The sequence below is a fragment of the Artibeus jamaicensis genome, unplaced genomic scaffold (genome assembly GCF_021234435.1).
Source record: "Artibeus jamaicensis isolate MK-2021 breed Jamaican fruit bat unplaced genomic scaffold, CSHL_Jam_final contig_1867, whole genome shotgun sequence".
NCBI lineage: Eukaryota > Metazoa > Chordata > Mammalia > Chiroptera > Phyllostomidae > Artibeus > Artibeus jamaicensis.
In genome coordinates this window covers 1-58772 of record NW_026521376.1, presented here as the reverse complement: position 1 = coordinate 58772, position 58772 = coordinate 1, and the positions used below count along the sequence as shown (strand labels likewise).

The 58772-nt window shown below is 39.5% G+C and overlaps 1 protein-coding gene and 1 pseudogene across 1 annotated transcript; both read right to left on the bottom strand.

Moving 5' to 3' along the window:
- Nucleotides 1-5822: 5822 nt before the first annotated feature.
- LOC119046511 (adhesion G protein-coupled receptor E2-like) lies at nt 5823-26009 on the bottom strand. Its single transcript, XM_053671938.1, is given in 17 exon segments — nt 5823-6532; nt 6618-6786; nt 8143-8234; nt 8632-8698; nt 10871-11104; nt 11373-11569; nt 14836-15015; nt 15227-15423; nt 15617-15727; nt 18632-18809; nt 19241-19318; nt 19450-19496; nt 19666-19812; nt 22475-22627; nt 24588-24710; nt 24970-25020; nt 25893-26009. Coding segments are annotated over 17 exon segments (2202 nt in total). The 5' UTR covers nt 25924-26009; the 3' UTR covers nt 5823-6385.
- A 16212-nt stretch (nt 26010-42221) lies between these two features.
- LOC119046512 (olfactory receptor 7A17-like) lies at nt 42222-48371 on the bottom strand (annotated as a pseudogene).
- Between the last annotated feature and the right edge of the window lie 10401 nt (nt 48372-58772).

The window sequence follows — 58772 nt, the reverse complement described above, 5'->3', positions numbered from 1 at the left end:
CTTTGCCAGATTGGGTAAGTTCTCTTTTAATATTTGTTCAGATAAGTTTTCCATTCGTGGCTGTTCTTCTTCCCCTTCTGGTACCCCTATAATTTGGATGTTGGAATGTTTAAAGATGTCCTGAAGGTTTCTAAGCCTCTCCTAATTTTTTTTGAATTCTTGTTTCTTCATCCTTTTCTGTTTGGTCATTTTTTTTCTTCCTCCTGGTCAACTCTTTTGATTTGAGTCCCAGTTTCCTTTCCATTACTATTGGTTTCCTGTGCATTTCCCTTTATTTCAATTAGTTTAGCCTTCATTTGTTCCTCTAATTTGTGGCTAAAATCAACCAGTTCTGTGAGCATCCTGATCAGCAGTGTTTTGAACTGTGCATCTGAAACTGTGCATTTGGCTATTTCTTCATTGCTTGGAGTTATGGGCTCTAGGGCTTTGAGCGCTTCTTGAGCCATAATGTTTTGGTCTGTTCACACCTGTTACATATGAGGAGCAGAGACTTGGGTGTTCACCAGGGTGGGGCAACCCAGGTTGCTGGTTTGTGATGCTTATGTGGGGGCGGGGTCAGAGAGGGGCAATAGCGATCCCCTCTGCCGCTTCCCGTCACTGGGGCCTGCGTGGTCTGTCTCATTGCTCGCTCCTTCGCTGGTTTATCTGCAGGTGAATGTGAGACCGAAGTCAGCCCTCAGTGGGTCTGCCCGCTGCTACCCCACACCTGGGATCCACCCACGGCTGCCTGTGCACTGGGTCGCACACCCGGTTTGGTCCGGTGGATCTTCCCTGCCCGACCCCACTCCACTGCTGGCTTTGCCCCTCTTACTGGTCTGGCTGGGTCTGGCTGAAAGGTTTGTTGTTGTCAGACTTCCATATAGTTCGATTTTCTGTGGTTTGGCTGCATTTTTGTTGCTAAAATTTCATTGTTTTTAAACTTGGTTGTGTGAGAAGGCACAGGGTTTTCACCTACGCCTCCATCTTGGTGGAAGTCCTCCATTTTCTTCACACTACTCTTCCCCACCCCACCCATCCCAACCTCGCACCCTTGATCCTACCCCCATTTGGCATTGTCCATATGTCCTTTATAGATGTTCCTGAAATTCCTCCCTCCTTTTGCCCCATTATCCCCTTCCATCTCTCCTCTGGTTACTGTCAGTTTTTTCTTTATTTATTTCAATGTCTCTTAAAGCACTTATGCTCATTGGGTGACATCATGACACTTTAATAATTCTTCAACAAATATTAAAACATTTAAAGAATATTTACTACATAACCAAAATGCTATTATTATACTCAAGAAAATTAACAATTTTATAATAACTTCCAATGTACAATACATATTCAGATTATTCCAATGGCTCCCAAAGTGTCATTTTTAACTATATACCTGAGTCAGAGTCCCACCAAAATTAACACTGAATTTTATTTTATATCCCTTTTGTCTCTTTTAATCTAGATCAGCCTCTAGCCATTTTTAAAAATTAAATTTATTTGGTAGCATTAATTAATAAAATTATGTAGGTTTCAACTGTACAATTCTATGATACATCATCTGTATATTGCATTTAAAAAATGATACCTTTAGAATAGTCCAGGCTAATTGGTTTGTTATATACCCCTATGCTTTTAGTGGCCATACCGAATATTGAAAAAAATAATTGTGATTTTCTTATTCTAGCATATCTTCTACATTTACGGGCTAATATTTTAGGTATCATGCATTTTTATTTAATATGTTGTAATCACTTCTAGTACATGTTTTTGATGGTCAATTGGTGGAGATTTGGGCAATGGGGTCCCACAAGGAATTTCTTTCAGGTGTAACTGCTCTAGATTTAGATATTGCCTAGCTCACATTCTGAGGATGAAATGATGTGGTTTGTATAAATACATGTTACAAAATGTCCAGTAGCAATATATGCTTTTTTTACTACAGACTACATTATAAATATAAAGATGAAGGTATTCTATTAATGGTTTTACTCTATTGTTTTTTTAAATGTAAGCTTTGTAAAATCAGGAATTAGATCTGTTGTGATCTGAATGCAACACCTGGTGAGTACTAAAAATATAATTTTTGAGTGAATAATTTAGTAAGTCTTTAGAAATGAAGAGTGGATAAATTGAGGCATGCAGGTAGGAAAACCAACTGCTCCAGTTGCCTGTAACTCAGGTGTTTTTTGGGATGTAGGACTGTTGGTTCTAAAACTGGAAAGTCTTGAAGAACTGGGATTAGTTATTTGCCCTATAAGCAGATATTTGAACATTACTTTTCTCTTTCTTGCTATTTTAAGAAAGCCATTTGAATTTTTTAATTAAATATCTTCAACTTGAGGGACACCTTTGTAGAAGAATGGTTGATGCAGTGGGATTAATCCAAGGCAATGAGGGACTGGGCCAAAGCTCTCTGACTGTTATGGGAGTGAGCTGAGCATGCTGTGTGGACCAGAAAATCCCAGTTTTCCAGTAACTCAATGTCAAACATTTCCTGCATATGCCCTCCTACAATGATGCCAAGAAGAGTTACTTGAAACAAACACACACAAAAATATTTCCTGTACTCTTTGCCAAAAGTATTACAGTTCATAATTTTCCTAATTAAAAAATTTAAAAATTAATTTTATTAATTATGCCATTACAGTTGTTCTATTTCCCCACCTTCATTCCCCTCCACCCTGCACACCCCTCCCCCACCATTCCCCCCTTTAGTTTATGACCACATGTCTCAAGTTCTTTAGATTCTATATTTCCCATACTATTCTTGCCCTCCCCTTTTACTTATTTTCTACCTACCATCTATGCTACTTATTTTCTGTACCTTCTCCCCCCTTCTCCTCCTCCCACTCCCCTGTTGCTAACCCTCCATGAGATCTTCATTTCTATAGTTCTGCTCCTGATCTAGCTGTCCTCTTAGTTTGCTTTTGTTTTAGGTGTGGTTGTTAATAACTGTGAGTTTGCTGTCCTTTCACTGTTCATATTTTTTATCTTCTTTTTCTTAGGTAAGTCCCTTTAACATTTCATATAATAAGGGCTTGGTGATGATGAACTCCTTGAATTTGATCTTATCTGAGAAGCACTTTATCTGCCCTTCCATTCTAAATGAAAGCCTGCTGGATAGAGCAATCTTGGTTGTAGGTCTTTGGATTTTATGACTTGGAATACTTCTTTCCATCCCCTTCTTGCTAGAGGAGTCAAGATCATCAACTTTAGCTATTTGTTATAATTCTTCCTGAGAAGAAAAGTGTAAAATGATAGTGTTAAAAAGTGTAGGACTTTTTGTACACATAAAACTATAAAACATTGTCAAAAGAAGTGAAATAACCTAAAGAAGTGGAAAAACAACCCATGTTCATGAATCAGAAGACTTAATATAGTTAAGATGGCAATATCCTGCCCAAGTTATGTACAACTTCAACATACTCCTTATTAATATCTCAGTCAAATATTTTTCAGAAATTGACAAGCACAGCTTGAAATTCATATGTAACTTCCAGGGGCACAAACTAACTGAAACAATTTTGAAAAATAAGAACAAATCTGTAGAGTCCAAAATTCTCCAATTTTGAAATCATTCCAAAGCTACTGTAATCAAGATAGATGATGGAAGAGAATCAAGGGTCCATAAGTAAACCCTCATATTTATGGTGAATTAATTTTGATAAAATATCAAAACAATTCATTGGGGGAAAGAACAATCTCTTCAATTAATGGTGACAGGACAACTGAATATCCATATGTAAAAGAACGTGCATCTCATGTCATGTTAAAAATCTCACACCTACGTTGATATTTCTCTCCCTCTCTCCTTCCCCTCTAAAGATAAATAAAAAAAATCTCACACCATTCAAAATATTCCAAATAAATCAAACACATAAACATAATAACTAAAACTATAAAAGTCTTGGGAAAAGGTGTTTAAATCTTTTTGATCTCATATTAAACAATTCTTTTTTAGATACGACACCCAAAGCACAAGGGAATAAAAACATAGATAACTTTATCTCATCAAAATTAACAGCTTTTGTGTATCAATGAACATTTTCAAGGGAGTAATAGTAAAACACAGAATGGGAGAAAATAATGGAAAATCATGTATCTGACAAGGGACTCGTATTCAGATATATATAGCATTCTTACAACTTGTTGATGAAAGAAAAATGAGTCAATAAAAAATTGGCAAGTATTCAACTAGATATTTCCCCAAAGAAAATATGTAAATAGATAATAACCACATGAAAAGATGCTCAGCATCATTAGATATACAGGAATGCAAATCAAAAACAAAATTATAAACAATTTTACACACCCTAAGAAATAAGAAAGACAGATATTAACAAGTTTGGGCAGAATGTGGAGGAAATCAGAACCCTCATATATTTTGGTGTTGCTCCTAGGGGCAATGGGAAACCATTTTTATGTGAAAAACTACTGGAGGTAGGAGAAAAATATATGGGGAGATCCATTAGGAAGATATTGCAATCTAGACAAGGAAAGATGTCAGCTGAAATTAGGGAGAAGGTGATAGAGATGGTGTCAGTAAGACCAATCTGTGAGCTACTGGAAAGGAAATTGTAGGCTGATTTAGCAATGGATTGGTTTGGGGTGGAACAGAGTAGGGACAGGATAATGTCAAAGATGCTTCAAGTCCCTGATGTTCCAGATGCAAGGAGAGAGATACATTTGAGATGTGAAACCCAGAAGAGAATTATGTTGGTAAAAAACAATGTTTGTTTATGGCCTTGTGGGACTGTTTCTGAGATATCTAAGTAGAGGTGTGAAGTAGGCAATTGAAAAAAATAGTGGTCTGGAGCTCATAGGTAATTTAATGATAGAGAAGAAAACTTGGCCATTCTTTCTTTCTGCAGGATACATTAAGTCTGTATGGACAAGATTGCCTGTGAGGAGGGTATAAATTAGAATAGAAATGCTTTCAGAACCAAGACAGCTAGTGTGCTTGAAACATAAAGGAGACAAAGAAAGGTCAGCTAGAGAGATAGTTCAGGGAGGTGTTGAGACATAGGAGTCAGGAACACAAGAGTAGTATTTAAAATGGAGGCAGGAACCAAAGCATTTATACTGCTAAGAGGACCAAAAGATATTTGTCAGTGGAGATTACTGGAGGCTTAAGAGAGAGGTCTTTGGGTGGAATAATAAAGATAAAATCCATTTTTGAGTGTATAGCAGAAGAGAGAGGAATCAAATATTAATAATTTATTATGAGAGTTAGCATGTTGCAATTAAAGTAAAAAAAATCCTGTTGAGAACACGAGACTGATTAAAATAGACATATTTGTGAGAGCAATAATATAAATTTATTGAGAAATCAGGAGTGTTGAGAAGCAAAGTACTGCTGAAGAATTTGCTTTAAAAAATAGGAAGCACTGTGGTAATAAAATGGAATGAGAAGAGAATGAACCAGATGTCTGAAATAGCTGGTGTTTTTCAGAGCACAAAGTTGACCTTGTTTCACCCTGCTGACTTGTATTATCTCTGTGAAGAAGCTGGTAGGAACATCTGCTAGGAAAAGGAAGAAGTTAGAAGGATGAGACTTTGGAGGAATAGAGTTTGGGAAGTAGGACTTCTAGAGGGTGAATGCGGAAGAGGATGAGAAAAACACAGGCTTGCCAGGCAGTGTGGTGGGTAGATGGAAGTTGGGGAAAGTTGAGGTACTTGCACAATTCATATGAACCCCATGGGTCTCACTTTCTTTATCTACAAGAGGAAACATAATACTTAACCTTCAAGTGCAGATGGGAATACATATGAACAAAAAACATGAAAGTAGTTTTGTAAACCCAAACATAAAAATGCTTGGCAGGATTTACACTGCCAGGATCTCTCCTCTGCCCTCTGTAATTATCCTACCTGATTTTCCCAGGTATGTATGTGCTCATAGTATCAGGAATTATTGTAGACTTTTAAAGAAAGTAAAATCCAACTTAACACTTATTTTATTAACTTTTATGATGACATGTACCATGTATTTGTTGTTCTATATATAAAGAAGGAGCATGGAATGACTTGGGACAAAGGGTGGGACAAAGACTGTGCCCTTTGAGCATCACAGCCTCACATTACTAGTTCCTGCTCATTGACGGTAGATTCTCTTTTTGCCTATGATGAAGTTTCTTGTGTCTTCTCACTAAGATTAAAAACAACGTACACCATGTAACACAAAGTGTGTGCTCTATGCACATGGGAAATGAGAAGATAGTCATTTGGAAGAGTTAAGATGAGCAAAGAAACACAGTGAGTGAGAGTTGAGAAAGAGTTGCATTCATAACAGGAAAATGTCTTTGAGTGAGTCTAGGAGCAAACCCAGTGTGGGTTACTTTAGGAAATCCCCTGCTATATACCTGAGTTGTCTAGTGTGATGGACATGAGAACTCAATGAGACCAGTTAGTGAAATGCTCTGAGAGTGATGAGTAATCTTACCAAACTGTGTTTAGGGACATCTGACATAGTCCTGCTGGAGAGGGTGTACTTCTCAGAGTCCACTTTGGTTTTCCTGACCCGTCTCAACCATTGCCTGTATTGCTCCCAGACCTGCAGAGGCAAAGCATGTTCAGAGTCAGCTCACTGAGAGGAGTGAGAATGGAAAGGATGCTGGGTGGGAGTCAGATTGTGGTACCTGCTGGCTGAGGAGACAGTGTACCAGGAAGATGAAAACACCCTGTAGGCTGTTGATGATGGTGAAGAGATAGGCCATGGCATGGGCAGCTGGGTCCACCTGCAGGATTCCTAGGCACCACGTGCAGCCCAGGATGAAGAGCTGGGCCATTGCTTTAAATGTCAGCATCCTGAGTAGGAGGAGAAGGGAGACCCATGGTACACCAAGAGCAACAGAATAACGGCCACTCTCATCTTCACCCCATGGACACATGTGACTGAATTATGACCCGCTTTGGTTTTTACTCTCAATGATTCTCTAAAAAAATGCCATTAGGAACTGTGATGGTATTTTGACTTGGATTGAAGTAGTGATAATTCATGAAGTGGGTTTCAAAATGATCATGATATATCATGAATGTCCCTAATTTCATTCAACTGACATTACTGAAGATGTTCTATGTACCTGACTCTGCTCTGGGTCTTGGGTTTAAAAATATAAAAGACAATTTCTGTCTTCACAGACCTTACAGTCTCATGGAGACTAACACAACTGGTCACTTACAATATTTGTGATGTGTGAGGTACCTCTGCCTGGGTCCCATCCAGGACTGGTCCTGTCTTCTCCCTCTCTGTGAACTGTCCCCAGGTATGTTTTGCTCAGAATAGAGGCCACTCATTCTGTGCATAATTGAGGAAACCAAAGGACACCCCTAGCCTTTAAGAAGATGTGGCATGTGCATAAAGAACCTGATTATAGCAGATGTAGAAGTGGAGAGAACAGAGGGAAGAGCCTCCATGAAGGTGTGGGCATGAAGGTGTGTTCTGGGTTCTGGGAACAGGTAGGTGATTTCCTAAGAGATTTATAAACATGTAAATGTTTTTTGGATATTTTCATAGGGCCATGGAAGCAATCCACTTTTAACAAAACAAACAACATGGATGAAACTTGAAAGTATTATGCTGAGTGAAATAGGCCAGGTGTTGAAAGACAAATACCATATGATCTCACCTTTAACAGGAAGCTAAACAACAAAACAAACAAGCAAGCAGAATAAAAACAAAAGACACTGAAATAGAGAATAGGGGGACAGTGAGCAGAGGGTAGAGGGGAGGGAATTTAAGGGGAAAAGGGCAGGGATTTGGAGGAACAAATATGAAGGACACAGGGACGAGAACTAAGGGGGGTGGAGATGGGAGGGAGGTGGGGAGCATGGGGTGGGGGAGGGGGGCTGGGATGGGAGAAATAGACAAAAAACTGTACTTGAAAAATAACTAAATAAAATTGTTAAAAAACAAAACAAAACAAAGTCAACATCTCTGTAGCTGAGGTAATTTCATGTTGGATTTATGCAGAAATGAAAAGTTTCTGGCTTGCATTTGGCAGAAAAGCACAGTATCTGAGCAGGTTTCCAGGAAGTGTGGCTGCATTTCTTCTCCTGTCCCCTCAGAATCCCTGTGAAAGGACTTCAGGAGCTTGAAAATGTAGGGCCTCGCTCCTGGACCCTGCTTTGTGTGGGGCAGTGTGCCCATCTGACCCATCTCACCTCGTGTTCTGGAGGGTGGACACATCACTGTTGAGTGAGGAAATCTTGCTTTTCAGAATCCAGATGGTCATCAGAAAGAAAGCCAAGTTAATCTGTGGAAACCCCATGAGGCATATTGAATATATTCCACATCTGTATAGCTTCCTCCTAGCTCATTGAACACTTAACCCAGCAGGTAACAAGCTTTAATATTTCATAGCAGTCATAGAAAACCATATCCCAAACGAAGTTAACTCAGGCACATTCTTGTTCGGTAACTGGGGTGACCAAGTCATCCCAATTATCTGAGTTTTAGCACCAAAAGTCCAATGTCTTAGGAATCCCACTTGTCCTGATTTAAAACTATAATTGTGCCTGCTGGGATCCCCCTCAGTCCTGAGGAGAAACTGATTGATTGTTCACTTTGCCTATAGCCCTCCTTATACACCTGCTCTTATGATTGACCGTGAGCTGAGCAAGAGGGATGCTCTGATGCCATCCTTTACTCACAGAGATGATGAGGCAGACAGGGCCAAGGAAAGTCCATGCAAATCCCTGTTGTGCATGGAGCCAGCATCTAAGAGAGAGATGGAAAGAGATCAAAGAATGTATTTGCCTTTGTGGATAAACAATCAATCAATAAACATATCGCTCATGTCGCATAGTTTTTCTGTGACTCCTTTATTATATTATTATTATTCCTTTTTGTGGGTGAGAACATTTTGAGATCTGCTGTCTTAGTAAATTATAACTATTCAATATAATTTGTTAACTATAGACACTAAAAATCTGTATATGGTCTACAGACCTCCCAAACTTATTTATCTTTCATATTGATACCTTTTTATTCCTTTGATGGTGGTGATGGTTTAATGGGTGTATACTCATACCCACACTCATCAGTTGCAGATGTTAAACATGCACAACTTTTTATATATCAATCACACTTTAATAAAGTGGTTATTAAATTTTTTAATTAAAAAAACTCTGCTAAGTTTTGGGCCCCCCAAATGCTTGCAGAGATAAATATAAGCTCATAAAAGAATTAATGAATTAATTTATGGTTAACAAAAACAGAAGCATAGATGCATAGAACACACTGAGAGCTGTCAGAGGGGAGGGGCACTGGGGGACTGGGTGAAAAAAGGTGAAAGTATTAAGCAAAATATATATATTTTGACACAAAGACACAGACAACAGTATTGTGACAGCAGAGGGAAAGGGGGTAGGGGGAGTGGAAGTGGGCAATGGGGAAATAAATGGCAGAAGAAAGACACTTGACTTTGGGTAGTGAGTGCATAATGCAGTGTACAGATGATATTTTATTGAGTTGTACACTTGAAACCTGTGTGGTATTATTCACCAGTGTTGCTTCAGTAAATTAAATTAAAAAACTTATGGTTTATTGGGCAAATATTATGTCTCTTCTGAATCAGAATCTCTGCTTGGTCTGAAGATCCAGTTGCAATTAAGATAGACTGGTCTCAGCCCTTGGATGTGGCTCAGTTGGTTGGAGCATCATCCTGTATGCCAAAAGGTTGCAGGTTTGATTTCCCAGTCAGGGCACACACCTAGGTTATGGGTTTGATCCACAGTGAGGCATGTATGGAGGCAACAGATCTATGTTTCTCTCTCACATTGATATCTCTCTCTCTCTGTCTCTCTTTCTTTCAAATCAATAAATATCCTCAGGTGAGGATTAAAAAAGATAGGCTGGTCTCAGTCCTCAGGGAGGCCCCAGCTGGGTGGAAAGGTTACCAATTACACAATAGAAACAATGATGAGTTTTTTTATCAAGTGTGAGGAGCTATGAAAACATGTGGCTGGATCAGTAGCCTAGTCTGGGGTATAGGAGGTTCAGGTAGAAGGACACGGAGAGAACTTATTCTGTCTATTCTGAGATATGGAAGATGAGCAGGTACAAAGAAGGTGAGAAAACCTGGGATATGTAAGATGATGGTAAAAAGATGATGACTGTGACCTGACACAGTACTAAGGCAGGGCTCACGTACGTCACATAATTTACTTCTCATGACAACATACAGATTCAAATAATGGCAGGCCAGGCATTTGATGCTCAAGGAAACACAGCCAGTAATTCGAGGCCAAGTGAGATGCTTGAGAATGAGTTGGGAGGTGTGAGGACCATGGAGTTAGGTGGATCCACCAGAAGACTAAAAACAAACACTACTAAGGCAATGTTGATAAATTGTACCCTGTGGGCCAGCTTCAGCCATCTCCTGCTTTTGTAAATGTGTTTTACTGGAACAGTCTCATTAATTAATGCAATGAATAATATTTATATATATTCACTAACTATAAGGTACAATTAATATTATACCAATAAGTAGTCATTAATATAATATATGATTATTATTCATAATTAAATCTAAAAGATAAAAATAGTCACTTCGATTATTTTAACTACATATTAATTTATAATTATTAATAATCAATATATTAGTACATTGGTAATATTATATACAATTAATACTATATGAATATGTAATTTTTATATACAATGTAATTAACATTTAAAACAATTAACTCTCTAGGGCATAAAAATGACTAATGACCACAGTCTTCCACCAAAAAGACATCTGCAGTGTGATTACTGAGTTTTCCTCTGGCTGTTTTTCATATTCTCTTGAAATGATAGGGCTACATTGGTTCTCTGCTGGTTATTCATTTGGAGAAGATGACCATTCATGTAGGGAAGATAATCAGACTAGTGTGAACTTTAATTTACTGTGCAGCTGTTCCATAAAGGTGAGGCCTGGTTGCTGCAGAAATGGCCACAATGACAGCCGGGATTCCATAGCCCACAGGGAGCATGAACTTCATGAACCTACTCACACTGGAGTAGTTGACCACCATCAGATTGTGTGCAGTGAGAAAGAGGTGCAGACCCTCCAGCAGCATCCAGGTGAAGGAGGCCAGGTAGAGGTAGTGTAAGGCACCAGCGATGATGGTGCATAGTACCGGGGGGAGAAGTCAGGGTCACCAGGTGGGGTTGTAAGGGTGGAGTGTGGCCTTAGGACCTGTCCTATACCTCAAAGAGAACTCTGTTTATGAAGGAATTGTCAAGAGAGGATCTGTCATCCTGTTGCATCAGTCAATGTGAAATTGGCTACTCACCCCTCTAAGCTACCCAGAATCCAAGGACATTTTATTAAGGGGTAAAATGCTGCATGGCCCCATGCACATATATCTCCCAGACAGGACAAGGGTCCTTGGGGGATGTCAGTACCTTAATCTCTGTTCTGTCAATGGCTGTGAGGAAGAGCAGGTGGGCCAGGAAGAGGCAGATGCAGAGCTGCAGGTGGAGGGAGGTGCTGGTGTTCTGGATGGTTTTGCACAGCAGGAAGGTGAGGGCCACCAGGAGAAGGCATAGCAGAGAGAGGCTCAACCCCACATAGGTGATCACAGCCAGGGCAGGATCCTCCTCCTGGGACCCAGCAAAGAGATCTCAATCAAACTTTTCTGCTCTGGGGTAAAATTGTGTTTTTCAAAGTACACAGATTAGAATGACAAAACAAACAAAAAATAGTGATAAGTGTGGGCAAAACAGAATGACTGGAACTCTCATACACTGCTGGATGAGAATGTAAGAGGTAACTTCTTCTGGAGTGGAGTTTGGTGGTTTCTTATAAACGTATGTAGGAGTACTATATGACCCATAAAATCCATATCTGAGAGTTTACCCAAGAGAAAGAGAAAAAGTTCATAAAAAGAATGTTTAAGAATGTTCATAGCAGCTTTATGCATAAGAGCCCAGACTGGAAACAATGTAAATGTCCAGTAACTAGAGAATAGGTAAACAACTTGTGGGGTGGTCATACACTGGCAAACTCTATAGCATTAAAAACAAATAAACTATGGTTACGGACAGTATAACAAAGGAGAATCTCATAGACACTATGTTAAACAGAAGGAGCAGACACTTCCGCCAAGATGGAGGCATAGGTGGATGTGCCGTGCCTTCTCACACAACCAAGTTTAGAGACAACTAAATATTAGCAACAGAAAACATAGCCAGAACACGGAAAATTGAACTTTTGGGAAGTCCGTTAACAACAAATTCTTCAGCCTGACCGGTAAGGGGCGAAACCAGCGGCTGGTGAGGGGTTGCACAGGAGGACTCGGTCAGACGGACTCAGGTGCAGAATCCAAAAGCGGAATCCAGGCGCAGGGTTGGACCTAGTGAGCGACCGAGCGAGCCACCAGGCAAGCGACCGCGGGGGAGACAGCAGGGAAGCGGTGCTGCGTGTTGACTGTGGTCGCCCATTTGTGCGCGAGCGGACAGGCGAGGGAGTGGGCAGTTGGACCGAGGCCCGGCGGTCCCCGCGGCAAGCGGCAGTAGAGGGCGCCGCCATTTCCCCACTCTGACCACGCTTCCACATACAGCGTCACAACCCAGCGACCTGGGAGTCCAAGGCACCACTTCTCACACTTAAAGGGCCAGAACAGACCAAAAATGTCACAAGTTCTCAAAGCCCCAGAGCCCATAGATTTAAGCGATGAAGAAATAGCAAAACTCTCAGATGCACAGTTTAAAACACTGGTCATCAGGATCCTCACAGAACTGGTTGATTATAGCCACAAATTAGACAAATATCAATGAAAGAAACTAATCAAAATGAAGCAAAACATTGACAGGGAACCAACAGATGAAAAGGAAACTGGGACTCAAAGCAATGGAGTAGACCAGAAGAAAGAAATAAATGGCCAAACAGAAAAGAGTCAGGAAGCAAGAATTCAAAGAAGTGAGGAGAGTCTTACGAACCTCTGGGACATCTTTAAATGTTCCAACATCCGAATTATAGGGGTGCCAGAAGGGGGAAAGCCAGCACAAGATGGAAAATTTATTTGAAAAAATAATGAAGGAAAACTTCCACAATCTGGTGAAGGAGATAGACTTCCAGGAAGTCTAGGAAGTTCAGAGAGTCCCAAAGAAGTGGGACCCAAGGGGGAACACACCAAGGCACATCATAATTATATTAGCCAAGATTAAAATGAAGGAGAGAATCTTAAAAGCAGCAAGAAAAAAGGAGAGCGTTACCTACAAAGGAGTTCCTATTATAATGTCAGCTGATTTGTTAAAAGAAACCTTGCAGGCAAAGAAGGGGCTGGAAAGAAGTATTCCAAGACATGAAAGTCAAGGATCTACATCCAAGATTACTCTATCCAGCAAAGCTTTCATTTAGAATGAAAGGGCAGATAAGGTGCTTCCCAGATAAGGTCAAGTTAAAGGAGTTCATCACCACAAGCCCTTATTATATGAAATGTTAAAGGGACTTATCTAAGAAAACAAAGATAGAAAATATAAACAATAAAATGACAACAGACACAGCTAGCAGCAAATGAACCTGAGAAGAAAAACAACTAGAACAGGAACAGAATCAGAGAAATGGACATCACATGGAGGGATTTCAGTGGGACGGGGGAAGGGAGGAATGGGGGGGAAATGTACAGGGAAGAAGAAGCATAATTAGTAGGCATAAAATAGATGGGGAGAGATAAAAATGGCGCAGGAAACACTCAAAGAACTTATATGTACAACCCATGGATATGAACTAAGGAGGGGGAATGCTGGAGGGTTGGAGGTGCAGGGTGGAGGGAGGATACAGAGGGAAAAAATGGGAAAACTATAATAGCATAATCAGTAAAAAATACTTAAAAATATAAATAATAATTCTGTCTGCAAGGAAAAGAATTTAAAGGTATTTACTGGGCAGCTACAGAAATGTGTTGAAATGTGGCAATATCTATCAGAATTATGACTATAGATTCAACCCTGCCATATTACTGTATCATAGAAGCAAAATATTAAAAAGAAAATAATTATCATTAGAGACTTGTTAAAGTGTACAATATCCATGAAATGAAAAGTTATATAGATGTAAAAATGAATGAGAAAGTTTATTATATACTGGTTTAGAATCTCTAAAATACTTTAAGTGAGAATAATGCAACTCTGGCTGGGTGGCCCAGTCAGTTGGAGCGTTGTCCCATACACCAAAAGGTTGCAGGTTCAATCCCCAGTCAGAGTACATATGGGAAGCAACTGATCATTTATCTCTCACATTGGTGTTTCTGTCTCTGGATTAAAAAAATGCACGAGTGAATACAGTATGAAGGGTGTGAGTGAAAACAAAACTACACATTATATGTATGTGCTTATTTACACATAAAATATCTCTGAGAGAGCTCAGAAGAAACAGATTTCTGAGGTTTCTTCTGAGAAGGACCCTGATCACTGAGTAACACGAGTGAGGAAAAGACTTTGTTACCCCTTCTGTTACTTTAGAGTTTTTAATATTTTTATATCTTCAAAAATTTAAATTAATGATAAAAATAAAAATAAAATTTAAATCAGAAAACTTGCACAATGTATTCTTATTCTATAGCAAAGTAGCAGGAAGAAACACATTTTTTTTGGGGGGGGATGAATTTTTCCTAATGCCCAGGCAGCCTGACCATTTAGCTAAAAGAGTTTTCATCCTTATCTCCATGTGGATCTTCATTGCCTTATGTCACATGGGTGAATCTCAACTCCTGGAGATCACCCAGAGAAAGTAACTGTATCCTGTGGTCAGGAGAGAATAGTTTGGCCCTTGATGCAGCTGTTCTCATTGGCTACCCTCCGATGGGTTCTCTTTCAGGTCTTTTCGGTTCCAAGTATCCCTATCTCCTGGCTGTTAGGGCTCTCACCTGCATGTTGTACTGGGCCATGAGGACAGCAAAACTGCTGAGGTGGGTGCACAGGCAGGTGGTGCTGGTGTTTCTGGTGTCCACCATCCTGCAGCCTTTGGTGGCCCAGTGACCACATCCATCCTGACCACGATCTCAGAAGACACATAGCACCTCCTCCTTGGGTCCAGGGATCATCGGCTGTAGGAATAGGGCACAGGTGTGAGCTGGTTAATGGTTCCTGTGCTCAGAGATGCTGACTCAAAGATGACCCTGGAAAGGCTGACTTTCCTGGGGAGATGGTGCACCTGTGGGGGAGGCCACTTGAATCCCTAGCCTGAGCTGAGCAGCAGGACTGTGTCCAGGACTCAGGCTCCTCCCACACCTACAGCCCAGTCCCACCAAGACTCACGTGGTGGGAGAAGATGAAAGTGACTGGGGAGCTGAGGTCCTGGGTGTCTTTGTTGTTCAGAAAGGCGGAGTTGACATCAGAAACCAGGACTGGGGAGACGCCCTGCAGCAAGCCTTTGTGTGTCTCTAGGACCAGAGAGGCCTCAACCAGCAGCTTGCCCATCCCTGGAGTACAGATAAGGCCCGCCACCGAAGCACCTGCAGAACGAGGCCAAGGCTGACATCTTGGGGTGCCCACCAGGGCAACTTCCACTCATATGAGCTCTCCCTGGTGGGCCTATGGACCCTACATTTTATTTTTTAATGTTTAATAATTCTCTGTGTTCCATGCTGGCTGTCTTGCCCCATAGCAAGGTCTCAGTGGCCTTCCCTTCCCCAGCTCAGTCATTACCCAAGTCATTGGATTTCTGCACCACATCCCGGTCAAACTTCATCATTGCCTGGCTCTGTCTCAAGGTGATGGCTCCCACTCCTTGCTCCTCCTGCACCACCAGAGACAGTTCTGTAGTAGTGGCAATGGCATGAGAGATGGGAGAAGTCAGGTTACATCTTGCAATTGGGACTGGCTTTTTCAGTGTGTTGGTAAATGACATGAAATTTAAGTAATAAAAGAAGAGTAGTGTGGCTGGTATAAGACTGTTATTTTAGCATTTTTACAAGCTTAAAACAAGTGTCTCCAAAAATTGAACGTATTTAGAAAACACTCTACTAAAACTGTGTCATGTATTTTAAGAAAAGGAAGAAAATGCTCTCAAACAATATAAGGGTTCTGTCGCAATGACAAATTCTAACTCTAGTTCAAAGATTTTAAAAATTTAAATGCATATAACACTATTCTTAAATTTGATGTAGGTATTTGCAACTCAAAGTCTGACAGAGGTCTAGTACCCAGAATATACAGGAGTGGGCAAAAGTAGATTAGTAATAATAATAATAAATAAAATAATTAATATATAATAATACAAGAATAAACTCTGTTTTATGTACTCACAACTGTAAACCTACCTTTGCCCACCCCAAATAGAGTTCTTACAACTCAGTAATAAGACAAATAACCCACTTTAAAACTAGGTAAAAGATTGAATAAACATTTCTCCAAAGAAGATATAGGAAGATATTTAACATTATTAGTTATTAGGTAAATAAAATTAAAACCCAACCCCAGTGAGATGCCACCTCATACTTAGTAGAATAGCTACAATCAAAAGCTCAAAAAATAGCAAATGTTGGCAAAATGTGCCAAAATTGAAACCCTCATACACTACCGGTGGGAATATAAATGGTGCAGCTACTTTGGAAAACAGTAGCAATTCTTAAAATGATAAATATAGAGTTGGTATATGCCTCAGCAATTCCACTCCTAGTTATGTAACCAAAAGAAAAGAAAACATGCATCCAAGCAAATACTTGTTCATGAATGTTAATTCATAAGTGCCAAAAAGCAGAAACAACCCAAATGTTCACCAAATGATTAAATAAAATGTGTATAACCACATAATAGCATACTATGCATCGATAAAAAGAAATGAAGTATTGATATGTGCTACAGCATGAGTGAACTTCAAAAACATCATGCTGAGTGAAAGAAGCCAATCGCATGAAACCACATATTATATATAATCCCATTTATATGAAATGGCCAGAGTAGGTAAATCTATGGAGATAGGAAACTGATTAGTGGTTGCCACAGAATCGGGGTTCCAGGAATGGGAGTATCTGCTAGTGGGTATGGGATTTCTGTTTGAGGTGATGAAAATGTTCCATAATTGTTTCATGGTGATGGTGCACAACTTTGTGACTATGTTAAAACCATCAACTTATACACTTTAAAGGGTGTGTTTATGGTGTGTAAATTGTATCCTAAAAACACTCTTAAAAAAACACCTGATCAAGGTTGAGTCTGCTTGATAACTGCCACCTACATATGGTGAAGTTTTAAAAAATGTCTGGAAATGCTTTCTTTGAAATACAAATGGAGCCATTAATAAAATGATTGCAATGACCAAGATTGTTTGAGATGAAAGAGTCAGAGGGAAGTATTTGTGACCAGTGTTTAATACTCTCTTACCATCTTCCTGGGCAGTATAGGTGTTGAAAGAGCTGAGAAAATTACACAAAAATGACATGTTTCCACAATAAAATCATTGATGTAATGTTATTCAAGATTGTACTTAAAACAGACAAAATATTATGTAATTTTCAACATTTCAAGATTAATTGCATTTTTTCACTTGCAAGCAGTGTTTATGTTTTTAATTATTGTTCAAGTACAGTTGTCTCCATTTTCACCCCACCACACCCACCCCACCCATCCCTACCTCCCACTCTAAATCTACCCTCTTTGGCTTTGCCCATGTGTCCTTTATGTATGTTCCTTGATAGACCTTCCCCTATTTTCTCCCATTTTCCCTCTTTCTCCTCTCCTTTGGTTCTTGTAATTTTGTTCTTTATTTTAATGTTTCTGGTTATATCTTGTTTGTTTTGTTGATTAGGTTCCACTCAAAGTTAGATCATATGGTATTTGTCTTTCACTGCCTTACTTATTTCACTTAGCATAATGCTCCCTGGTTCTCTCCATGCTGTCACAAAGAGTAGGAGTTCCTTCTTTCTTTCTGCTGTGTAGTATTCCACTGTGTAAATGTACCATAGTTTTTTTATCCACTTATTTACTGGTGGAAACTTAGGTTGCTTCCAGCACTTGGCTATTGTAAATTGTGCTGCTATGAACATTAGGGTGCATTGTTTCTTTTGGATTGGTGTTTCAGGGCTCCTAGGGTATAATCCCAGCAGTGGAATTGCCCGGTCAAAAGGCAGTTCCACTTTTAGTTTTCTGAGAAAATTCCATACTGTTTTCCACAGTGGCTGCGCCAGTCTGCATTCCCACCAACAGTGGACTAGGGGTTCATTTTCTCCACAACCTCACCAGCACTTGTTCATTGGTTTGTTTATGATGACCATTCTGACTAGTGTGAAGTGGTATCGCACTGTGGTTTTAATGTGCATCTCTCTGATGGCTAGTGATGCGGAGCATCCTTTTATATGTCTCTGGCCCTTTGTATGTCCTCTTTTGGGGGAAGTGTCTATTTTTGAACACCTTATTTTTATTAATATAATTACAGGTATTTTGTTATAATTATATAAGTAATATAGTGATATACTTATCATTGATGTTTGCTTGTATTTATTTTTGCTCCTCATTTATTTAAATTTAAGTTTTGTGCTTGAAACAAATGAAAAACTTAGTTTCAAAGGGCTTTATTCTCTTACATGAGTAATATTTTATTTTAAATAAAACCCTGAGATGTGAGTGTGGTCACTTGGTTCCAATGGAGCGGTATCTAGGGAGAAGGAGGAATTAGATGGTGAACAGGTGGAGCAGGAGTCTGAGGTAGACCCAGGTGCTTACCTGTGCCTGCAGGAGCATGCATAGTCAATGGCCAATTGGATAGATCCTTGCTCAGCCCTCTCAGAACATCCTCCAGGCCACTGAGCAGGTTAGTGGCTACACAGCGCTGCTCTGAGTGGGGCAGGGTCTCTAGGTCCCCAGGGGTCTCTAGCAGCTCACCCACCTCCTGCACAAGGTTCTGGGGCAATGGGGACACAAGACAGTAGACAACAGACCAACGGGGCTTCATGAAGACCCTGATTATTTAGCCCCAAAGAACAGACCCTAGAAACCGTCTATTTGGAGAATAACAGTGGGACTGAATTAGATTCCTCAGATAGCCTTTGCTGCTTAGATCATAGCCACACAGAGGTGAATCTGTGTCAGGAATTCCAAGGATGACATAAACCCAAAGTCCAAAGCCAACAACAGGGAAAGAACCATAAGTAAGTGCACCTGGGTGTTTTTAAAAGTGCTTCTAGATACCTGAGTGTACCAGCCTTCTCCCCAATATGGGTGAGAAGCCAGTTGCAGTGTCTACTATATGGGCATTTGGCTGCACTGCTACCAAAGTAATCTGGGTCTCTATGGGATTTCCATATCTTGCCTCTTTCTTGGTTCTGACTTTACCTGGATGGTGTTCTCAGCCCAGGCTGGCTTGAAGTCTTGAGATAACTGCTCGATTTTGTCAAAGAAGCGGGTGAGGCTCTGGGGAGACCGAATGAACATGGGGGTTGGTCAGAGGTCCTGAAGAGGAAACTTGAGAAGAGGACAGAGAAGCAGGATGGTGTTGGCAAGGATCTCTATGCTTCCTGGTCTTCTGCTGAGTCTTCACTCACCTGACTCTTGACTCCAGAAGGTGGTGTCCAAGAGGAAAAGGGGGATTCTGCAAAGAAAAGAGGCAGGAGCACCGTTGGTATGTGTGTGCATGTGCATCATGTGAGTGTGCACATGTGCACTTGTTTTTGTGTGCACACACGCACCAATGTGGTTCGAATACATGCATGTGTATGCACACACGTGTCCATGTGTGTATGTGTGTCAGGACCATATACCTTCACAGACAGTGGTGTTTAGGCCATTCAGAGGGCTGGACCCAGCTACCCAGTCATGATGACAGTAGCATCTGTAGCTGCCCCTCACATTGATGCAGCGAGTGGAGTTGTGGCATTGGTGTTGTCCTGAGCTGCACTCATCCACATCTGGAGACATAAAAAGGAGGATCAGTCCCACAGCCCAGTCCTGCTAAGGCCTCCCTTCTACTCGCCAACCCCAGCCTTACTACCCTTTACCACCTTTCTCAAGTGCAGGCATCAAGGAGTCCATCACAGCTAAAATGGGTACCATCTTGTGGTGGCACTCTCAGCTCTCCCACCACCTCAGGGTGGGGGCTGACAAACTATGGCCCCAGGCCAAGTCCACCTGCTGCCTGTTTCTGTACAGTCCATGAGCTAAGAGTAGTTTTTATATTTTTAAGTGGCCAAAAATGTCAAAGAAAGAGCTATCTTTTATGACACATGAAAATTTTATAAAATTCAACTTATATTAATATCCATAAAGTTTCATTGGAATGAAGCAATGCTTATTTATTTATATGTTGTCTATGGTTGCTTTCAAACTATAATGGCAGAGTTAAGTAGTTGTGACAGATACCTTCTGGTTCTCAAAGCTTAAGATCTTTACTATATGGCTCTTCACAGAAGGAGGTTTTCTAGTCTCTATATTCAAGCAAGGTGAGCAAGACAAGAACTATGTGAATGTGAGTGTGAGTGTGACTGTGTGTGTGTGTTATATCTTTCGTCAGAGTTGCTTGGTGAGTGGTGAGTATGGTAGACAAAACAATGGCCTCTTCAAGGATGTCTAAGTGTCTAAGTTCTAATTTTTGGAATGTATGAGTATGTTACCTTTCACTCAAAATAATTTTTGAGCTTGTGATTAAGGATGTTGAAATGGCAGATAATCCTGGATGACCAGGATGCGCTTGATGTAATCACAAAGGTCCTATTTATGAGAGTGGGGGAGGAAGTCAGAGAGGAGAAGAGGTGATAGATATGCTGTTGGCTTTGAAGGGAAGGAAAGAAGCCTAGAACCATGGAATGCAGATAAACTCCAGAAGCTAAAAGAGGGAGGAAACAGATCTTCCCCTAGGACCTACAGAAGAAACTGTTTAAAACTTCTGACCTTCCAAACTCTAAGGGAATATATTTGTTTTGTTTTCAACTACTAAGTTTATATGAGCAATAGGAAACTAGTACAATGGTCCATTCAGGAATCTGAGAATGGCTTCCAGCCAAGTGGCGTTGGAATCAGCTCTTAGCATTGCTTCAGGAGTCCAGTGGATAACCCGAGCTGTGATTAGCTAGCTCACAAAGCCCCCAGCCACTGGCTGATGCTTTTCTTCAACCTCCTATGGCTCCAGTCACAGGTCTACACTCCAGGACAGCCTCAGAGTTGCCCACAACCTATGGGTGAATGGTAGGCCACACCTAGAAGGAACTTATTTTGGCCTCAGGATATCTCAGGCATTTGTGCAATCTCCTCACTCAGAGGAAGTTTCTTATTTCTAGAGAAGTTTGTGGATGAGAAATGAGGAAGCCATGTGATTGTGGTCACAGTGTTGAGTAAATGTGGGTATCTTAAAATTTATTTGGCTCCAAACTTCTCCTTCTCTCTTTTCTAATTAGGGGAAAAATTGGATCCTCTTGTGCTAACTTAGAGAATAGGAGAGTGGAGTTTGGACAATATTTAAATATAGCTTTTTCTGTCTGTAACCTAGACAATGAAGTGAGAGGAGCCCTGAAAGTTGGAGGTTTCTCTCCTCTAGGGCTGGTGAATAGCTTAGAAATAGATAATCCTCCTAACAAGATTAATGTTTACATACAGATGACTTCTCATAGATGCATACACTGAAACCTGTGTAATCTTATTTACCAGTGTCATCCCAATAAATTTAAATAAATCTTTCAAAAACATTTAAAGCAAGTATATTGCTGTCATATTTCTTAATGTTGAAAGGTTTATTTTCTTTTAATTTTATTTATTTATTTTTAGAGAGAGGAGAATAGAAACAGAAAGAGAAGGAAAGAAACACCAATGTGTGATTGCCTCTCACCTGCTCCCTACTGGGGACATGGCCTGCAACCCAGGCTTGTGTCCTGACTGGGAATCAAACTGGCTGGCACTCAAACCATTGAGTTTTCAGGCCAGCACTGAATCCACTGAGCCACACCAGCCAGGGCTGTTGAAAGATTTAGTATTTTACTTTTCTCTTTGTAAATTCTAAACAACTCTGTCTTTAAATTATTTCAAATACTTTGAAACATTATTCAAACAACTATACAAATAATAAAAATAGATAGTATCAAAACAATTAATGCATTGAAAAGTCATTAATTAATCTAAGTCTGTTAAGCTTTATTTAAAGTGTATTATATAGTACAATGAGACATTATTCAACAATAAACAAATGAAATCTTGCCATTTGCAACAACATGGATGGAACTGGAAAGCATTATGCTGAGTGAAATATGCCAGGTGCTGAAAGGCAAATACCATATGAAAAAGTTCTTAAGTTTATAATTGTATGGCTCTACCATGTCATTTGTTTCCAATCTTTAACTATTGCATATTATATTGCTATAAAGAACCTTTTAAATATACCCTAACATGGAGTTGTAAGTCTGAACAAGAACAGAAAATGGGAGGGATGGGATCCATAAATAGACCTAAGTAGGCTTTCTCCTGGGCTCTCAGATCTAGTAATAACTGTTCCAAGATGGCCTCAAAGCTGACTGGATGAACTTGAGTGTGAGAGCAGCATGGGGAGACAGGTAGAGGGAACACATGACATGGGTAACTACTTACCTTGACAAGTGTTTGTCTCAGTTTAGAATTTGGTGCCCCCTGAAATGAGCTTGTACCCAGAAAGGCACTCACAATAATAACTTCCCTCCAAATTATGACAATCTGCAAAGCTTCCACAAGACATGTATAATGGTGGACCACACTCGCTGATATCTGGAACACAAGTGGGAACTGCTAGGATGGGCCAAAATTCTGGTTAGAATTGGTAGCAACCAGATTTAAATGCATTTACTCCTTGTGTTTTCATTTTAAACAAAATAATGTGTTTGCGGGAGAAAACTGGAAAAGCAGAAAATGCAAAGAACACAGATATGTAATCATTGAAACAATTTTAAAAAGGGAGAATAGGTACCTATTGCTCAGCTTCACCAAGTATTAAGACTGCATCATTACTTTTTCATCTATGCCCACCTCCCATGGAATCACACTACAGCTTAGGTTTATGCAAATTCTTCCAGGTTGTAAAATATATTGTGACAACTGTTCCATATCAAAATAATAAATAACTTTCATGATTGTAGAATATTCCATAGTAAGAATATTTCATATTTCATCTAATTCATGATCAACTCAGAAAGCTGTAGTTCGAGATGGGGTCCATGTTCTCCCACTTTCTAGCCGTTTGGCTTTGGACCAGTTACTTCACCTCTCGAGGCCCAAGTTTTCTCATTTACTTTAAATTTTTTTTATTTTAATTGTTGTTCAAATACAGTTTTCTGCCTTTTACCCCCATCCCAGACCACCTCCCCAGCCCTCCCCACCTTGTTCCTATTTCTACCCCCACCCTGTTATTGTCCATGTATCTTTTATACTTGTTCCTGCAAACCCTTCACCCTTTTCCCCTGAAATTCTCTCCCCTCTGGTCACTGTCAGCCTGTTCTCTATTTCAGTGTCTTTGGTTATATTTTGCTTGTTTGTTTGTTTTGTTGATTAGGTTCCTGTTAAAGGTGAGATCATATGGTATTTGTCTTTCACCACCTGGCTTTCTTCACCTAGCATGCTTTCCAGTTCTATCCATGCTGTTGTAAAGAATAGGAGCTCCTTCTTTCTAATTTACTTTTCAAGGGGTTGCTCTGAGCCTGTTACAGGACATTGTTTGAGAGCCTCCTCATCTTCAAATTAACCCCGTCTGAATTCCAGCATACAACCAGCTAGCTGGGTGAGCCTGAGCAAGCTACCTCCCAAAGTTTCTGTTTCCTTCTCTCTAATAGTATCATCTAGACAGCATGTGGTTTAAGTTAATTTTAATTTTAGAAATTGTGCTTTACAGATGGAAAATGGCTATACTGACAAGAGATTACAGTGGTTATTTTTAGATGGAGGAACTAAGATTCTGGCTTATATGGAATTTTCTGAAAACAAGTGTTAGAGTTGGTGGAACATTGCAAATCTGTGGTTGCTGTGTGGTCCTTGCCAGAGTTTCCTCTTTTGCCCTGGTGCCTCTAGCCTTGACCAATATACAACAACAAAAACTTCAACAACAACAATGACAACAAAATGCATTGACTTATCAGGTGAAAGGCAGTGTCTTGTTTTTTTACATGTTATTAATTTATCTTTTTTTATTGAGATGAAAAGTCACATAACAAAATCAACCGTTTTAAACAGAACCATTCAGTTGTATTTAACACACTCACAGTGTTGTGTAACCACCAATTCTATTTAGTCCCAAAACATTTTTATCTCTCTAAAAGAAATTCCATTAATTAGTCATTCTCCATTCCCCTCGTCTCTGGCATCTGGTACCTATCATTTTGCTTTCTGTTTCCATGGATTCTATTTGTACATATTCATTATTTTAAAGCACACAGGAACTACGTGAGTTGATAATATTATTGTCCCTGATTTACAGATAAGGGAATTGAGATGCTGGGAAGTGAGACAATTTACCTGGACTCACACAGTTGGTCAGTAATACAGCTGGAATTAAGATAGCCTAGCTCCAAAGCCTGAGCTCTGAACACTATACCCATGACCATGAGAACTGAGTGCCCTGTTTCTTGATTCCTCTCTCCTACCCTTAACAAAGAACCTTAATGCTCTTTCAAGAGCTGAGGACTCTAGATGCCCCCAAATTTCCAATACCCTCCGCTATTTTACCTCAGCCTCTTACCTGTACAGACTTCCAAGAGAGAGCTAAAGATGGTCTTCCCAGACAGAGAAGTGAATCCAGGATCACACTGGCAGGAAGTGGCATTGAGACAATGGGCGTTGCATGGGCATCGAACACAGAGAGCTGTGGGAAATGGACATTTAGGTCTGAGCTCCTTCAGAAGATGCCAGCTGCCAGTTGGGAACAAGGAGATGGAGGAAGGAGAGGGAAGAGATGCCTGTTTTCATATAAAGAAGAGCCCTTGGTAATAGACTGGAAGTTTGAAAAAGAAGGGTCACTTTCTCAAAGCCTAAGAAGACCATTCCCAAGGATAAGTCCTTGTTAGTGTGAAGTTCCTTTCCTGGGCTCCAGGTGGTGGTGGGGTTTGTTTGAACATACTCACTTCCAGACCTCTGGGCAATAGCTCCCCATGATATTAGCAGGACCCAGAGCCCTAGAACAAAGAGAGAGAAGATATGGCTATGGCTCAGAAATGAGATCCAGAGCACCCACAGAAATAGCTTTGACCACATGGTGAAGTGAACCCCCATCCCTTTACAGCTCCATGGCTTCTAGGAGTATCCTAGTATTTTCCTCTGCACAGGCTCCTGTACTTTCTCACAGGACCTTGGGGAGGAAAGATTTTCCCCTTTATCTTCCATAAGTCCCCCAGGCATTGATACCAATAGGCTTTTAGTATAAGGATGAAAATCTACACAGATAGAAAAGAACAGGCACACATACTAGATCATCTATTCTCATCTGTTTTACAAAATACATCTTATGAAGAAACTTCTTGGATCTGGCCCTCTTTTTCAGATACTAATCTTAGTTCTTTACAGTCCAGGATCTTAAAAAAATTTTTACTGTTAGTAGAAAATTCAAAACATATTAAAAAGTAGAAAAACAGACAACCAAACCCCTGTGTATCAATCATCCCACTATAACAATCATAAACTTATGACAACTTTTATTTCATCTATATCTCTATTTACTCCCTGCCCCCACTGGATTATTTGGAGGCAAATTACAGGCATCCTATTACTTCTCAGGATATATTCTAAGAACAAAAATATTTATGGGTAATAATAGAAACAAGTTATAGATAATAAATTGAGAGATCCCAAAATAAGCCCCCGATTTTTCCCTGGCTGCAAGTTCAAACCACTTCCTTCTCGGAGAGGCTAATAGAACAAAACAAACCACACGTCTTTGTTATTACTCTTCTGAGAGACTGTGTAACAGCAAGCTAGGAATCACACAGAAGACACAGAAGTTTCTCCAAAGGGATAACTAATACTCAAATGCCCTCCCAATTATACCTACTTGGATAAAATGCACAATATCTGCTCCTCATTGTGCAGAAATATGAAGCCTGAGCAGTGAAGGAATTTTATCTTGAGCTGTGAATGAATGTTTCCAGTTGAAGCAAATAATGTGTGCCTTAGAGGAACTGAATTTGGGAAGAGCTAACCAAACTGCTTTTTCCCCCTCTCACCCCCCAAATTTAGAGTTATCAGATCTTTCTGTTCTGCTTTTTATTCTTTGCTTAGCATTATACTATTTGGACTGCCAAACTTCTTTCTGATATTTATTAATTCCTGATGATTAAAGACTGATACTACTCTATTTAGAGGGTCTTTCTAAAGAAGTGTAATAAATATGCAGCCCCTGGCCCCTGATACAACCCACTACTGTTTGAGCAAGAGTAAGACTACTGCCTGGCTCATATTTACTGAGTGCCTTCTACATCCCGGCTCTTGAGTCATATGAGCTACTCTTTTTCATTCTTGCTTTTCCTTATTGCTTTCACTCCAGTGATTCCCATCAAACAAGAATTTGTTGTGATAGGAAGGTGAGGAAATTTCCAGTTATTAATTTTCTCATATCAGACACATCCCTTAAGATTATTTTAACATGGAAATAGTTATTCTTGCCAATGTGTTGGGAGAATTTAATGAGCTAAAACAGATAAAGCACCTGACACATTATGTGGTCTACTAAAATACCTAAAAAGCAATATCCTTCATATCTTCATATGTAAAAGCAATTAATCATGCAAATTTAGTTATTTCCATTATTCTACCAACATTATATTACCTTATTTAATTTTTGCTTTTAATTTTCTTAAGTTACATAAAATTGTTTACTTGCCTCCATTTTAGACTCTCAAGATAAATAGAGCTGGTATTTATTTCCCACTTACACAAATTAAAAGTCTTATATCTTATTTTAAAATTGGTAAGTTTTATAACTACACTTTTGATTGTTAAAAATATTTCTTGCAACTATAGGCCAATATCCCTAATGAATATAGATACAAAAATTCTCAGTAAAGTGCTGGCAAACCAAATTTAGCAGTACAATAAAGGAATTATTCACTATGATTCAATGGGGTTCACCCCTGAAATGCAAAAATGGCTCAACATATGCAAATCTCACATTTACACAATGAATTACTATGTAGCCATACAAATGAAGGAACTCTTTCCCTCTGCAACAGCATGGATTGACCTGGAGATTATTATGCTAAGTGAAATAAGCCAGTCAGAGAAAGACAAATAGTATATGATCTCACTCACATGTGTAATCTAATGAATAAAATAAACTGACAAGAAAAAAAAAACCAGAAGCATGGCTACATGGGACACAATGACAGATCTCAGAGGGCAGGGGTGTGGGATGACTGGAAGAGATTAGCCAAAGAACATACATGGGTATATGCATAGTCTATGGACACAGAAGGTGGGGGAGGGACTGAGTGAAGGGGGGCAAAGGAAGGAAAAACGGGGACACCTGTAATAGCATCAACAATAAAAAATTCTTTAAGTCAGACTTTGGGGGAAGATGGCAGCAGAGTAGGACAAAGGATTTCGCTTCCCCCCAGGCACCAGAGAAAAACCGGGCTGATCTGTGGAGGAGTGCAGCGGACAGCCAACAGGGACCCAGCATATAGGAAGGTAGGACTCCAGAAATTGGAGCAGACTCTGAACGACCAGACAGTGAGGAGAGATGGCTGCAGGTCAATAAGGTCCCAGGGAATGGCACAGAGGCCGCAGGCCAAGGCCCAGGCGGTGCCAGGGCCCGGGCTGGTCTGCTTCAGTCTCTGGGAGCCGAGGGCTGCCTCAAGGATATTGGGAAAGAGCCAGTCACCAGCTCCCTCCCTACAAAAATGCCAAGAGAGATCTGTTTGCTTGGAGTATCAGGGAGAGGAGTGGGTATAAAGAAGCAAACGAGAGACCTTTGATTACACATGGAGTCTGTGGACGCCAGCTTGGGAGAATTGAGAGTCGCCTTTGCGTTCCCACATAGCACTGGGAAGGAGTTGCGCCCAGGCCGGCTGGACCAGAGAAGCCTGGCTGGAACACACGTCCACACCCCAGGCCAGGACTGTGAATCCTGGGGAAAGTCAGCTCTCAGTAGGGTGCTGAGGAGAGGATATTGGGAGAGAAATTGTGAGGCCGGCTGAGTTCACCGAGAAGGGAGAAAAGCAGCACTAATCAACCCTCAGACTGCTGCAGCTAGTGTGACCAGAAGAAAAGGCTTGACCAGCTGGAAACCAACAAGAGGTTTTTTTTGTTGTTTTTTTGTTTTTAATAATCTTTTATTTTAAACTTTATTATTGTTTTATCTTTCAGTACTTTTACCCTCTCTCTTCTTGTTTCTTGTTTTATTTCTTCTTCCTCTCTTTCCGAACCTACCACTTTTTCCTCCCTTCTGCTGCCTTTTTTTCCTTTCTTTCCACCCCCTTACCCCCCAAGTGAGACAAAAGACTTGGAATGGCGAAAAGACCAGAGTTGGACTCAAAGAGGGGGCATCCCAACAGTAGAAACAGAGAGACAAAATTCACTTTGCTATAACAGAAAAACTACAAGTTACTGCACATTTGAATTTTTCATTATTATTACATCTTTTATTTTAATAGTATCTCTGTATTCCTCCTCTTTCTGTATAGTCTTCTCTACCTTGCTGGATATATTGTATTACTTGACAGGTTTCCCCTGTCTCCTCAACCATAGCGTATTGCTAATTCACTGTCCTTTACTTCCCCTTGCCCAGTTAGCAAACTATTAAAGTCCAATACTCCCTAATCTTGGTATATCATAGATTCTGTCATATGATTGTTGCTCTAATATTATTGCAAATAATAGTCGTGGCATGCTGTTGTAAATACTACACAATACTCCCTCCCCCAGATCTTAGCCCACTACATTGTTGCCTGAAATATAATACTGCAGTGGTTTACTCTGTTTTCTCTCACACTACACCAATTTACCATTCCTTATTCTCATCTTACCTCAGAATCTGACCTCCCTCAACCTCACTCCTTCTTGGATCAAAATCACAAGCCTTCCATCCCCAACAAGAGACTTATCTTCCTTCTACCCTTTCTGAAAAGTGGCTAGGTGGGTTGAAGATTACAGCTGTCGCTATACATAGTCATGGGAGCGCCTATCTCTTCTCTACCAGCTGCTACTGTAAATATCATAAAATACTCTCCTGCTGTCATAAACCAGTTTGCCTTCCCCTCCAACTGATCACAAAAAAAAAAAAATGAGTAGGTGGAAGCGGTGAACACCAGGATACCCAAAGGAAGAGGAAACCCAACAACAAAGGAACCACCAACAGATGACAACAGAGGAAGGTGAAGGAGGGAGTAGAAACCACACAAACCTCAACCCAGGACCTACCTGGAAATACAACTATACAGCGGAGAAACTTCCCAGGGCAAACAACTGAACAAGAGGGAAACAGAATCTTCAAAACCCTGTATATGCAGAAGAAGTAGCTTGAATGCAACCCGCCCTCACCAGCACAGCAAATTAAAATGGGTAGGAGACAGAGGGACCATCAGTTCACCAGCTGGTGGGAAGAACCCACAGAAAAAAAGACTCAGAAACAACAAAAACCCAAAGACAAACTCAGAGCAAATATAAAGGACAGCCCAAGACCAGCAAGCTCAGGAGATCAAGGAGACGACAGCACTGAATCTCACAGGTATTATACCACAGAAGTGCACATCATAAATCCAGGAAGCCAGAACAAATCAATTTAAGAAGCTGAAGCTAAAAAGAAGAGTCTCACAAACAATGGGAAGACAATGAAACAACCCCCCAATGAAAGGAAAGGATGCTAGATGAAGCATCTCAGGAAGAATGCTAGATGAAATAGAGGCAAGTCAGCTATCAGATACTGAATTCAAAGCACTGGTTATCAAGAAGTTTAAAGAGCTCACAATGAGCTACCAGAAAGTACGGGGGAGCTACAATGAACTCACTGAAAACTATATCAACATGAAAAAAAAATAAACAAACCAGAAACTATCAGCAAGGGTCAAGAGGAAATAAAGAATACAATTTCGGAGCTGAAGAATACAGTAGAAGGTATCAAAAGCAGGATTGATGAAACAAAAGATCGGATCAGTGAGTTGGAGGAAAGTAGAAAGCATCTCACAGAAAGAGCAAGAAAATGAAAACAGGCTCAGAAAGAATGAAGAGGGATTAAGAGAAATGCAACACAATATGAAACATAATAATACCCGAATAATAGGGTTACTAGAAGGAGAAGAAGAAGAGCAAGGGATAGAAAATCTATTTGAAAAAGTAATGATGGAAAACTTCCCTAATTAGATGAGAGAAAAAGTCACACAAATCCAGGAATCACAGAGAGTCCCAATCAAGAGGAACCCAAAGAGACCCACTTCAAGACACATCATCATTAAAATGGCAAAATTTCAAGACAAAGAGAGAATCTTAAAGGCAGCAAAGGAGAAAAAGAAAGTAACCTATAAGGGAGCCCCAATAAAGTTAGCTACTGACTTCTCAAAAGAAACACTCCAAGCAAGAAGAGAATGGCAAGAAATATTTCAAGTAATGAGAACCAGAGACCTTCAACTAAGGTTACTTTATCTAGCATGGCTCTCAATCAAGATAGAAGGGCAAATAAAGAGCTTCCAAGACAAAAGAAGTCTAAAAGAATACACCTCCACCAAACCAGCTCTGCAAGAAATGCTAAAAGGTCTGCTTAAAGAAAGAAAGTAAAAGAGAGACAATGAGAAGCACAGCTACAAAAATGACAATGAATAAGTACCTACCAATAATATCCTTAAACATAAATGGACTAAATGCTCCAATCAAAAGACACAGAATAGCTGAATGGATAAGAAATCATGACCCAGACATTTGCTGCCTACAAGAGACCCACCTCAGGACAAAAGACCATCACAGACTAAAAGTTAGGGGCTGGAAACAAATTTTTCAAGCAAATGGCCAGGAAAAAAAAAAGCTGGGGTAGCAATTCTCATATCAGACAAAATAGACTTAAAAAAAAAAAGGGTCATAAAGAGAGACCCAGAAGGTCACTTCATAGTACTGAAGGGAAGAACCCACCAAGAACACATAAACATTGTAAATATATATGCACCAAACATAGGGGCACCGAAATATATAAAGAAGATCTTAGAGGACTTCAAGAAAGATATTGACAGCAACACAATTATAGTAGGGATTTTAACACCCCACTATCAAAAATGGACAGATCATCCAAACAAAAAATCAGCAAAAGTATTTATTGTGTGTGGAATTGAACTACATCCTAGATGAAATGGACTTAACTGATATATATAGAACCCTTCATCCCAAAGACGCTAAATACACATTCTTTTCAAATGCACATGGAATATTTTCAAAGATAGACCACATGATAGGACACAAAGCAAGCCTCAACAATTTAAAAAAAACTGAAATCATTCTGAGCATTTTCTCCAACCATAAGGGACTGAAACTGGAAACCAACCCAAAGAGAAAACTCAAAACATTCAAAATCATGGAGATTGAATAGCATGCTATTAAACAATGAATGGGTCAAGAATGAAATTAGGAAAAAAATCAAAAAGTTTCTGGAAATAAATGAAAATTATCTCACAACAACCAAAACTTATGTGACACAGCAAAGGCAGTCCTGAGAGGGAAGTTCATAGCAATACAGACCTATCTAAAAAAGATAGAAACATTTCAAACAAACAACCTAACCCTATGCCTATAAGAACTTGAGGAACAACAACAAAGACAGCCCAGAGCAAGTAGAAGGAAGGAAATAACCAAGATCAGAGCAGAATTAAATGACATAGAGACTAAAAGCACAATTCTAAGGATCAATGAATTCAGGAGCTGTTTTTTTGAAAAGATAAACAAAATAGACAAGCCTTTAAGCAGGCTCATTAAGAAAAGAAGAGAGAGGACACAAATAAACACAACCAGAAATGAGAAAAGAGAGATTACAACTGATACCACAGAAATACAAATGACTGTAAGAAATTATTATGAATAACTGTATGCCAAGAAATTTGAAAACCTAGGTGAAATAGACAAATTTCTAGAAAAATATAATCTTCCAAAACTCAATGAAGAAGAAGCAGAAACCCTGATTAGACCAACAACAGCAAATGAAATTGAAGCAGTAATAAAAAATCTCCCGAAACACAAAAGCCCTGTACCAGGTGGTTTCACAGGAGAATTCTACAAAGCATTTAAGGAAGAGCTAACCCCTATTCTCCACAGATTATTCCAAAAAATCTAGAAGGATGGAATACTCCCAATTTCTTTTTATGAAGCCAGCATCATCCTAATCCCCAAACCAGATAAAGATACAACAAAGAAAGAAAACTTCAGGCCAATATCACTGATGAATATAGATGCTAAAATCCTCAACAAAATATTGGCAAACTGCATCCAACAATACATTAAAAAGATCATTCACCATGACCAAGTGGGATTTGTTCCAGGGATGCAAGGATGGTTCAATATTTGCAAATCAGTAAATGTAGTACATCACAGAAACAAAAGCAAAGACAAAAATTACATGATCATATCAATAGATGTGGAAAAAGCTTTTGATAAGGTACAACACCCATTTATGATAAAAACACTCAGCAAAGTGAGAATACAGGGAGCATTCCTCAACATAATAAAGGCCATCTATGAGAGACCTACAGCCAACATCATACTCAATATGCAAAAACTAAAGTCTTTTCAAGTAAGATCAGGAAGAAGACAAGTTTGTCCACCTTCACCACTTCTATTCAATATAGCGTTGGAAGTTCAGCCACAGTGATCAGACAAGAAAAGGAAATAAAAGGCATTCAAATTGAAAATGAGGAAACAAAACTATCACTGTTTGCAGATGACATGATAGTGTACATGGAAAATCCTATAGACTCTACCCAAAAACTGCTCAACCTAATAAACAAATTTGGCAAAACAGCAGGTTACAAAGTCAATATCCAGAAATCAAAGGCATTTTTGTATACCAACAATGGAACACCATAAGCAGAAATCAAGAAAAGAATCCCATTCGATATAGCAAAAAGAAAAATAAAATACCTAGGAATAAACCTAACCAAGGATGTAAAAGACCTGTATGCAGAAAACTACACAGCACTGAAGAAAGAAATCAGGGAAGACAAAAACAAATGGAAACATATACCATGTTCATGGGTTGGAAGAATTAACATCATCAAAATGTCCATCTACCCAAAGCAGTTACAGATTCAATGCAATATGTATTAAAGTACCAATGACATACTTCACAGACATAGAACAAACACTTCAAGAATTTATATGGAACCATAAACGACCCTGAATAGCAGCTGCTATTTTGAGAAAGAAGAACAAAGTATGAGGGATCACAATACCTGATATCAAACTGTATTACAAGGCCACTGTAATCAAAACAGCCTGGTACTGGCATAAAAACAGGCACATAGACCAATGGAACAGAACAGAGAGCCCAGAAATCAACCCAACTTTCTACAGCCAATTAATATTCGGCAAAGGGGGCAGCAACATAAAATGGAGTAAAGATAGCCTCTTCAACAAATGGTGTTGGGAGAACTAGACAGCTATGTGCAAAAAAATTAACCTCGAGCACCAACTTACACCATACACCAAAATAAATTCAAGGTGGATAAAAAACTTAAATATAAGCTGTTACGCCATTAAAGCCCTAGGGGAGAACATTGGCAAGAAAATCTCAGATATTTCACGCAGCAACTTTTTTACTGATATGTCCGCCAGAGGGAGGGACATAAAGGAAAGAATAAACAAATGGGATCTCATCAAAATTAAAAGCTTTTGTATGGCTAAAGAAAACAGTATTAAAATAAAAAGAGATCCAACTGTATGGGAAAACATATTTGCCAATGATACCTCAGACAAGGGTTTAATCTCCAAAATATACCAAGAACTTACATGACTCCACTCTAAGAAGACAAACAACCCAGTTAAAAAGTGGGCAAAAGACTTGAATAGACATTTATTCAAGGAGGACATACAGAAGATGCAGGCACACATGAAAAAATGCTCAATATCATTAGCTATCAGAGATATGCAAATTAAAACCACAATGAGATGCCACTTTACACCGGTCAGAATGGCCATCATAAACAAAGCAACAAACAACAAATGTTGGAGAGGGTGTGGGGAAAAGGGGTCCTTAGTTTTCTGTTGGTGGGATTGCAGACTGGTACAACCATTATGGAAAACAGCATGGAATTTTCTCAGAAAAATAAAAATGGACCTGCCTTTTGACCCAGCAATTCCACTGCTGGGATTATATCCTAAGAACTCTGAAACATCAATTTCAAAGAACCTATGCACCTCAATGTTCATAGCAGCACAATTTACAATAGCCAAGAGCTGGAAGCAACCTAGGTGCTCGTCAGTAAATGAATGGATCAAAAAATTATGGTACATATACACAATGGAATTCTATGCCAGCAGAGAGAAAGAAGGAGCTCCTACCCTTTGCAACAGCATGGATGGAACTGGAAAGTATTATGCTGAGTGAAATAGGCCAGGTGTTGAAAGACAAATACCATATGATCTCACCTTTAACAGAAAGCTAAACAACAAAACAAACAAGTAAGCAGAAAAAAAACAAAAACAAAGACACTGAAATCGAGAACGGGGGACAGTGACCACAGGGCAAAGGGGTGGGAATCTCAGGGGAAAAAGTGGAAGGATTTATAGGAACTAGTATGAAGAATACATGGACAAAAACTAAGGGGGATGGAAATGGGAGGGAAGTGGGGAGCACTGGGGAGAGGGGCCTGGGATGGGAGTAAAAAACAGAAAACTGTACTTGAACAATAATTAAATAAATTTAAAAAATTAGTTGAAATTTAAAAAATTCTCTTAGTTAAAAAGTAAAGTAAGTTTTTTTAAAAAATAAAAATACTTTCCAATATTAAAAAATCAATAAAGTCCATATATGAGAGACCTACAGCCAAAATCATACTCAATGGGCAAAATTAATATATACAATGAAAGTGAAATTACTGGGTTTTGAAACACCAATTCAAAAGAACCTATGTACCCTAATGTTTGTAGCAGCACAATTTACAATAGCCAAGTAGTATTGTAAACAGCCTAAGTGCCTGTAAGTAAATAAGTGGATCAAAAAGCTGTAGTACATTTACACAATGTAATGCTATGAAGCAAAAAGAAAGAAGGAACTCCTACCCTTACAACATCATGGATGGAACTACAGAGCATTATGCTAAGTGCAATAAGCCAGGTGGTGAAAGACAAATATCATATGATCTCACCTATAAATAGAACGTAATTAACAAAACAAACAAGTGAGCAAAATAGAACCAAAGACATGAAAATAAAGAACAAACTGACAGTAACCAGAAGGGAGGGGAGAGGAGGATAATGGGGGAAAGAATGGAAAGTGTCAAGTCAAGGAACAGGTATAAAGGACCCATGGACCGAGACAACAGGGGGTAGAGAGTAGGATTGAATGTGGGAGGTGGGAGGTGGGTAGGGCAGGGGTGAGTTATGAGGGAAAATGGAGACAACTGTAATTGAACGACAATAAAAATTTAAAAATTTTTATTTTCTTATTGTTGTTCAGGTACAGTTGTTTTATTTTCACCCCCCACACTACCCCCCTCACCCATTCCTGCTTCCCACCCTCAAACCTACCCCCTTTGGCTTTGTCCATGTGTCATTTATACATGTCCCTTGATGGACCTTCCCATATTTTCTCCCGTTATCCCTCTCCCCCCTCTCTTCTGGTTACTGTCATTTTGTTCTTTATTTCAATGTTTTTTTTTGTTATATTTGGCTTTTTTTTGTTATATTTGGCTTTGTTATATTTGTTTTGTTGATTACATTCCACTTAAAATAAATAAAATGAAAGTCAAAAATCAAAACACAAGACTCTGTTATCTGGCTCCTTCCCATATGGCCAGACCCATATTTCAATTTTCATTGTCTGGCCTGCATTATTCTTTATATTTTAAGAACTATTTTTCATTTTCTAAGTTTACCTTACAGTTTAATTAATCCCCACTTTTAATCTTTTGTGGGCTCTCCCTGGTGTGCACTTATCCTTTCTCCACTTGAAATAACTCCTATCTCCCTCCGAGATTCAGTATAATGATAGGTTACTGTAAAGAATTTATTATTCTCCTCAAGAAGTGGTGAGTAATTTTTGAATCCATGTAGCAGGATTACAGTGCATGTCTATATTGCACTTATTTACATCTTGTCCTAAGTTTAGACTCTGAGCTCCTCATGAGAAGAGACAGTGGTTTACTGCTTATTTATCCCCAGAATATATTTTAGTGCCCACCTTACAGTAATTGTTTGCTATTTGTAGAAAACTGCAAAACCAGATGGTTGAGTAAACAGATAATTCCAACATGATAAAAAAATGAGAAGAAAAAAAAAACCAAGGGAAAATACTATTGAAGGAAAAAAAAACCCTGACTGCAAGCCAATACCAGAGAAGACAGGTGAGATAAAGAAAGATATATTAGTGTATCCAGGATCTTCCTCTGAATCACAAATGGAGTAGTTAGTAATGAGGTTTCCTGCTTAACAGAGAAAATACCTAATGAGAGGTGGCATCCCAGTGGGAGGAAAGAGTCCAAAGGGATAAGAACACCAAAGGAGATGTCCAGAGCCAAAACTGGCACAAGATGGAATTTTGTTTCTCTTTCTTAACTCCAAAGAACCAAATCTCTCAGGGAGCAGAGAATATAAGAATCTTCATCATTGAGGCTTTTGGGAATTCAGTACCTAAAGCCATATAAACTCTAAATACTCCCACCTCTAGGTATACATCCAAAGAAACCTAAAACACTAATTCCAAAGAATATATACACCCCTATGTTCATTGCAGCATTATTTACAATAGCCAAGCCATGGAAACAACTCAAGTGCCCATCAACAGACAAGTGGATAAAGAAGCTGTGGTACATGTGTACAACGGAAAATTACTCAGCCATGAAAAGAACAAAATCTTACTGGTTAGAGAAAGACAAATGCTATCTGATTTCACTTATATGTGGAATTTAAAAAACAGAATAAACACAAAATTGAAACAGACTCACAGATACAGAGAACAGACTGACAGTAGTCAGAGGGGAGGGAGGTGGATGGCTGGGTGAAAAAAGGTGAAGTGATTGAAAAGTACAAATTGGTAGTTATAAAATAGTATGGGGGTGTAAACTATAGCACAGGGAGTACAGTCAATAATATTGTAATAACTATGTATGGTGCCAGGTGAGTACTGTAAATATCAGGAGGAATACTTTGTAAAGTGTGTGATTGTCTAAAAACTGTGCTGTATACCTAAAACTAATACAAAATAATATTGAATGTCAATTGTAACTTAAAAATAAAATAAATTCTTCTGTTACATTTTTTCAAGTCTGCTTTCCTAATATTAAATAATAAGAAGAATACAGAATTGTTTCTTCCTTAGATATTATGAATGGCTCCATCTGCCTGCCATTATAAGAGGAAGAACTTCTTCTGACTTCCAGCCAAGATGGAGGTGAAGATAGATACATTTTGCCTCCACACACAACCAAAAGGACAACAACAAATTTAAAAACAAAAAATAACCAGAACTGCCAGAAAATCAAACTGTATGGAGGTCTGACAACCAAGGAGTTAAAGAAGAAACATTCATCCACACTGGTAGGAGGGGTGGAGATGGCCAGCTGGGGTGGAGAGGACTCCTGGTAAGGAGGCAGGCAGCTGGAGGACTGGGTGGGTGACGGAGTGACTGGTGGCAGCTGGCAGAGCGGGCAGAAAAACTGGGAGGAATAACTGGGGAGTGAGACAGACTGTTCAACCCAGAGTCCCAGCACAGGGAAATAAAGCCTCAAAATCTGTAACTGAAAAAACCTGTGGGGTTTGCCATAGTGGGAGAAACTCCCAGCCTTACAGGAGAGTTCATTGGAGAGACCCACAGGATCCTAGAATGTACACAAGCCCACCCACCTGAGAACCAGCACCAGAAGGGCCCAATTTGCTTGTGGGTAGCAGACGAAGTGACTGAAAGCTGGCCAAGAGCTGAGCAAGTGGCACTGTTCCCTCTCTAACCCCTTTCTCACATACAGCACCACTATGCAGTGATGTGGGTTGCCTCACCCTTGTGAACACCTAAGGCTCCATCCCTCACTGCATAACAGACCAGTCGTGACCAAAAAAAAAAAAAAAAAATGGCCCAAATGAAAAAACAGATGAAATCTTTAGAAAAAATACAACTAAGGAATGAAGAGATAGCCAGCCTATCAGATACAGAGTTCAAAACACTGATAATCAGGATGCTCACAGAAATGGTTGAGTATGATTGCAAAATAGAGGAAAAAGTGAAGGCTATGAAAAATGAAATAAATCAAAATGTACAGGGAACTAACAGTGATGGGAAGGAAACCAGGACCCAAAACAAGGGCTTGGAGCAGAAAGAAGAAAGAAACATTCAACCAGAACAGAATGAAGAAACAAGAATTCAAAAAAATGAGGAGAGGCTTAGGAATCTCTAGGGCAACTTTAAATGCTCCAACATCCAAATCATAGGGGTGCCAGAAAGACAAGAGGAAAAGCAAGAAATTGAAAACTTTGAAAAAATAATGAAAGGGAACTTTCCTAATGTGGCAAAGGAAATAGACTTCCTTGAAGTTCAGGAAGTTCAGAGATACCTGAAGAAGTTGGACCCAAGCAAGCACACACCAAGGCACATCATAATTACATTATCCAAGATTAAAAATAAGGAGAGAATCTTAAAAGCAGCAAGAGAAAAGGAAACAGTTACCTACGAAGGAGTTTCCATAAAACTATCAGACGACTTTTTGAAAGAAACCTTACAGGCAAGAAGGGGCTAGAAAGAAGTATTTGAAGTTCATGAAAGGCTAGGACTTACATCGAAGATTGCTCTATCCAGCAAAGATATCATTAAGAGTGGATGGGCAGATAAGGTGCTTCCCAGACAAGGTCAAGTTAAAGGAGTTTATCATCACCAAGTCCTTACTATATGAAACATGCATAATGCCATAAGAAGAACAAATGAAAAATTTAAAGAAGTTTTCTCTGCATAAATAAACACTTAATGATCAAAGAACCTGCCCTCCACTAGAAAGTAATCTGGCATTGATGGGCACTTGTGACATCACTTACTGCCCTCCTTCATGGGTACCTTGGAGTCTCCAGAGATTCTCATCTCTCCTCAACCCTTACATTCAGGACAGTCACAGTGGAACTAATGCAATAACACCCCCTCTTCTTTCAAATTCCATTCTCTGTTGTATCTGCATTTCAAAAGCCACCTCCATCCATCAGGCACCACACCCCCAGCAAATACAAGTACCTGATTGGGAATCATTATGAATATGTGGAGAGCAGGCCAGTGAAAAGAAAAGCACTGTCTACATGAGGAAGCCCAAAGAGATGGTACAAGGAAAGGTAAAGATACCTAGCTCTGTTAATACAAGAGTTAAGTCCCTGGACTTGAGAAACCTGGAAGGAAAAGTTTTATATATATTTTTTTCAGCCTAGAAATGGCAAGCCTGAGGCCAGGGGCAGGGGTGGGGCTGCTCATACTCAAAGGGTTTGACCTCTAGAGTGAAATTTTCACATCAGCTCATTAAACATATTTTTACTCATATACAATCATGCTTTTACTCAGATGATTTTCAGATAACTGCATAAAATCGAGTCCATTGAGGTTCCCTTCCAGGCAGTCAGGACAGGGTGGAATGATGTGCATGTTGGTGCAAGAAAATTGGTGACCCCTTTTCACATGACTGGGCAGGATTTTAACTCCTGCATGATTCATCTTTTAATCATAAAGAATGAAGACATTCCTGAGTATAAACGAGATATATATTGTATAATATTCATATTGGTCCCTCACTGTCCCTTTGGTGGATTTGGAAACATTTAGAAAAAGGAAGACATTTCTCTTAGAGCACTAGAGAGAGTCCTATTTGTAGGGAGCACATTGAAAATTTTCAGGCAGAAATAGGAAAATACTTCAGAAAAAAACCACAAAACATTCCATGTAATTCTTCACACCTCACACATGGACATCATATTCCACAATTCAGTGAGTAGATGTGCAGCATGAAAAATATTTTGTATATAAATAAATTGTCTGCAGGGTTAAAAGGCAGTTGCATTTTTAGTTTTTGAGGAAATTCCATACTCTTTTCTCCAGTGGCTACATTAGTCTGCATTCCCACCAACAGTGGACTAAGGTTCTCTTTTCTCCATATCCTCACCAGAATTTGTTTGTTGATTTATTTATTTTTTTAAATTTAATTATTTTTCAATTATAGTATTCTGTCTTTTACTCCCATCCCAGTCCACCCCCCTGTGTCCCCCACTTTCCTCCCATTTCCACCCCCCTTAGTTGTTGTCCATGTGTCCTTTATACTAGTTCCTGTAAATCCTTCCCCTTTTTCCCCTGAAATTCCCTCCCCTCTCCCCTCTTGTCCCTGTCCCCCTGTTCTCGATTTCAGTGTCGTTGTTTTTGTTTTGCTTGCTTGTTTGTTTTGTTGTTTGGCTTCCTGTTAAAGGTGATATCATTTGGTATTTGTCCCTCAACACCTGGCTTACTTCACTCAGCATAATGCTCTCCAGTTGCATCCATGCTGTTGCAAAGGGCAGGAGCTCCTTCTTTCTTTCTGATGCATAGAATTCCATTGTGTATATGTACCATAATTTTTTGATCCATTCATTTACTGACGGGCACCTAGGTTGCTTCCAGCTCTTGGCTATTGTAAATTGTGGTACATATGAACATTGGGGTGCATAGGTTCTTTTGGATTGGTGTTTTAGGGTTCTTAAGATATAGTCCCAGCAATGGAATTTCTGGATCATAAGGCAGGTCCATTTTTAGTTTTCTTAGAAAATTCCATACTGTTTTTCATAATGGTAGTACCAGTCTGCATTCCCACCAACAGTGAACTAGGGACCCCTTTTCCCCACAACCTCTCCAACATTTGTTGTTTGTTGCTTTGTTTATGATAGCCATTCTGACTGGTGTAAGGTGGCATCTCATTGAAACACTAATCCAAAGAACCTATGCACTTCAATGTTCACAGCAGTGTTATTTACAATAGCCAAGTGCTGGAAACAGCCTAAGTGCTAATAAGTAAGAGAATGCATCAAAACACTGTGGTACATTTACACAATGGAATTCTACACAGCAGAAAGAAAGAAGGAACTTTTACCTTTCGTAACAGCATGGATGGATATAGAGAGTATTTTGCTAAGCTAAATAAGTCAGTTGATAAAAGAAAAATACCATATGATCTCACCTAAAAATAGAATCTAATCAGCAAAACAAACAAGCAAAACAGAACAAGAGGCAAGGAAACAAGGGATAGACTGACAGTTGCCAGAGAAGCAGGGCAGAGGGGCAGCAGGGGTGGAATAACAGGGGAAAGAAAGGGAAGGGGCAAGGCAAGGAATGCAAATAGAGGATGCATGGAGGCACAGACAATGTGGGATGATTGACTGTGGGGGAAGAGGGGGATGGGTCAGTGGAGAACAACAGGGGAAAAACTGGGAAAACTGTAATAGACCAACAATAATAAGAAAATAAATAAATAAATAGTAGATTGCTGGTAAAAAAAAAGATTATTTCCCAGTTTTAAAAAATCCAATATGGTAGTAAAGGCTAGCTACATGTGGTAGAATGGTGAGTGATTCTCCTCAATAAAATATATTTTCCAAAACTTCTAAAAAAAATTAAAAAAAAATAAGTTGCCTGGCACTTTTTGCTTCATTGTATGTATGATCATCTGTTACACATTTGGTCAAACTTTTCACTAAAATGTATATTTCATAGTAGACTCTTCTTGGAAACATGGATTTGATGGTCAATTTTGTCCAGGGGTTATCTAGGCATGTGGACACACAGCTGAAAAATACAATGAAGTACATAAAACCAAGAAACCAACTATAAAACCTACCAGCATGTTCAAGTCTACATTAGCAAGAAGCATAGTAAATGTAGTGCTATAGAAAATAATGATGAACATGAAAGTGAAAACTGTGGTCTCAGATGTTCTCTCCAGCAAAATTATATACATGACCACAGCATTCAAGTGTAGTTTAGTTCATAAAAATAGTATACTATATGACTACTCTTTCATTAAAACAACAGAAATATTACTTGGAATGGCATATGTCATAAGAGAATAAATTATGCTAATGTAATACATGTTAACCCATGAGATACATGAGAATTTCTAATTATGTATGGTCCAAAGATTCAGTAATTCTTGCTCTGAAGCTTTGAGCAGTCATGGGCACTTCTTCAGCCACATATATTTGGCTCTTGAAATGCCTACCTGCCAAGTAATCTTTTCAGAGGCCTCTTTATGTCCTTGTTCCTGAGACTGTAGATAAAGGGGTTCAGCATGGGTGTGACCACGGTGTACATCACTGAGGTGACTGCACTTGACTGTGAACTCTGGGTACCAGCAGAGCCAAGATACACACCTAGGCTTGTACCATAAAATAAGGAGACAACTGAGAGGTGAGAAGCACAGGTGGAAAATGCTTTATATTTCCCCTGAGCTGATGGAATTCTGCATATGGAATATACAATCTCAGAGTAAGAATAAAGGATGCCAGTAAGGGGACCTCCACCCAGCAGCACAGCTGAAATGTACATCATCATGTCATTAGGTAAGGTGTCAGAACAGGCAAGTTGTATCACCTCTTTGAGTTCACAGAAAAAGTGAGGGATTTCCAAGTCTGAGCAGAAGGACAGTTCCAACACCATTAAGCACTGTAACAGGGAATTCAGGGCACTCATGATCCAGGACCCCAGGACCAGCAGCCCACAGCGGTGGGGGTTCATGATGACTGTGTAGTGCAGGGGGTGACAGATGGCCACATACCTGTCATAGGCCATGACAGTAAGGATGAAGTCATCCAGCACTGCAAAGAGCATAAAAAAATACATCTGAGTGATGCATCCTAAATAGGTGATTACTTTAGTCTGTGTCTGGATGTTCACCAGCATCTTCGGGATTGTGGTGGAGGTGAAACAGATATCTACCAAGGACAAGTTGGAAAGGAAGAAGTACATGGGTGTGTGGAGGTGGGTGTCTGAGCTGATGGCCAGAATGATGAGCAGGTTTCCCAACACAGTGATCAAGTACATGCAGAGGAATAGGCCAAATAGGATGGGCTGCAGTTCTGGTTCCTCTGATAGTCCCAGGAGAAGAAACTCTGAAGTTTGTGTAACATTGCCTGGTTCCATGTGGTGCAGGTGACTACCAAAAAATAGTAAAAAATGAATAACTAATTTTCACATTAGCAAGCATTAATAACTGAAATAAATGCTACATTTATATTTTAAAATCCACAAATATTTCCATATTTGGTGCAGGATCTAGTTCCTGTTAAAGCATGTCCTTTGCCATTTCTCATTAGATTTCCTTTTGTACCATCAACTCATTCTTCAAACACAATGTGTATTGCTGTTTTATTTAGCAAGTAGTTCATGCATTTGAGGAGTATACTCGTATATTGACTTTAGACTGTGTTCCAGGAACTGTTCAGACTATGGGATGATGAAAAAAAAAGAGTCTCTAGAAACCAATGCTGGACAAAGAATGTAATCAAATAAAAATAATAATACAAACATATCCAGTGGGGAACATGTTATATAGAAAGGTAAATCACAATAGATGGAGAAAGTTGATAGAAGTTGTTCTTTTTGTTAAGACTTTCCAACAGGCAACACTTTAATAGGCACCTCAAAAAACTAAGCAGGAGGCTAAGGGGGAGAAAGTGTTTTCCAGGCAGCAGGAACAGACAGTACAAAGACCCTGAGTAATATGATTGTTTTAGAAAATCAAGACTCAGAACAAGCCAGTGTGTCAGGGACAAGAGACATGCTGTCAGAGAATATTAAGGAACGAGAAGGCCTGTGTGTTGCAAGTCACAGAGTCCCTTTTGCACTATATGAAAATCTTGCAATTTGTTAATCTTGTTGCAAAAGCATCCCGTGAACAGAAAAGAATTTCCATCTTAGTCCCTTCTCTCCATGGAGTTCTACCCTCTGTGTGGTAAGTCATCTCGAAATACATGAGTCCCGGTACCCCTGCTCTGAGCACTGCTCTCTGTTTATGCGGCATGTGCACACACACACCTGGCCTCCTCATGTGTGTGGTCTCCATGTTTCTCTCGCTCACTATTTAGGCTATGAGGACATATAACTGAAGCTGTACAGATTAAGCATCTTTTCCAAAAAGAATTTAGACATACTACCTTGGTACTGCTATGGTAAGCCTCCCATGGACAAATAAGTATGGGGTTCCAGATCGGAATGTCCATTTTATGCCCTGTATTTAAAGAAATGTAAATATGGAGGGAGAGAGAAGAATAAAATGGACATGAGGAAGAAAAAATATCTGTTGGTAAGAAGCTCAGGTAATCTCTGAGAGATGAGGAGGAAGAAGTGTCTTTGGATTCTGGCAACTTTCCAACTCTAAGTACACTCCCTTCAAGTCAAGTAAAAATAATAAAGGAGAAAAGACATATTTGTCCAAAACACAAAGGTAGTTTGTTATCTACACATGATGTGGAAACACCTTGCAGATTTACTATCCCAAGTGATAACTGAGCAACAACATACACTAGTATTTTACCAAAGGAAATCTCTTTAATATCAAGTAGTAGAAGACTGTTTTTTCCTGTGCCTCTCCTATAGTTATTTGATGACTGGGTTTTTATAAGGTTAAAATGCAGATGAAACAAACCCCTCCCTCACTTTTCTCATGTGGCCCCTTTCTTTTTCTTGGACTTTAGGTTTGGATCTCGTTTTTGGCAAATCAATAGGCACTGTCTCATTCTGATTCTGATCTTCATCCAACATGCAAAAGCCTCCCCAGGACGTGACAAATAAAGCTGGCTCACGCCATGACAATCCGTCCTTTTACACTGATTAACTTTCTTCATGTGACTTAAGCCCGTCCACGTTACCATGCAAACATTTATTTCACCATACTGTGCCTTCAAATCACAATGCTGTGAGGGGGAGTGGTTGTGGGGGTGGGGAATGGAGAAAACTAACTGTACTGGAACAACAACAACAAAATAGTATAGAGATAAACATGGAAAATAATTAATACTCAAAATTGAAAATTGAAAAAACAACCCACTAAATTAAAACAAAACAAAACAATGCCACATCTGAACAAGCAGGGCTTCACCTGCCTTGTTCACCTCTGTATTTTTACAAATGTGTGTATATATTTCTGCATTTACCCAGGAACCTATTGAAGTAAAACTGAAGTAATGAAAGGAATGGCAGGAGAATAAAACCTGGTTAAACAGAGCAATTTGGCAACTGTGTTCAAGAAAATGAGGGGAGCATCAAAAAGTAATGAAAATAAGGTACAAATAGCAATGTGCATTCGTAATTACATTTGCAAAGGCACAGACACAGAAGGTAATGTCTGATATTCCTAGACATGGTGGCAAAGCAGAGGCCCAGTTTTATTTGTTGGATGAATCAGGAATTAGGCCTCAGTATATAAGTACATTTAACACAGGGTAAGGTTCTTTTTCTATATATTTGGAAAGGTTGGATTGTTGAATAAAAGATGGAAAGATAAACATTCACCTAGAAGAAAATGCAGTAGATCCCCTACCTCTGTCATGTTACATAAAATCTGGGGGATTGCCTACTCACTGGAAGAGTAATCAGTCCTTTTAGGTGAACAGATGGAAAAGTATATATTAATATTGATGTGTGGGCCAAACCACCCTAATCAAGTCAGAGACTCAGTAGTAAAAACATAGACATATTTAACAAATAAAATGCAAAACATTTTTATGGGCAAAACATCCCTAAAGTCATTAAGAAATAATACTTTTATTTATTTTTATTTTCATGTTCTTAATTTTATTGTATTTATTGGGGTGCCATTTGCTAATAAAATTATGTAGGTTTCTGGTGCACAACTCTCTGATACATCACATGTATGTTGTATTGTGAGTTCAGTGCCCTAAATCAGGTCCCCTCTGTCAACATTTATCTCCCTTTTACCTTCTTTTACATCCATCCACCACAATTTTTAAAAATCACTGAAAAGGCTGACAATGAAAAAATAGTAAGCATGTAGTAATGTTCATATTATTAAAAAACATAATATGTCAATCTTTGATTAAAATCAGAAAAATTTCAGCAAACAACAAAAAAAGTTCTTTCACAACTCTCAGCCTGGAGAAAAACCTAGAGAAATGTCACATTGACTGGGGTGCAGACTTTTAAACAGGTAGCAAAGGGGTGCTCTGTTTTTTCCTGACAGAACTGTGAAGTGTTACAATATTGGGAGAACAGTCTGAGGCAGCTACACATACTACAAGACCCGTGTCTCTAACACGGGGCTCCTCAGTCTCTGAAGGAGAGACATCCTGGGCCAGGTGTTTGTGTGAGAGGGGTGGTCTCTCCTGGCCATTGCAGGATGTTCAGAGCATCCCTGGACTTTACTGACACCTCCCATGTGACAGCCAAAAATGTCTCCAAAGACTGTTCAGTGGCCTCTGAGGGAACAGTATTGCCTCTGCAATACCTAGTACCATCCAAAGTGGAGAACCAGATTTTTAATATAGCAATCTGAAAGTATTTTCTTGTACTGTATGATAGAAATATATTGAGAAAATGTACCTTAGATTTCAGGTTTGAGTAGCACAGCCAGACCACAGAATATTATGTAGACATAGAAATAATGAATCAGCATCTTATACCCTTTTTGACTGGAGGGAAGACCACAGGTATTGCTGAGTAGGAAGGAAGAGTGGACACATAGAAAAACAAACTGCACAATAGATAAAGAGCATTTCTGAGGGTGAGAATGCTGTTCATGCATCTGTACAAAAGTGCATGGGTGTGTATGTGAGCATAATATAAGAAGACAATATTTAAAGAAAGAAAGATGTTATGAAATAAACATTACCAGCAGGAATGTAATTAGGTTAAGTATAATGATCACAAAACTACTGTATGAAAAATAATTAAGTGAGAATCAAATTAATTTATATTAAAACAGATAATAATAATAACAATATCAATATGGGCCACTGATCCCAGATTAAATTGACAAAGACTTGGAAATAAAAGAATGTTATAGAGAGTTCTTAAAATCAGGGAGAAAGCAGTATCTAAGTTACAATTTCTTTCTAAATAGAGATATGTGGATTCAAATTTGCTTATGGAAGGGACAGGTAGTTTCCAGTCAAATCTTTATGAAGAGTGACTTCCAGAAGGATGGTAGAAGATGGTGCCAATTCTAAAACAGAGCAAACCACAGAAGGCCCAAGGAGCAATAAAGAATGATGGAGTTGTGAACAAGTTCGCAGTATGTGTGTAGGGTGAAGAACATTCACTCTCATTGTTTATAGCAAGGATTCACAAGTGAAGAATATAAAAGTAACAGCTGTACTATTTTCAGTTAGAAAATTAAACAATAAAAAAGCAATGGAGAGAATAGTGTGACCAAGTGATAGATTTGAGCCCACACAATTAATGAATACAATTCTCCACATACATGTACATAAAAGTACTCAATGACAACAATGTTGGTGGAAAAAATCCCCTTCAATTCCTTGCTGAGAAGAATGTAATAAAAAAAGGAATCAAAGCATACTGATTCCACTCTGCAAATGTCTGGAAGTTGCAGACAATTTGTAATAGAGGAAACAAATGAAGAACTAACCCACAAATGTGTTAAGGTCACAGGTAATGAAGTAATGGCAAAGTTAAGCTATTTAGCACACTACTTTTTACTTATCAAATACATTATTTTTTCTACTAACCTAATACCCAGAGTGAAAGAAGATACTGTGGAATGTACATCTTATGACCATTGTTCCAAGGTAATATTGGTAATTTGCAAGACAAATATTGAATATGTATCTGTCTTATCAATATGGAAAGAGTCTTGAGTATGCCCATGATAAAAGTAAAAGAAAACTGCCCTCACTTTACTGAACAGCTCTTCATACCTAGTACTCTATTTTCCTACTCCGTTTAGTGGCAAAATTCACTGCACATGTTCTACGTTCACTTGAAATACTTTATGCCTCCTATTGTCGCCTCAGTTGGGCTTTCATCAGTGAGTTGTGAGCAATGACTCATGTGTTGCTGACTTCAAAGTTCACTTCTCCTTTTAGCATCACAAACAAATCATGAACTACTTAATGAGGCAAGCAAACAACCATAGGCTGATGGGTGTCAGAGGACCTCAGGTAAACGGCTTGTCTATGGTTCTCTCTGACCCTTTCCTGAAGCACCTGCTGTACTCTTGGCCTCACCTGATCAAGAGCTTTGAGAGGGTGAACTCCCCGTGAAGAAAGTCCAGCCTCTGGATAGATGACAATGGAGGCTGAAGCTCTCTGCTCAGACAAGACAGCAGGAAGAAGGCAAGCATTGGTCTTCTATACTACTTAGGGTCCAAAAGCAACAACCCGGTCCCATTCAGCCCAAGGTCACACATGCTGAGTGACTGGAGATGAGGAGCTATTTACAGCTCCCTGTGTCTGCTCATTAGGTACATTTCCATCTTGTTATTCCAACTTCTAATTGCATGATTTCCCTGTGGGTCTAGACAGAAGGGACCATTTTCTTGGAGATTCTGTGTTCCCAAAAGACCAGCTTGGAAGTTCAGTGAATCCTATTTTTACTAGTTTCTCTTCATAAAGCCTGTGGGTTCCAGAATACTAACCTCCCAGCACTTTATCCAAACCCTCATTTAAAATTTTTCCAAATTTAAGACCAAGATTCCAGTCTGTGTTAGAAAACACAAATCCTCAAATATTGAATTGTGGAAGGGACTTGGCCTTTCATGTCCACAGAAAATTGCTATTTTTCTTTTCAACAAGGGGGAGGACTAAGTTCCTTTGATTAAACCTTGAGTGTTACACACTGGGATTCATGACACATTGGCCAAAACAATTTGGAATTTCAACCTCATATCACAAGAGCTGTCATTTAGTCCCTCACTATGAAATATTTGTTACTTATAAGAAATACATTTAGATATTTTTTGCACTATGCTCTAAGCTTGGAACAGAAAAGTAAAAAGATTCTTCCCTGTAGCCTCCAGAAGAAAGTTAGCCCTGCAAACATTTTGACTTTAGCCCTATGAGACCTCAGGAATATAAGAGCATTAATATCTTTGTTTTTAAGTCACTGGTGTGATAATTTTACATTAGCATTAATAATTGAAAACAGACATTTTTGCAAAGAAATTTTTTAGCAAATTGAGATAAAGTGTATCCTTTCATTCAATTAGCCTCCCCTGGGTAAAGGCATTTTGCATATTATTTCCCTCTTAAGTGGAAGACTCATATAATCATTCTGTAGATATTCAGCCTCTCTGGCTGGTAGAGAATTTCTTCCTGCCAAAGTATCAATGGGCTTCATATTTTGTGCTTTTGAGACATTACTATAAGAAAAAGAATTCATTTTAATTTATGTGTACCATTTACTTTAAATATTTGTGTCTAAATTTTTCCATCTTTACAATTTATATTAAGAATTTATTGAGCCCTGGCTGGTGTAGCTCAGTGGATTGAGCGTGGGCCTGAGAACCAGACGATCGAGCTTCGATTCCCAGTCAGAGTACATTTGTGGGTTGCAGGCCAGTTCCCAGCAGGGGCCAGTTCCCAGCAAGGGGTGCACCAGAAGCAACCATACATTGATATTTCTCTCCCTCTCTCCTTCCCTTCCCCTCTAAAGATAAATAAATTTTAAAAAATCTTTTTAAAAAGTACTATAAAAAAGAATTTATTATATTAAATTTTATATTCATTCTATTCATTTTTATCTTTTCAACTTTCTCTTAAGTTTCCTTTCAAGTATGAGATTATATGATTTTCTGTTTTTATACATATATGTATATATTTGTTTGAAATAAAAATGTACACAAACATATACACATATATACAACTTTACCTTTGAACACTTTATTTGGGCCCAACAAAACATGTCCACATCTCATTTATTTCTTGCAACATTCATCTGAAGTTATGTTTGCTATCTTACTTTACATTCAGAAATAAGAAAATAGAGGCTCAGATTCAACAATTACATTGAGTAGCCACTAAAGTTTATTGTGCAATTTCTTGTCTTATACACAACTGGAAATGTGAGGTATGGACAAAAATTTTTATGACTTTTATTCATCCCATGGTATATTTTAATCATGGTACAGTTGTATTATATAATCATATGTCAATAAATTACTTAGAAGGTAAAAAACATAGCAGTGCATGGATTGGAGTAGGATCTAGAGTTCAGGTAGCTGATTCCCACTGAGAAATGGTAAAAGGTATCTCTTCAACCTGGGAAAAAAGCAAAATGCAAACTTTTTCTTACAAAAAAAGAAAATAAATAAACAGAGAAACAAATTCCTAGATATGAAGAAAAAAACCCAATGGTTACTAGAGAGGAAGGTTGTGGGATGGAGGAATAACAGGAAGGGGATTAGTAAACATAAACATCCAGTTATAACACAAGTCATGGGGATGTAAAGTGCAGAATAGGAAAGAGTCAGTAATACTCTAATAACTATGTACAGTGACATGTGGTTACTAAACTTATCATAGTCTTCACTTTGTAAGGTATATAAATATTCAATCACTATATTGTATACCTGAAATTAATATAATTTTGTAATATAAAATGTTATTATAATAACATTTTGTGTGTTAAGTATAATTAAAAATAAATTTAAAAAGTACAATTGGCAATAACTATCTAGGGGAGGCTAATGTAATACCCATGGTTCTCTGAATGTAGAAGAGGAAGGGAGAAGATAGAGTTGGTATCAGAGCAAGGATTAAAAATGCTACACTGCTGGCTTTAAAGATGGGTAAAGGGGAGTGATGTCAGAGAAATGGCAGTGTGAGAGATCCCCTTGGTCTCTCCTCCAGAAATGTCAATAATTTGAACAGCTATAATCTGACAAAGGATTCCCTGGTCAATGTACATGTATGCCTCAGAGATCTGCACATTGAAACATTTAAAGGTGGGCCAGAGGGAACAAACAGGGGAGGCAAGAAGATACAATGGACCCGGTAAAGGACACAGCATAGGGGCTCAGTGGGGGCTTTCAGGCAGTTGGCATTCCAGACAGAGAAAAAGAGCCATTGAGTCCTGCTGTCCTATAGGCTCCCAAAGCTCACCTTCCATCAGCCTTGGTGACAGGTTGTGGAATACTTTGTCCTCAAAGCCAAAAACTGTTAGTTTGAAATCACTATTTCCCCTGAGTAAAGATTGCACTCTGTCACTGACCCAAATTTGGGGTGCTGAGGGGGATCCACAGAGGTTAACCCCTTGTTATAAGTTTACTTATAACAAGAAGGGAAAACAAAAAAGTCAGTCAGGTTACCCCAGAAAATTCCGCCCTTGAGCATTGTTGCTATGATGACAGCAGCTACTGGGGTCAACTTTGGGATTTCACAGGACTCAAAAACTGTAGACTCAGTGCTACTTTCTAGAAAATAATGGCAAGACCTCTTCCTAGTAATCTGCTAGAGAAGTGCCACACTACAGAAATGCCTAGACAGAGAAGGAACCCATCAATTAGCATGAATAACCACGGCAATGAGGCTTACAAAGAAAATAACAATCCGAAGAAAGAAAACTTGAACACATGGAAATATGTGCTAAACATTACAGAGAATTTAAGATTGCAATACTGAAAATAACTAAAAAAGATGCAAGAAAATGTAAAGAATTACATTTTTCATTTTAACCATTTTTATTTTTTAAATTATATTTTATTGATTATGCTATTACAGTTGTTCCATTTTCCCCCTTCACTTCCCTCCACCCTGCACACCCTCTTCCACTCACATTCCTCTGCTTTAGTTCATGTCCGTGTGTCATGCTTGTAAGTTCTTTAGCTTCTACATTTCCCATACTATTCTTACCCTCCCCTGTCTATTTTCTACCTACCATCTGTGCTACTTATTCTCTGTACCTTTTCGCCCTCTCTCCTCCTCCCACTCCCTTATTGCTAACCCTCCATGTGATCTCCATTTCTGTGATTCTGTTTCTGGTCTAGTTGTTTGCTTAGTTTGTTTTTGTTCTTGTTTTAGGTGTGGTTGTAAATAACTGTGAGTTTGCTGTGATTTTACTATACATGTTTTTCATTTTCTTTTCTTAGATAAGTCCCTTTAACATTTCATATAATAGGGGATTGGTGATTATGAACTCCTTTAACTTGACCTTATCTGAGAAACACTATCTGCCCTTCCATGCTAAATGAAAGCTTCACTGGATAGAGCAATCTTGGATGTAGGTCCTTGCCTTTCATGACTTGGAATACTTCTTTCCAGCCCCTTCTTGCCTTTAAGGTCTCTTGAGAAATCAGCTGACAATCTGATGAGACCTCCTTTGTAGGTGACTGTCTCCTTATGTGTTGCTGCTTCTAGGATTCTCTCCTTCATTTTCATCTTGGCTAATGTAATTATGATGTGCCTTGGTGTGTTCCCCCTTGAGTCCAACTTCTCTGAGACTCTCTGAGCCTCCTGGACATACTTGAAGTCTATTTGTTTTGCCAGATTGGGGAAGTTCTCCTTATTATTTATTCAAATAATTTTTCCACTTGTTGTTCTTCCTCTTCTCCTTCTGGTACCCCTATAATTTGGATGTTGGAACATTTAAAGATGTCGAAGAGGTTCTTAAGCCTCTCCTCATTGTTTTGAATGCTTGTTTCTTCATTCTTTTCTGTTTGGTTGTTTTTTTTCTTTTTTCTGGTCCACTCCATTGATTTGAGTCCCAGTTTTCTTCCCATCACTATTGGTTTTCTGTGCATTTTCCTTCATTTCACTTAGCGGAGCTTCAGTTTTTCATCTAATTTGTGAGCAGATTCAACCAATTCTGTGAGCATCCTGATCACCAGTGTTTTGAACTATGCATCTGATAGATTGGCTATCTCTTTGTTGCTTAGTTGTATTTGCTCTGGAACTTTGATCTATTCTTTTGTTTGGGTCATTTTTTTTGTCTTGTCATGCCTGTTACATATGACGGGCAGAGTCTTACTGTTCATTGGGGTGGGGCAACCTTGTTCCTGGGTTGTGTGCTATATGTGGGGGTAAGGTCTGAGAGGGAACAATGGCATTTACTCCACTCTCTGTTAAATTTCAGTCCCTTTCACTACTTCCCCCAAGCAAACTTGGCATTTCTGGTGCTGATTCCTAGGTGGGAGGGCTTGTGTACATTCTAGGACCCTCGGGTCTCTCCAACGAAATCTCCTGCGAAATTGGGAGACTCTCCCAGCACCTCAACCCCCATAGGTGTTTTCAATCAGTGGTTTTTGTGTTTTTTTTCAATCAGTGTTTTGAGGCTTTATTTCCTTGCCTCAAAGGAAATAAAGGGACTGGGACTCTGGGTTGTGTGGTCTGTCTTATTCCCCAGTTTCACCTGGTTTATCTGCGTGAGAATGTAGGACCACCCTGTTAGCCAGCTACCTTGTGCGCTGTGCCCCACTTCACAATGGCCACCTCACTGGGTCTGCCTGCTGCCACCCCATGCCCGGGGTCTGCAGGCCGCTGCCTGTGCCCCCCAGCATCTGCCCATTGCTGACTTGTGTGCCTGAGTTTTGTCAGCTCCTGCCTTGTGCACCCAGTGCCATCGCTTTTTTTGCTGAGACCCCTCTCTGCCAGACCTCCCAACTCTGCCCCTCCTACCTGTCTGGATGAATGTGTCTATTTCAGCTCCTTGGTTGTCCCACTTTTGTACAGTTCAATTTTCTGTCAGTTCTGGTTGTTGTTTTGTTTCTAAATTGTTGTTGTCCTTATTTTGGTTTTGTGAGGAGGCACAGTGTGTTTACCTGCACCTCCATCTTGTCCATAAAGCCCTGCAGGTGTTTTCAATTGGTGTTTTGAGGCTTTATTTTCCCACATTTGGACCCTGGGTTGAGTGATCTGTCTGGCTCCCCAGTTTTGCCTGGTTTATCAGTGTGCGAATGTGGGACTACCTGGTTCTGCAAGCTGCCTTGTGTGCCAATCCCCTCCACAATTGCCACCTTGCTGGGTCTTCCCGCTGCTGCCTTGTGCACCCGCCAGGGTTTGCCAGCCACCACTTTTTTTTCTCTTTCCCCCTCCACCCAGTTGCCCCAGTGCACTCCTCTTAGCAGTCTGGATGAATGTGTCTACTTTAACTCCTTGGTTGTCAGACTTCCATACAGTTCAATTTTCTGTCAGTACTGGTTGTTATTTGTTTTCTAAATTGTTGTTGTCCTTATTTTGGTTGTGCGAAGAAGCACAGTATGTCTACCTATGCCTCCACCTTGGCCAGAAGTCCCCATTTTAACCATTTTTAAATGTGAATTTGTTACAGAACAGACCTGGGGAGGTGAATGATATACTATTACTGAAAGAACCCTGCCTTTTCCCCTGGGGGTTCCTCCCCCATACTAGGTTTGCTTTGCCTGCCACCAGAGGAAAGATGTCTTTTGATGCCAGAAATTGGTGAAAGGAATTATTTATTTAAAAGTTATAAAGAGTTAAAGTAATAAATTAATGTCTTCATTACAATACTAAAGTCCTTTAGAACACCCACAGATGCACACAGTCCTTCCTTCTCCCTCTGCCCAGCGTGGGCTACCACATCTCAGGAAAAGAAGTAGAGGTTCGTGGTTCAGGCTCCCAGCACCATCAGTGTGTCACTTCCACAATCTCCAGTTAATCCAAAGCCATGTGGCACCTTCTCATGGCCCAATAGCAACAGTCTCTTTACCTCTTTTCTTTCAGGCAAGGTCTTTGCTGCATCCTAAGCCGTGTGGCAAAAGGGAACAATGCGAAGCCACCAACCTCTGCAAAAGCCGGTGTGGTACCAAACTTGTATGGCTGCCTCACCAGAGTTTAAATCCCCATGCCAATTTTCCTCTGTAGCCCCATTTCCGACTCCTCCCACAATCAGCTATACTTGCCAGCATTCCTGTATTCCTCCAGCTTTACTGGGCTGCCATAGTGAGTTCAGGCAAGCATGGACCCATGGCATGGAGACAATCATCTCCAAACTCTCACGCAGGCACAGTAATCAGGGGGATGGTGGGGGAGTTGCCTCCCAGTTAGTTACATCTTGGGCGGAAGTCTCTTCCATCCCTCTGGCTCAAAGCATGGTCACAGCTATTTAACATATCTATGAAACAGCTAAAGGTTATAGATATGTTAAAAGACCATGCCAGAGATGAGCTGCAAAGCTGTTGCTGTACAAAACAGCTGTGAAGGGCCGTGGTCCATTTGTCCCATCCCCCAGCTCAGACTGGTGGGGATGAGGACATCATATGCATATTTTTCTCTAATATTTCCTGAACACTCTTGAGTTCTAACCCCCCTTACAAATCCCTATTTCGACCCTTCCTTGGCTGTACCCTGTTACAAATTCAGTGGCATTAAGTACATTCACAAGGTCAAAGCATCACCACCTTATATTTCCATCACACCAAACAGAAATCCTGTATATATGAAGCAATTACTCCTCATTTCTTCTTACCTCATCCTCTGGTAACCTCTTTTTCTCTATGAATCTGCCTACTGCCATCATGCTATATCCACTTCATCATCTTTATCTATGACTTTGATAACATCACATGAAGATAAGCACTTCATCTGGGATGACCTTTCCACAGGGTGAGACTGATTCTGGACATCACTTGCCATAAACTCTGCACTGACTCTCTACTAATTTTAGAATTAATCACAATTTATTTGGCCAGAATATAAGACTCTGTTATCTGGTGGCTGCCCACATAGCTAGACTCGTGGTTCAGGTTTTTTCTCTGCTCCTCATTGTTCAAGTTATTTTTTATTTCCTAACTACACTTTAACATTTCATTATAATGCCCAATTACTTTTCTGTAGCATTGTGTGGTGTGTGCTTATTTCCTTCTGCACCTGGAATATAACTCCACTTGTCCTTCAAGTTTCAATGCTATTTTAGGCTCATGTGTGAAGCCTTTGTGGACGGTAGGAGGAGTTGACTATTTGGGGATCCTTTCAGCAAGATTACAGTGACAGCTGACAGTATTGCATTTATTTATTTATATGACTTTGCCCAGGTTTAGACTGGGAGCTTAAAAGAAGGAACAAATCTTAGTATTTTCTTCCTCCACAGAATATATTTTAGTGCTTACCATATAGTAATTGCTCAATAAATATTTACAAAGGCTGCAAAACCAGATGGTTAAGTGAGGTGAACAGACATGACCTAGGCGGTAGAAATGAGAAGCACTGAAACAGGGGGAGGGATGCCCCAGGACAGAGCCTAACACCATATAAGACAGATGAGACAAAGAGGATACTCTGGTAATCCAGAGTATCCTTCCAGACTCTGGAATAGGACATTTGTTGTGGGGTTTCTGTTCTATAGCCCAAGAAAGGGCCAGGAGGTGGAAACATTCATGAGACCTCTGGAAGACACAACTGTGTTTCCTCATAATCTGGGATTGGTAGAGTATACTTGAGAGCACTTAGAGGAAGTATTTAAGGGTTTCTGTGGTTTGAAGAGACACACTGGGAATCATGGTGCATAAAAAATAAGACTATTACTTTTTTAGTTGTTTTTAATGTTAATTGGTTTCTTCTTGTTGGTTTGTATGCCCTTTTAAAAAAATTGTTGTTCAAGTAGAGTTGGCTGTATTTTCCCCCTACTACCCTAGCTATCCCCACGTCCCTCTACTGATTCCACTCCCCTCCGCTGATCCCACCCACCCCTGGTCTTGTCCATGTTTCCTTCAGTTGTTCTTGAAAACCCTTCCCTATTTTCCCCCATTATTTCCTCCTACCTCCCCTCTGGTTACTGTCAGAATGTTCTTATTTCACTGTTCTGGTTATACTTTGCTTGCTTGTTTGTTTTGTTGATTAGATTCCACTTACAGGTGAGATCATATGGTATTTGTCTTTCACTGCCTGGCCTATTTCACTTACTATAATGCTCTCCAACTCCATCCATGCTGCTGCAAAGTAGAGGCGCTCCTTCTTTATTTCTGCTGCATAACATTCCATCGTGTAAATGTACCATAGTTTGTTGATTCATTTATTTTCTGATGGACACTAGGCTGCTTCCAGCAGTTTGCTATTGTAAATTGTGCTGCCATGAACATTAGGGTGCATAGGTTCCCTTAGATTGGTGTTTCTGGGTTCTCAGGATATAACGGCAGAAATGGAATTGCCAGGTCAAAAGTCTGTTCCATTTTTAGCCTGAGGAAATTCCATACTGTTTTCCACAGTGGCTGCACCAGTCTGCATTCCCACTAACAGTGCACTAGGGTTCCCTTTTCTCCACATCCTCTCTAACACTTGTTGATTTGTTTATGATAGCCATTCTTACTGATGTGAAGTAGTATCTCATTGTGGTTTTAATTTGCATCTCTCTGATGGCTAGTGATGCTGAGCATCTTTTCATGTGTCTGTGGTCTCTCTGTATGTCTTCCTTGGAGAAGTGTCTGTAAATATTCAACAATCAAAGGCATGTTGTACACCAACAATGAAATATCAGAAACAGAGATCAGGGAAAAAATCCCATTTGATATAGCAACAAGAAAAATAAAGTACCTAGGAATAAACCTAACCAAGAAGGCAAAAGACCTGTACTCAGAAAACCACATAACACTGAAGAAAATAATTAAGGAAGACACAAACAAATAAAAGCATGTACTATTTTCATGGATTGGAAGACAATTTCTTTAACAATTTCATGAGACTGTCAGAGTAGCCCTGAACTTCCTCCCCAACTCTACACCTGTGATTTGCAAATAAATAAAGGTTTAATTTATTGAAGTCTTTATTGTGGCAGAACTTGCCTTTAAGCTTAGTGCCATCCCAAACTCAATACACTGTTGTAATAAGTGTATCTGTATATTTGTAATTGATGCACACAAATGGCTAGTTGGTTGGAGTATCATCCCATACACCAAAAGTTTGTGGTTTCATTCCCGGAGAACACATACCAGGTCAAGGGTCTGATCCTGGTTGGACATAGGAAAGCAACCAATCAAAGTTTCTCTGTCACACTGACGTTTTTCTCTCTCTTTCCCTCCACTTCCTCTTTCTGTAAAATTAATAAACATATCCTAGTGTGAGGACTTTAAAAAAAAAGCCTGGAGAAATTAGAAGACCTCCCGAAGATAATTATTAATATAGATTCCCAGAATGCCCTAGCAAGAACAAATGAAAAATTTAGAGACGTTTTCTATGCATAAGTAAATAGTTAGTGGTCACAGAAGCTGCCCTCCACTACAAAGGAACCTGACATTGATGGGCACTTGTGAAATCACTTAATGCCCTCCCTCAGAGGTACCTTGCAGTCTCCAGAAATTCTCATCTCTCCTCAACCCTCACATTCAGGATAGTCACAGTGGAATTTATGCAGCAACACCCCCCCTCTTTCAAATTTCATTCTCTGTTGTATCTGCATTTCAAAAGCCATGTCCATCCACAGGCACCCCGTCCCCAGCAAATACAAGTATCAAATTGGGAATCATTATGAATATGTGGAGAGCAGGCCAATAAAAAGAAAAGCACTATCTACATGAGGAAGCCCAAAGAGATGGTACAAGGAAGGTAAAGACACCTAGCTCTGTTAATCCAAGAGTTAAGTCCCTGGACTTGAGAAACCTGAAAGGAAAAGTTTTATTTCTTTTCAGCCTTAAGATGGCAAGCTGGCCCAGGTGGGGGCTGGCAGGGGTAGGGATGTTCATAGTCAGAAGGGTTTGAACCTCTAAAGTGGAATTTCCACAGCGGCTCATTAAACTTATTTTTTTTCTCACTAGGATCATTCCATTGTTGGGGGGGATGCAGAAATAAAACTTGACTGAATTGGAATTTACACAAGTGGAAAGTAGGCAGTTGCAGAGTTGTCCCC